The sequence below is a fragment of the Populus alba genome, chromosome 13 (assembly GCF_005239225.2).
Source record: "Populus alba chromosome 13, ASM523922v2, whole genome shotgun sequence".
Lineage (NCBI taxonomy): Eukaryota > Viridiplantae > Streptophyta > Magnoliopsida > Malpighiales > Salicaceae > Populus > Populus alba.
This window is the reverse complement of record NC_133296.1, coordinates 11,523,296-11,594,001: the sequence shown is the minus strand read 5'-3', so window position 1 is coordinate 11,594,001 and position 70,706 is coordinate 11,523,296. Positions and strand designations below refer to the sequence as shown.

At 32.1% G+C, this 70,706-nt stretch overlaps 8 protein-coding genes across 11 annotated transcripts; 4 read left to right on the top strand and 4 right to left on the bottom strand.

Moving 5' to 3' along the window:
* The first annotated feature begins 6,922 nt into the window (after positions 1-6,922).
* LOC118035559 (putative 12-oxophytodienoate reductase 11) lies at positions 6,923-9,992 on the top strand. The gene is made up of 5 exons (XM_035041156.2): positions 6,923-7,117; positions 7,438-7,578; positions 7,707-7,837; positions 8,535-8,711; positions 9,247-9,992. Exons 1-5 carry the CDS (start codon positions 7,014-7,016, stop codon positions 9,837-9,839), a joined length of 1,146 nt encoding a protein of 381 aa, XP_034897047.1. The 5' UTR covers positions 6,923-7,013; the 3' UTR covers positions 9,840-9,992.
* A 5,292-nt stretch (positions 9,993-15,284) lies between these two features.
* Positions 15,285-22,497, top strand: LOC118035561 (agamous-like MADS-box protein AGL12). The gene is made up of 7 exons (XM_035041159.2): positions 15,285-15,615; positions 15,905-15,995; positions 18,745-18,806; positions 19,804-19,903; positions 19,991-20,032; positions 22,133-22,174; positions 22,257-22,497. The coding sequence occupies exons 1-7, from the start codon at positions 15,434-15,436 to the stop codon at positions 22,347-22,349; spliced, it is 612 nt and encodes a 203-aa protein (XP_034897050.1). The 5' UTR covers positions 15,285-15,433; the 3' UTR covers positions 22,350-22,497.
* Positions 22,498-32,068: 9,571 nt separating this feature from the next.
* On the top strand, positions 32,069-34,602 carry LOC118035541 (GDSL esterase/lipase At1g71691). The gene is made up of 4 exons (XM_035041138.2): positions 32,069-32,408; positions 32,897-33,018; positions 33,451-33,943; positions 34,038-34,602. The coding sequence occupies exons 1-4, from the start codon at positions 32,138-32,140 to the stop codon at positions 34,271-34,273; spliced, it is 1,122 nt and encodes a 373-aa protein (XP_034897029.1). The 5' UTR covers positions 32,069-32,137; the 3' UTR covers positions 34,274-34,602.
* A 544-nt stretch (positions 34,603-35,146) lies between these two features.
* Positions 35,147-36,957, bottom strand: LOC118035540 (GDSL esterase/lipase At1g33811). Its single transcript, XM_035041137.2, has 5 exons — positions 36,663-36,957; positions 36,414-36,538; positions 36,038-36,286; positions 35,700-35,958; positions 35,147-35,600 (listed from the first exon to the last, which is right to left on the bottom strand). The coding sequence occupies exons 1-5, from the start codon at positions 36,913-36,915 to the stop codon at positions 35,383-35,385; spliced, it is 1,104 nt and encodes a 367-aa protein (XP_034897028.1). The 5' UTR covers positions 36,916-36,957; the 3' UTR covers positions 35,147-35,382.
* A 4,881-nt stretch (positions 36,958-41,838) lies between these two features.
* Positions 41,839-46,298, top strand: LOC118035543 (uncharacterized). 4 transcript variants are annotated; one of them, XR_012167587.1, is made up of 8 exons: positions 41,839-42,031; positions 42,170-42,218; positions 42,508-42,584; positions 42,989-43,136; positions 43,891-44,037; positions 44,151-44,375; positions 45,378-45,614; positions 45,776-45,867. XR_012167587.1 is itself a non-coding variant. In XM_073403763.1 (8 exons), the coding sequence occupies exons 1-7, from the start codon at positions 41,940-41,942 to the stop codon at positions 45,516-45,518; spliced, it is 879 nt and encodes a 292-aa protein (XP_073259864.1). In that variant the 5' UTR covers positions 41,839-41,939; the 3' UTR covers positions 45,519-45,547; positions 45,877-46,298. The 4 variants fall into 4 exon arrangements, 3 of the variants coding, with proteins under 3 accessions (XP_073259864.1, XP_073259863.1, XP_034897032.1); XM_073403763.1 differs by lacking the exon at positions 45,776-45,867 and adding an exon at positions 45,877-46,298 and having other exon boundaries at positions 45,378-45,547; XM_073403762.1 differs by having other exon boundaries at positions 41,840-42,031; positions 45,378-45,867.
* Positions 46,299-57,036: 10,738 nt separating this feature from the next.
* Positions 57,037-58,210, bottom strand: LOC118035547 (glucuronoxylan 4-O-methyltransferase 3). The gene has a single exon (XM_035041145.2). It carries the CDS (start codon positions 58,056-58,058, stop codon positions 57,144-57,146), a length of 915 nt encoding a protein of 304 aa, XP_034897036.1. The 5' UTR covers positions 58,059-58,210; the 3' UTR covers positions 57,037-57,143.
* A 3,893-nt stretch (positions 58,211-62,103) lies between these two features.
* LOC118035497 (peroxiredoxin-2E, chloroplastic) lies at positions 62,104-63,047 on the bottom strand. Its single transcript, XM_073403979.1, has one exon. It carries the CDS (start codon positions 62,969-62,971, stop codon positions 62,315-62,317), a length of 657 nt encoding a protein of 218 aa, XP_073260080.1. The 5' UTR covers positions 62,972-63,047; the 3' UTR covers positions 62,104-62,314.
* Positions 63,048-63,334: 287 nt separating this feature from the next.
* Positions 63,335-69,468, bottom strand: LOC118035496 (uncharacterized). The gene is made up of 10 exons (XM_035041084.2): positions 68,866-69,468; positions 68,488-68,526; positions 68,083-68,209; positions 67,678-67,739; positions 66,648-66,715; positions 66,235-66,284; positions 65,130-65,199; positions 64,929-65,052; positions 64,127-64,243; positions 63,335-63,841 (listed from the first exon to the last, which is right to left on the bottom strand). Exons 1-10 carry the CDS (start codon positions 69,163-69,165, stop codon positions 63,743-63,745), a joined length of 1,056 nt encoding a protein of 351 aa, XP_034896975.1. The 5' UTR covers positions 69,166-69,468; the 3' UTR covers positions 63,335-63,742.
* Between the last annotated feature and the right edge of the window lie 1,238 nt (positions 69,469-70,706).

Genomic DNA, 70,706 nt, shown 5'->3' with positions numbered 1-70,706 from the left:
TCCTCATAGGTCTTAGCATCAACAGTAGTGCTGCTCATCTCCTCCCACATAGGAAGGCGATCATCCGGGCAGGGTGGCTTTTCAATAAGTAGAAAGCGGTAATTTTATTTCATACTTTGTTTGGCCTCATTAAAAAAGTAATGGTTAGAAGAGGTTGGCCTTCTGTGATCGGCAATAAAGCCAAATGGTCGGTAAAATAAAATAAAATAACATGTGTATTATTTGCATTTGTGAATAGTAAATAAGAAGGAAGAAATGAGAAAGAAGAAGTTGCTTTGCATTAAGGACTTGACTTACCTTTAGGCTAGTTCTAAATAAGGAAGGAGTTTCTTTGGTGACAATAATGGTGTGTATCAGCAATGGTGTGGTTCTCATTCTCGAGTGGTCTTCTCTCTCTACTTCATGTTTCTATTTCTTTTAGGTTTTTTCTTTTTTTCTTTGTTTTTTTCTTCTTCTCATTCTTTTTCCCTTACTACTAGTCGGTTTAGAGCACCTCTATATACCTTTATTTTCAACCCAAAACTCTCTCTCTCTCTCTCTCCCTCTCCCTCTCCCTCTCCCTCTCTCTTTAGGTTTAAGCTTTCTTTTCTCTCTATTTTATTCTTCTTCTTTTTCCTCTAATACCATTTGGCTTAGATTAAATTCTTTTTTATTAGCTCAAACTCTCATTTATCAATGGACTTAAATTTATCGATAATTCTATCTATAAAAATGACATGTCATATTACTTGTTAGTTTTTTTTTTCATTGTAGTTCTCTCAATATATATGAAGAGAATATTTATGTCAATGTTTATCGATGGATACAACGAGGGCATATTCAATTGTAAAAATTTGCCGCAGTATACCGACACAAATATTTCATTAGTGTGTTCGTATGTATTTGATAATTTTCTAATAGTGTATTCAAAGAATTATATAACTTGTTTTGATGATGATGATGATGATGATGATGATAATGAAAAACTACACCTTTTCATGATTCAAAATAAAGCCCTCTATTTTTTTTTTAAATTGAGTTGTCTATATAGAAGTTGATTACATCTCAAACATATAGATAAGTCCAAGTCTTTGTAAATTAAAGGAGAAATGAGCCGCACTACAGAATCATTGATAAAAGATACAAAATCGTTAAATATTATGAATCTTCTCTATCAAGCTAGAAACAACCATTGGACTTTAATTTAAAATTAGATCTAAATACAAAGTCTAGATCTATAAACACAAAATAATAAAAAAATCCACATAATTTAAAACCATGAATAAATAAATAAAATAATGTTATTATTAGTGATTTACCAAATGACAACTTTAGAAAAAAACCAGGTTTTAAGATTTTTTTTTTCAAGAGATAGAGAGAAGGGCGAGAGGCATATAAATTTAAAAATAATTTTTAAAATAAAATAAAATATTTAGTTATTGTTGAAAGTTTTTTTTATTTTTTAATATAGTATAGAATTGTCTAAAAGAGTTGACATTACTTAAAAATGTCAAAACATTAGCACAAAAACAATTATTGTTGTTGGATATATATACATTGTGCTTATAAATTTTTTTTTTTGAGGTTTAGAGTTGTTTTTCATTATATATAATCATATGTTATATGACATTTGATTATAACTTATAACTTCAAAATACAATAAAGAAATCAATACAAAAACTTTAATAGTTTGATTAAATATTTAACTTGTTGTTCTAAAATTAAGGCAACAATAACACTTGGGAGGTGAATTAGGTGTTCCAAAGATTTAAATTTTAAATTTTAAAATAAAAAAGGTTTAAATTTTAATTTCCAAAACTAAAAAGATTTGAAATTTGAGTATCAAAATAATCATAAAAAAGTTTCAAAATTGAAATTAAAAAATAATAAATAGGAATTTAATGCTTAGGGTTTCAAGATTTAAGGAGCAACATTATAAATAAGTGTGAAAAAAAAAAGCTATATCTTTTTGTTGTTGATAAAATATTTTATATGAAGTTATACTTAAAGTAAAACCTATGTGTAGATTATAACTATCTTGTAATGAAATGGAGTTAAGTAGATTCAATAATCGATAGAATCCAAAGAAAATATTAGTAGTATTTCGAAATTCAAAAAAGATAAATTATGAATAATAAGTAAATTTTTTTAATTTTTTAACTCATAATCTAAATTATGAGACTAAATAATTCAATAAAAATAAATTAAAATAAATTATTAAAATTATCTCGTAATCATTTCAATTTTCAATTGTACCATTCTCAGCTAGCTAATGGTATCTCAAACGGAGGACTCAAATTGGAATTGAAATAGATAGTAGAGGGACAGACAATGCATGAAAGTAACAGCTGGGGGACTCAATTAATCAAACGGAAATAGTACAAGGACCACATGTGATTTGTCTTAGAACAGTAGCAACTCATCCGTGGGCTGAATGACGACAATCTGAATTCTTCTATTTTGGCGTCCAGGTTCAAAATAATTATAATAAAATTGGATTCTACCTTCAAATTTGTTACCTCCTCTGTAATACGTACCTTCAAACGTCATCACCTTTTTTTTTTTCCAAGTCAAAAGAAGCATTTAAACCTATAAATAGCCCACTACGCTTACCTGGTTCTCTCATACCTACTCCTACAAGTTCTTAGTGAACCACCACAATAACAAGTAATCAACTGCAAGAAAGAATGGTTGCTGAGACTCCCACGTTGCCTCTTCTCACCCCATACAAGATGGGCAACATTATAAATAGGTGTGAAAAAAAGAAGCTACCTTTTTGTTGTTGATAAAATATTTTATATGAAGTTATACTTAAGGTAAAACCTATTTGTAGATGATAACTACCTTGTGATGAAATGGAGTTCAGTAGATTCAATAATTACTAAAATCCAAAAAGAACATGTCTAAATTCAAAAAAGATAAATTATAAATAAGAAGTAAAATTTTTAACTTTCCATGATAAAGTTACTTTCCCATAACCTTTTTATTAGATAAAAAAATAATTTAATGATGTTAATTTTTTTTTAATCTCTATCCTAAATTTCATGACAAATCATTAGGAAATAAATTTGGTTATTTCAAGTTAATACATAAAATTGAAGGATAAAGTAAAAGAAAGAAAGGTTACAAAACTTGTGAGTTTCTCTGTTCGAATCTATACATTTTAAAACTTGATTAAATTAGAATCTAATAAAAAGAGATGATTTTTTTTTCACACCTATTTATAATGTTTAATTTAGATGGAATTTTATTTTGTATTCTTTTTCAATTAGTAGCTACTATATATAACCATTTTAACATTTGTGACATCAAAATGATGTTCAAGATTCATCTATTTAATTATTGGTGTATGAAAAGGAAATTTTAAAAAAAAATTCCAAAGAAAAAGTTAGGCTTGAAGGTTGATGCAAAAGAGAAGAAATCTAAGGTATATAGCTCTAGTAGAAAAGCGTAAGGGAAAGTGACTCATGTATGATTAAATTTTGTATGTTTTAAAATCAATCTCTACCTCTATAATTTCTGTAAAAGCTATTAGCTTAGGGCTTTTATTTAACTAATGTGAAGATTTTGATTTGATTACGTGTAAATAAACATAGATTCACGTGGGTATATAGAGATATTGTTCCTTAGGATTTATTAGGGGTTTTGACATTATTGTGATTGATTTGATGTCAAGATTTAGGGAACATACAGAGAAATTAAATGTATAGTTATTGATCTGACTCGGGTTAACCTGTTAAGAAACTAGGTCTCAAATTATATGGATTAACTTGAATCAACTGAATCAATCCAGAAAAATAAAAAAATAATTAAAATTTTAATATTTTATATGAAAAATTAAAAAATAATCCATATGAATATAGATTATATATGTTATAAATAATGAAGTTAAAGATATTATTTAAAAAAAAATTTATCTCACATTGAAAAAAAAAAATAATAAGTTAACCTGTTATCCTTTTAAGTTGAAGTATTTAAACCAAAATGATTTTTTATCTTACATTGAAAAAACATAATTTTTTTTCATATGAATATAGAGTATATATACTAAAAGGCTTCAAATTTCATATTGAAAAAATAGTTCTTTTCTTGTGAAAATAAAATATATCTATTAAAGGGTTTCAAATCCCACATTTAAAAAATAAAATGTTTTTCTAGTGTTTATATAGTAAACTTTTAAAATGGTTAATATCAACTACAATATATTAAAAGGAGTCTCTATCTAAGAGAGAAAACACATTTGAAAAAAAAAACAAATTGGGTCTCAATTAAGTTTTGTCAGGTCGCTCGGGTCACAGGTTAACTTGGTTTTTCAGATTTTTTACTTATCCCAGTCTTTTGCCTAATTCAGACTGGTCCAACCACCGAGTTGAACGAGTCTCGGGTTGACTTGCCGGGTCTATCCGAATTTAATAACTAAGATTGAAAGAAGGATAGGTGAAGATAGGGGAGAAGCAGAAGAGAAGAAATTAATATTTAATGTATATAGTTTATTTTATAAAATGTAATGATATATATAATAAAAGGTTTCCTCCTAATTTATTTTTTTCTATTATGCATTGCTATGGTTTTCTAGTTTATTTTTTAAAAATAAAAGGTTATAATAACTTTTTTTTAATTTGTTACATAAATGAAGAAATATTGAATGTTTTAGTTGTCCCTCCATGAAGTTATGATGTTTTTATCTTTAAAAATTTTAATACATAATAAACTTCTTTATTCTTCATTCTTATTTAAGAATTTTGTGATTTTTATTTGTTAGCACTAGATTTTATTTTTTGTTTCTTAGAACTCAAAAAATTTCTTTATTCATAAAATTCTTACATTTATCCTTGTGCTTGTGTTAAATTCCATGTTTTATTTATTTTTTCTTTCTTTAACTCAGTCAGGTTTCAGTTTCGGGCTTGTCGGCTCTTGAGTCGACCCGTCAAGTCGGATCGGGTTTCAAAACTATGATATCTATTTCTTTAAGAACTTATATAAAAAAAAAAAAACTACCACTGCTCTCACATTCATCCAAATATATTCAATATGTAAATAAATATTCAAATCTTTGTTCAACATTTATTTAATAATTTTGGTAATGGTTAAGGATACAAAGGATATGGATTTAAATAAAAAATGAAAAATTTGACTTATAAAAATCATTAAAAAAAATTATCAAAACGCCAAAAATGTGCCAAATTTGAAACCACAAGTGGAACTAAAGTACAAGAGTCGGAAGCAATAATTTCAAACTTAAATGATAACGACTGCACCCAAGATATTTATCTCATAATTAAAGTACAGTACATTTTTTTAAAAAATATTTTAAAAAAATATTATTTTTTTATTTAAATTAATTTTTTTAGTCTTTTCATACCGTTTTAAAATATTAATATCAAAATAAATTTAAATATATATATATATATATATATATAATATTATTTTAATATATTTTCTAATAAAATATATTTTTTAAAAAACCTCACTTCAAAATGCAACCGACTAATAACATAACTCGTAGATGCAAAATTGGAAACCATGTTCCTTGATGTCAAAGTAGGAGACTAATTTGTAGCTTTTGTATTTTTCCAGAAAATTCTCTCCTGCAGGCTCTTCAAAAACTAGGAATTTTGAATAATATCCCATGTATTATACTAGCTGTCTGTTTATTTTTATATTTTAAAAATATTTTAAAAAAAATTTAAATTTTTTTTATTAACTTCAAATTAATATATTTTTAGTGTTTTCAAATTATTTTGATGTGCTGATGTCAAAAATAATTTTTTAAAAATAAAAAAAATCATTAAAATTTATTTTGACATGAAAAATTATTTGAAAAACAACCGCAACCACATTGTCAAATAAGCTCAAGTTATTTTAAATTATAATAGTGGTTGTTTTTACAAATATTTTTAATTTTAAAATGTATTAAAATATTTATTTTTAATATCATTACAAAAAAATAGTTTAAATTATAAAAAAGATAATTTGAATTTAAAATACTTATATATCACAAAAACAAACCGAGCTAATTATTGTCTTAGAAAATATTGCTGCTTTATAAAGATCCCTGGTCAATGACGTATCTCGTAGATGCAAAATTGGAAACCATGTTCCTTAATGTCAAAGTAGGAAACTAATTTGTAGCTTTTGAATTTTTCCAGAAAATTCTCTCCTGCAGACTCTTAAAAAACTTGGAATTTTGAATAATATTCCATATATTATACTAGCTAGATCTATTTATTTTTGTGTTTTTGAAAAAAATACAATTTTTATATTTTTTTATTAACTTTAAATTAATATTTTTTAATGTTTTCAAATCATTTTATTGTGCGAATATCAAAAATAATTTTTTAAAAATAAAAAACATCATTGACATGCATTTTAATATGAAAAATTATTTGAAAAGAAACCACAACCATACTTCTAAATAAACTCAAGTTATTTGAAATATAATAATAGTTGTTTTTAAGAATATTTTTAATTTTAAAATATATTAAAATATTTATTTATTTTTAATATCATTACAATAAAATAATTTAAAATATAAAAAAATAATTTGAATTTAAAATACTTATATATCACAAAAACAAACCGAGCTAAATCATTGTCTTAGGAAATATTGCAGCTTTATAAAGATCAAAGCAGTGTTTCCCTTTATTTATTCTACCGGCATGTTTTTATGTTTTAAAAAATTATTATTTTTAATTTTTAATTAATATTTTTTAGTATTTTTAAATTATTTTAATATATTAAAATTAAAGTAATTTTTTTAAAATAAAAATACATTATTTTAATATATTTTTAAATAAGAATATTTTAAAAAATAACCTAAATTACTACACCAAACACCTGAACACATCCTTTTATAGACGTCATGAATGATATCAGCATTTTCCCATATCGAACCACCTTCTTGTCATATTTTGAGACTTCAGGGAGTACAAATATCCAGTCTATAAATAGAGGTGTTCATCAACAAATCAATTAGTTCTTCAATCTTCTGATTCTTGTCTAAACAGTAGTCTAAGGCGTAGCTGACACCGGATATGGAAACCAAAATGCATCAAGAAGAAGAGAAGTCCAACAATCATGCACTGGCTGCTCCTCTTCTCACCCCTTACAAAATGGGAAAGTTCAATCTTTCTCATAGGTACGTGTGTATATACCACACTCTTTGCATTTTCTTTTCCTTTTTAGCTTGAATGGACAAAAAATCTAGAAGGAACAGGTGTTTGTAGAAAAACCCAGTTGGCATTTTTCTTTTCCAGTCTGAACACTTCTTTTGAGCAATAAATCGTCAAATTCAAGAAATGTCTATTTTCAACGTTGTTGCTTTTTCTTTTTTCAATTTAAAATGTGTTATTGAGAAATAAAAATTAAGTTTTGGTATGTTTTCAATGTGTAAATAGATGAATGAATTTACCAGTGAAGCTTGGTAAAATTAAATTATGATCTGCTGTCCATTTGCAGGATAGTACTGGCACCATTGACTAGGCAGAGGTCATATAACAATGTTCCCCAGCCGCATGCAATCTTGTATTATTCTCAGAGAACCACTGAAGGAGGTCTTCTCATAGCTGAAGCTACCGGAATTTCCGACACAGCTCAAGGGTATTTTTTTTTTTTTTTTTAATCATCAGTAGCCTATCTATCTATCTATCTATCTATCTATCTATTTTTATGTTTCATAATTTCAATGATATTTTGATTTGAAATTATGATTTCTTGTTAAATTACAGGTATCCAAATACTCCTGGTATTTGGACTAAAGAGCAAGTGGAGGCATGGAAACCCATTGTAGATGCTGTTCATGCCAAAGGTGGCATATTCTTTTGTCAAATTTGGCATGTTGGAAGGGTTTCAAATCGAGGTGAGTTGAATTGAATCTCCCATATGGATTATCTTCTATCCAGAATAACCTGAACTTGCATTGAGTAGAAAAGAATATGAATCCAAAATATGTCTCTCAATCAGAGCATTTATTTTCCCTTTTCAAAACTTTTCATGATTGATGCAATGCTCCTAAGTAAATCCCCCTCTCTGGCTCGAATAAAGGGCTCATGAGTTTGGTTCAAAGTGGATGCCATGATCCAACCTGTGCATGTTGAAATGGACCAGGCTATTAAGGCTTACTATTTAGATAGACCACTTGTGTAGATAAAGGGTAAATGAAACCATGGATGTCATTCTTGTTAATTACTGTTATAGATGCTGCTGAGATATTTGAGTTATAGTTATGGTTTTGTTGCCTTTGGATGAACTTGATATGAGAAGGTTTCTACCATTGCTTCAGCCTAAGCCAGTGTGTCTGGTTCTTTTGTAATAGTGATGCGTCTAACTTTTTTCTTAGATGAGTTGACAGAAATTGCTTTGTTTGAAGAGAGTTAAATTGGAATACAGAGTTAAATTCTAGTTCTACTGCTGTTGAATTCACTAAAAGCAGCACGTTATAACTGTGTGTTATTCAAAAGCATTAAGCGTATATGATGCAGGAGATTTTCCTCAAAAGTGTAGTCTTATATTAATAAATATAACTTTTTTTTTTTGTCTCTTATTTGCCTATTCAGATTTCCAGCCAAATGGGCAAGCTCCAATCTCATGCACAGACAAGCCACTAGCCCCTCAACTTCGAGCTAATGGAATTGATGCTGTAGAGTTCACCACTCCAAGGCGACTAAGAACAGATGAAATTCCTCATGTTGTCAATGACTATAGAATTGCTGCAAGGAATGCTATGGAAGCTGGTAAGCTTTATTTTCCAAAGTGGAAGTCAGAATGTGAAAATTATCTTTACTTTCAACAAGATAAATCATATAAGAATACTTAACTCTCTAGGCTTTTCACTCGAGAAATTCAGTTAGAAAACTTGCAGAAGTAGTTCTATGAACAACAGAATAAAAAACAAGAAGATGAAAATAAAAGAATACTGCAGTTCATATTTTTGTGCAATTAAGGATTGCTATTTCATCATAATACATCTCGCTGTGTTTGAGAACCATTTAAAAATGAATGTTTGCCAATATTCTTTGTTTGGGGAAAAGTAACAGGTGTAAGCAATTGCCCTGTTTCTAGCCAAGCTGCTTCATTTGAAAACCACCACTTTACTGCTTCTTAGAAATCTGGAATTGATCATGAATCATCCATCTCCTGGTCATATAAATTTGATACTGGTTCAAATCAATCTTTCTTCTTCTATTCAAGTTTCAGGATTTTAAACGTTTGTATTCAAAGTGGTTATTTGAATTCTTTGGTAACATGATAAACGATCTGGCTTTTTAGGTTTTGATGGAGTTGAGATCCATGGGGCTCATGGTTACTTAATTGACCAGTTCATGAAGGATCAAGTAAACGATCGAACTGACCAATATGGTGGATCCCTAGAGAACCGCTGCCGATTTGCCTTAGAAGTGGTTGGAGCTGTAGTCGATGAGATAGGAGCTGATAGAGTTGGAATAAGACTCTCTCCCTACGCAAATTACGGACAAGCAGGAGACTCGAATCCAGGAGCTTTGGGTCTGTACATGGTTGAATCCTTGAATAAATATGGGATTCTCTTCTGCCATATGGTTGAGCCAAGAATGAAGACGGTGGGGGAAAGAGTAGAATCCCCGCACAGTCTTCTACCCATGAGAAAGGCTTTCAATGGCACTTTCATTGTTGCTGGAGGCTATGATAGGGAAGAAGGAAACAAAGCTGTTGCAGAGAACTATTCAGATCTTGTTGCTTATGGCCGTGTGTTCTTGGCCAATCCAGATTTACCAAGAAGATTTGAGCTTGATGCACCGCTAAACCAGTACGATCGCAGCACATTCTATACAACAGATCCTGTCATTGGTTATACTGATTATCCCTTTCTTGAATCCACTGCTTAGTTCTCTCGCAGATTAGAATTGGATCTTAAATTGCTCAGTCATTACAAAATTTGATGTTTGCATTATATTTAAGCTCCTTGGTGAATTCTAAGGACATTTGTCATACTTATTAAATGAATATGCATAATTTGGAGTCTCTTCTTATAACTTTAAGCAGACAGAGTTCAACGCATTTCAGGAGGCAGTACTGCTTTCAGGCCAACTGGCTAAAGAGAAATCATTTTTCTGCAAGTTATGCGAGGAATGTGTAAATATTTCATATATATTTTGCATTACATTTACAATCAAACGCATGCATAATAATGGATTGAAAATTTAAAAATAATTTAAATAATACTTATTAAATAAATAATCTTCAGAAAAAAAAAATCAATTTCGAAGAAAAAAATTCAAATATTAAAAAAACTATTTTTAGAGAAAATTACAGTTTTTTTCAGGGGAAAACAAGATTATGTTTTTTAATGACAAAAATCAACTTGTTGACAAAACCTTTTAGGTATTATACCATTCAGAAGCTGATTCAATGGAGAAAAACAAAATTATTCTCGCATCATTTAGGAAAATGAAATCACATCCTTTGGACGACAAAATTCAACATCTCACAACAAAGTCCATATAAACACAAGTTACACAGTAACCCCACAAGCGCCCATATACATAAATATAAAACATAAACCACAAATTACTCAAAACAAGATAAAGAATGGCCAACAATCAAACATGTATTCGAGAATCAAAATTCAATATATATTGCGAATAGTTCTGACAACAAGGAAATCACACATTACGATTCAAAATTGACTTCTGCGAGTTATTGGGGTTGGTTGGAACTGGACCAAATGGTGTTTACACGCGAAAGGACGAGTTGGATAGCGATGCTTCATTTCTTGCGCTAACGCGTCTGGGTGGCGTGTGGACCTACTGATCATCTACTTCTCGTCTTCTCTTTCCACACTATATGGTCGGTGCAATCCATCTCCTTCGATCAAGAGTGATCGCTGGTGAAGAAATTTCTATTGTTGTTTTCTTCACTGCTAATGATACCCTGCTGATTTTTTCTGGGTTGTGTTGTCGCTACTGTTGGCATTCCTGCTAATGATCAAGCAACGTTGTGTGGGGAAGAGCAGGGCAGTGGATGGCCAGCGCTGCGGTGCTGGTGATAATGGTCGAAATCTGATTCTAGTGGGCTGTAGCTGGACTATTATGGAGAATTACATTTTTGGGGCTACGGTTTTTTTGTCTTTTTTTATTTTTCGGCTTCTTTTGCTTGCCTTTTACTTTTGTTTTAGCTGGATGAATTCTCTCCTTGCAAGGGTTTCTCTTATATATATATATATATATAGGATTACTAATTAATTAAATTTTCTATTGACAAAATAAATAGCAATTCATAAACTAACAAAAAAACTGATTGAACTTTATTGAAAACATATTTTTTCAAGAATTGTATTTTTGAAAATACATGAAACAATTGGGGGTAAAAAATGAGTTATTAAAAATAATATCCTAAATATACTTTTAATTTATTTATTTTAATGAATTTAAATTTAAATTAAAGAGAAAATATTAAAAGCCAAAAATAAGCCATGCATCTACGCCTTGGTGACCCATAAAAAACCACTTGGAGGCCTCCACACTTGGCCTTTTCATTGTTTTTTTTTGCTTGATTATTTATCTATTATTTTTTTAAAAAAAAAAAATCATGTGTTAATTTTTTATTAAGTTTTCAACCAAAAAAAAAAAAATAGCTGCAGGTTGAGGTTTTTTAAAAAAAATTAATTTTCAATCTATTTTTATTTAAAAATATCTAATAAATATAATTTAATATTTAATAAAATCAGATGATTTATTCTCTAGAACTTGTTTGTTTTTACATTTTAAAAGTAATTTAAAAAAATTTGTTTTTTTCTTTGTTTTAAATTAATATTTTTGATCTTTTAAATTGTTTTAATGTATTAATATCAAAAATAATTTTTTAAAAAATAAAAATTATTATTTTAATATATTTTAAAATAAAAAATACTTTACTAAACAAATATTATTATAATACCAAATAGCAAGAAGGCTCGAAGTTGTGAGCCTCTCCTGCAAAGAAGCCGCCGGCTCTTTGATGGCTGATCGGTGCTCCGAAATTGGTGCTCAAAAGCAAAGAGGCTGCATCGTCGATAGTGGAAGCCAAAAGGAAAAGAAAATAATTTTCTTGTTTTACTAGAGGCTCTCCACATGGATGCTGGTGGATTGTTGTATGTATCGAGAATCTGCATTTTCATTCTTTTTCACTCATTCGTGATCACTAGGTTTATTTTTTTTTTTTTTTTTTTTTTTCTCCTATATGATCTTGAGCTACCTTCTCAAGTCCTGGATGAGTGGTCCTCTATTAATTACCGAAGTAAGAAAAAGGAAAAGAAAAAAAAGGAAGAAATTTGCAACTTATGCTTTAATGTATTCACTTAATAATCAATGGGTTTCTACAATATAATGGTTTTTCAATATCATCGAAAGGTAAAAGTTGCAACTTTTTCTTTCGCTCCTTGATCAAGAAAAAGTAATCATAATAGATTTTTTTATTTTAACATGGCTACCTCATCTTTTAGGAATCAAAATGCATTTTCTGCAAAAAAAAAAAAGAAATCTTCAAGCTATCTCTTCATTCACTAGCATTTCACTTGAAATATATGAATAAAACTGTTTTCTAATTAGGAGTTTTACAATATTTTTTCAAAATTTATTAACAAAATATGCTACCAATGGTCTTCCATGATTAAAGGGAAGTAGCAGAATCTCTCATGACAGTTTCTTTTCTCATACGTTGTATGAAATTCTTGACTTCACCGAAATGATGTTATTTTTAATGACACTGCTTCTAACCTTCAAATTTGTTTCTCCAAGGTGTGCCAAAGTATTGTTTTTATAATCGAGGCTTGATTTTAGCTCTTTAGAGCTTAATATAGATAATGTTTAGTAGGGAAGAGTTGTATTCTTATGTTTTTTTCGTTCCCTCTAATTGCTACACTCGCTTGTTTCATGCAGCAACTTTTTTTTTATCTGTTTCATTTTCTCTGCTTGTTTATCTAATGTAAGTTAGGCTATTATTTTTGTAGTTGTTTTCTTAATAAAACTTGAAGTTTAACAAAGAATCACTGCCTAAAAGTGCTAAGGGATACATGTTTTTTTATTTTTCCTTTCCGAAAACAAAGGGGAAAGAGCTATCTCTCTACCTAATATATAGAATAAAAATGTGTTTAAAAGTATGGTTGTGGTAGATTTTCAAAATGTTTTTTGCTCGGAAATGCATCAAAAAATAATATTTTTTTAAAAAAATTATTTTTGATATCAGCATATCAAAATAATTTTGAAACACCAAAATAATATTAATTTAAAGTAAATAAAAAAATAAAAAAAAATTATTTAAAAAAAAACTCTTTTAAAACACATAAATAAACATTCACTAACTCAATCACTTTCGTCACACAACAAATTAAAAAACTAATTCATCATACTACACCATACTTGTTCTTAAAGGATCGAAACACAAACCTAGATGCCATAAATACTTCACATTTTTATTTATTTATTTTCCATCAACTGCTAGAGTGAGCGGGTCCCAAGCCATAATTCTTTTAAGAATAACACTTATTTTACTAAAAGATCTCTTCCATAAATCACTTGCTAAGAATATCAGCTGTAGAATTCTTGAAGAAACAATACTAGTTAAAAACATCTCTTAAAAGAACTACAATTCAACGTGGTCGACTCTCATCCCTGGAATCATAAAATAAAAATTGCAGAAATGGAGGAATCCATGAACTTAAGCTTAGTGGTCCACTCTCATGTCTGGAATCAACTTTATTTAGAAGATAGACACGTTAGGTGGTGCCATTTCTAGCATCATCCCTTTGACTGGAATCCTCTATGTTCATCACTGAATGATCTTCATGTACTGTTAATCGCCATGCTGTTTGCTCGGTTGAGTTTTTTTAATCGTGATATCCAGCATTTATAACACTCTCAAAGGAAAATAAAAATAAAGGAGATCATTTATATATATGGTTTCCAGAATCTTTCATGTTAAATATTTCCAAATCAATCCTCCTAATTTCAAACATAATGCAATTTAATGGAGTACACGTACACACATGTATCTTTAAATTTTTAAGGACATTGATATAATGTATTACACCAAATTTCTACATACATTACTTAATTTTTAAAAAACTTTAATTCATCAATATTGGGTTTAATGGATATTAAATTTTATAATTTATTTTAATTTATTTTTTATAGAGTTTTCTTAATCTCATGATCCAGATATAGTAGTATATTTTTTCTTTAGATAGATTTTTTTTCCCCGAAGATCATTGTTATCATATTTTGTATATTTATTATTGTTTCATTTTTATTATATATATAATTAAATGAAACCATTTATTGAATTTGATAGTCTTTGACTTGATTTGAACATTTTTTTTATTTTAAAATATGCTTGTAGTGTCTAAACATGATTTTTTTGTTAACAAAAAAATCAAGCCGCGGTACAATGCAAGCCAATTTTCATCATTCTAAAATTAGGGATACTCAAAATTTGGACCGTGAGTCCCTTCCGATGAAAACTAAATGACACAAAAGGAGTATACTCGTGAACACCATAATTTTATGAAGCAGCATGAATCATAACAATTGTATCTTCCAGACGACTTCTTCCCGGATGCGGACAAATTGACATCTTTTGACAAGAGCCTAGCTATTTCCATTTACTCCATAAAATTGAGTTACATCATTTCAAAGATAATGGAGAACCTCACCTTTATTTATATCACAGATAAAAAATGTTAATCATAGAAGATCGACAAGAGAATATCCACGTGCCAACTGCTCGAGCCTCTCCAAGCAGCCACAGAAATCAAAGTGAAGTTCTCTTTATGGCTTCCGATTGAGTGCAAGTGATTTGACAAGATTCTTGTCGTCAGAGCTAAGATGAATGAGTGGTGGGCGGTGCTAGCTAGGGTTTTGTTTAATGTTCTGGCTCCAAAAAGAGGGAGTCTACTGTGTTTCTGAAGATCGGAAAGGCCTTGAAAGCAGAGAAGGTGTATCTTTGCTACAGAGACGAAAGGTGAAAGGAGAGAAAAGGCCAGGAAACAATGAAAAGTGGTGGGGGAAATGGAAAGCAACCAACAACATGGGCACCAAGTCTTCTGGAGTTAAAAACAATGGGTTGCATGTGAAATGTGAAAGCTTTTTTCTGCTTGGCCGGCCACGCCTCATGCGCACCAATTCTAATATATTTTTTTATATATTAGAATTTTAAAACAATTTAAATTTTAGAATTTTTTAGAAACATGATTCGATCTCACTCTAAAACACCCTGAATACATAACTAAGTGAAGAATAAAGGCAGCTACACGACATGGATTCCCATTCTCTTTTGAGAATATATAAGTTTTGAAGCGGCCATACTAGAGAAGCAATTGTGGGACGACAACTCCTTGAGAGAAGGGAGGATTGCAGCTACCTTAAGCTAGTCCAAACTAGTGTACGGTTGTCTGTTGGGAAGCTTTCAAAAAACTTCAAAAAATTAATCAGAAAGAAGATCAAGAATGGCTCGCGGAAAGGTTCAGATGAAACGTATTGAGAACTCTGTACACAGGCAGGTTACCTTCTGCAAGCGCCGATCTGGTCTCCTTAAGAAGGCCAAGGAGCTCTCTGTGCTGTGTGATGCTGAAATTGGAGTTTTCATTTTCTCCGCCCATGGAAAGCTCTATGAACTAGCCACCAACGGGTAACTCTCTTCCTCCCCTCCCTCTCCCTTTCCATTCCCATAAACAATATTGCATACATATACATGTGTGATCACACTCGTATATTTGCTTGCACGAACGAAAAACATGTGTCGATTTATGCATGCATGTAACCTTACATGAAATTATGGACATTTTCCCTCGTGAGTGACGCGTTAGATATGATATAATATACTCTTCACAAGCTTTTCTTGAAGTTTTTACACATCTGTAGAGATTAATGTCCTTCAGCTAGGAAAATGAAACTTTTTCTCTTCTTTATTGTTTAAGAAACATGCAAGGGCTTATTGAGAGGTACATGAAGTCCAGCCGGGGGACGTCCCAACCAGAACCAGCTGCCATTGAGACCCAGCCTGATATGGTATGTAATCTAATTAACTCTCTCTCTCTCTCTCTCTTAATTATACAGCTAAATAACTATATTGAATGCATGCAAAAGTAGATAACAAATAGATAAACATAATCTTCGTTTTCTTATTCAAAAGCTTCCACAGCATCAGATGCTGGTTCTAATGGTCGTAAAAGCATAGTTACGATATTTCCTCCTAAGGTTGAAGTCTTCTTTTGGATGGCCATTCTTGGCAAAATTTACACAAGGGGAATTTTGGTTAAAAGAGGCCTTGTTGATTCTGTTGATTACAGCATCAGATGCTGTAATCTTCTTTTTCAAGTGTACTGCTAAGCAATGGTGTTACTATCCATAACACATAGATCAACAACTTGTTCTTAGATCTCGAGACAAAGCAAAAGGCTGAGAGAAGAAGAATTTTGGAGGTGTCTCAGCTAACTAGCAATCTAACCAAAATAGAATTATTATCCCATCTCCTAGTTTGAAGTAATAGTTTTTTCATAAGGAATTTCAAATAGGGTCAGAAGAATTAACAATTGAAGAGATGTCTGCCCATGTCTCTAATAAAGAACAATCAAAGATAGGAAGGCCATTAATAAGGGTAGGCTTATACTTCTTATTTAAATACCCAAGAGAGCCTTGTGTACGTGGTTCTCCTAGTTTCTAAAGCCATTTGAAGAGCATGCTTTTTTTTTTTTTTTCAATCGGAGAGCCCACACGAATATCACCCCAATCTTTTTCTCCTTAACTATTTACTTCCAAGACACCTAGCAAAGCTTTCATGGTATTGATTGTCGCGGGGTGACGTCGAACAACATGTTATTTGCCTCTTGAGAGGTATTGTGTTGGGAAAAGAAAGGAGTTTTGGATTTATTCATAAACTTATAATTATAAGGTTTAAGAGTCACCATCCAATGCGCTATGGTTACTAGGAAACCTATGGTCTGCGAGAGTTCAGGTAAATGACTGGTTGTACAAGGACAGAACGCATTACCCCTAATACACCCTACTTGACATAGGTCTAACCCAACTTAGGGGATAATTATTTTGCACCTTGCATGCATGCAAAATAAATTTTTGTTATGCATTAAAGGTGATGATGGTGGGAGGAAAGAAAAAGAAGGAGGAGAATGGGGAAAAGTTACCTAGCATGGAGGCTTCAACTGTGAGGAGAAGGTTCGGCTAGCGACTAAGAAGGCATTGGTGGAGGTATCGGTAAACAGTGTTGGCTGCTAAAGGGAGAAGAAGAAGCAGTCAGTGTGGTTAGAGTTGCTTCTATTACCGATGTTGGAGAAGGAAAAAAATTTAAATGGTGGCAATTGTTGGTTTGTTGAAGTTGTTGTTGTTGTTGCTGATGACTAGAGGTCGAACGTACAGGGGTCATTACTAGTCTGGAAAAAAAAGGATTCTAGAGGTTATTATATAGGGGAAAATAGAGGAGCTCAAAATAGCTACTCCTATTGCTAGTGAGGAAATGGAGTGGCAAAGGTGTTGGGCCACTAATGATCAAGTTGTTGATGAGGTAGTGGTGGCGGAAGGAGTCAAAGTCATGACAATGAAACAAAAGAAAAAAAGTGATAATGGCAGATAAAACACTAGGGGAATTAAGATTGTTTTTTTTTTTTTTTTTTAACTTTGGAACCGATTTTCTCCTCTCTCAGATCATAAATTCACCCATATTTATAAGGGGTGAAAGAGGAATATTTTACCTTTAATGATGCCAACTGTTGGCTCAAAGTGACCATCATGACTAAATAAAATACTAGGGGAATTAAGATTGGTTTATTTTTCTTGTGATTTTATCCCTCATTTGAACTTATTGACTTGATAAAAATTAAATATGATCTCCTAATATTCCAATCTTTTTAATTACACCTAAATTGGGCTCCCAAACTTAATATTTCACCAATTAAGCACTAAAAAAAATTAATTTGACTTATTTAGAGTATAATTACGTCCTTGCACCTAATTAAATCCTTTAGTTGGACCCAAATTATTCCTTAAATATAATTAAACTTTAATTTGGCCCATGATTAAATCAAATTGGCCTATTAAAATTCTAATTATGTCCATAAGCTTAATTTTTATGCATATTCATTCAATAATGATTTAATTTGACCTTAAATCTATACTATCTCTTTAGCTTTGGGTAAAATAGGGTACAATTAGACTTCTAATTCTATCCAAAATTACAGCTTGATTTTTCTTCATTTGACATCCTGCTAGCTTGCTTTGGTCAAAATACGAGTTTTCTGCCTATTAATATTTTATTATTTTATTTTGGAAAGAAAAAAAAGGTGAATTTGGAGAATCACCTAGAAATGGATTATGTCATCAGTTACAAAAATTCTTTTTTATATACAAAATATTCTTAATATTTTTAAATATTTTAGTTTTTATATTAGGAGCATTTTTTAAAAAAACAAAATAAGTTTTTTCTAATATTTTCAAAGTTTTTGATTAAGCAGTAATTAGAGACAATTTTATTATTTTCTATAACATTTTTGGAGATTCTTCTCTTCTATATTCTTTTCTTGTTAATCTTTTAGTTGTTGTTTTAATTTTCACCAAATAATTGGAAACTAATCTGCATGTTAATTATATGTTTTTTCATCTTTGAACGCTCCATAAGTTAAAAAATTCTACGATTTGACTTCTTTCTTATAAAATGTAGTCATGATATTTAAAAGTGAGTGGATGTATGTGTGTTATCTATTTTTCTAAATATGTTTTCACTAATGGGAAAATAATCTATGATCAGGATGCGAAGGAGGAGATCAACATGTTGAAGCAAGAGATTGAAATATTGCAAAAAGGATTGAGGTTTGTATCAATTATATTTATAGTTCTATTTGTCTAATCGATTGTTGAAGTGAATTTAACATGCATAGAGAACCATGTGTTTGATTTTATGGTGCAAATACTTTTAAAAATGAATTTCAATTTAAAATGCATAAAAAATTTATATATTTATTTTTAAATTTTTTATATTAACACATCAAAATCATATAAAAATATCTAAAAAAATATCAATTTGATATTTTTTTCAAACAAAAAACAATTTGATAACCACTTTAAAATACAAGTTATAATGTAAAAACAAACACTCGTGATGTTTACATTAACAGTGAAAAAGAGGTTATATGTCATAGTCCTTAGAATAGATGTAAAAGATCAATATATTTATAATATATAATAATAATAAAAAAAAAAATTGCCTTATATATCTATCTTTATATGTTTAATTACATCCCATTTATCTTTTAAAAGTTGTTATACTTGTAATATATCCTTTAGTGAGATTTCACCATCAAAACTAATAGAAGTTTATCATGACTTACATGTGATGAAGTTTAGATTTTATATATCCAAAATAAAAATAAAAAAAAAAATAAAAAATGCTAGAATTTTTTTTCTTTAGAATAGATCAAATGTAATTGAATATAAAAGAGGCTATAATCTTTTTCTTAGGATAGATTGGGTACAACTCCTAAAATAATATGTGAAGTCATTTCCTGTAATTGAAAAAAAAAAACTCATAAAAACAAGTATATTGCATGGTTTATGTGTGTGTGTGCGCGTGCGCACACACATATAAACTGTGCAATATGCTTGTTTTTATAAAAAGTGACGGGTAGTTTAATACGTAATGTTTTAAAATTTAGCATCTGTAAATGACAAAATTTTCACTTATGATGTAGAAAATGTTTTTTTTTTCTTTCAAGCTACAAATTATCAAATCTTATGTTAAAATTAAAAAAAAAAGCATGCAAAAAGATTTGTGTCAAAGAGATATAACATCTTGAAATTTGGATTACAGGTACATGTTTGGAGGGTGTGCTGCTGAAATGACCTTAGATGAATTGACTGAACTTGAGAAACATCTTGAAATTTGGATTTATCAAATTCGTTCGACCAAGGTGTAAATACTTATAAGCCAAATTTATTATTCTTTGAGCTTTTAATAATTATATTTGTCATAAGTTTAACTAACTAATGGCACACAGATGAACATCATGTTTAAAGAGATTGAACAGCTAAGGAACAAGGTTAGTACTCAATCATCCATTTTCTAATTAGCTATAGTTATTAACATATCGGCATGCATATGGTAGTAAAGAAAAGGAAACACACACACACACACTAAGGGATTCATTCTCAAAAAATATATAAAAAATCTTTTATAATTTCTATACTAGGATATATAGCTATTTAGTACTTTCCAAAATTACTTTTTTGCTATATGTTTGATTTCATTTTGTCAATTTATTTACATATAAAATGTGTTTGCATGTGAGAGTAGTGGGAAAATGGATCTAAAACCTTTTTTTAATGGGAAAAAAAAAAATTGAAGCATTTTGCATCAATTTTTGTTTTTTTATTTTATAAATAGTTTAATTTGTCCTTTGATATAAATGTTTGTCACCTACATCCTTAGCTTTTCAATTATACTTATTAAGTCTTTAATATTACAAAAATGTCACAAAAAACCCACAAATTAGGGACATAATAGAAAAATCTATTCGGAATTTCACTACAAATTACTAATTATTGTGCATAATTAAATATGTAGGAGATATATGGAGATCATTACCTCTAAAAATAAGGTCAAATACCTATATATGTCTGGTTGAATGAAGAAAAATATTGATCAATTTTCCAATATTGATATGGATAGCCTACCTTTGACTGAACCAAAATTATAGATTTCATCTTGGTACACAAAATCTAACCTCAATATAGGTCTAGTTATTAAAACATTTAGGCAAAACTCTTATATTTACACCTATGTTTGTGAAAATTACTCATTTCTACCCCAATGCACGAGAAGAAATAATAAATGATAATTAGGAATTTAGGGATTTGTTCCTTTGTATTTATAGTTTTGATAAACCACTACAATTATAAGATTTGTAAAGACACGATGCTAGTTTTTTAAAAGATTCCATACATCAATATTTTATTGATATGGACTGTATCATTACAAAAAGAACTTGCTAGATTTGAATCCAATTATTTAACGACTACTGGTATTTATGGGTGTCAACACTGTAGGCACTTTCTTATAGCTTGGCAATGCATAATTCATATACTATATAGGTCTTATGTTAGACACTAATTTATTTCTAAATCTCTCATAAAGAGAGAAGAGGGTTTGATCTAGTTACAACATATGGGAATAAAGAATACATAACAAGGTCTAATAAATTAAATTACTAATTTTATCTCTAAAAGCTTTTGTAGCTTCGTTTAGTCTAATAAATAAAATGATTAAAGTCTAAAACTATGATAAATTAAGAAAACCAGAAGTATATTACATATGCGATTAACATTAAAGAAATAGATAAATAACCAAGTAAGATAAATACGGAAAATCCTAGCTGTTGGCGGCAATATATGTTGCTTGAACAATACAAATACCTAAAAATTTACCATCAAATTAGATTTAAAAGGCTTGATTGCAAATCTTACGAACAACCTTAGGTTATAGAGCACTAAATAAGCTTTTTATTAAGAGCATATATAAAGGTTAGTTGTCTATTTAGCCTTATTATTCTTAGGTTTAGGATCGATAATCTATATTGTTTCATCATATTCATTTAAAAATATTTACTTTTCAGCCTTGGCCTTGAAGAAAATGCTCTCGCTCTTTACATGGACAAGATACCTTAATTCAAATATTTACTCACTAAAATCCTCCAATAATCTCAATGGAGTTTAAATATATATTTTAAAAAGTGAATCTTTGGCTCTTCATAAATCTCATTATCATGTCTTCACTCTTTTTAATAAGGATTTACCTACTTTTTTCTTAGGACATAGATTAAGATTTGAGAGAGAATAGTAGAGTTATGGCTACCATTACTAAAAATATTTATTAGGACCCACCAAACCAATCACGATTTTAGTAATAGCAATTTAATAAATTTTACCAATGACTTTTTAGCTTAAATGGAAAGAGAACATGATTATCCTTAATTGGTCATGAGTTTAATTTCAATTCTTTTTTCCCTCACATAATTCAAATATGGATTCAATAAATAATCGCACTCAACCATTTTAGGTTTTTTTTTTTTTTTCATGAGACATTCATTAATTTTCACATTTTTTTTTCTTTGAGATTATTATATGTGAATTTAATTTTATAGGAAGGAATATTGAAGGCTGCAAATCAATATCTTCAAGATAAGGTTAATGAAAGATTATTAACTTTCTTATCAGAATTTATTTTTTAGAGCTATTTGGTCTAATAATAAAGAGTTTGTTTTGCAGGTAGAGGAGAACATTGTGATTACTAACTTTGCACCAATAACCACTAATTTTCCATACCCACTAACTATACAAAATGAAATATTTCAATATTAAGAATAGATCATGGGTTATGTTTAGATTGTAAGCAATGATTGGTTACATAATCCTGTGTGTTGCATAAGTAACAAACTTGAGAGATTGTTACGTATTTATTATCAATTGTATGGTGAGTACTTTGTTATTAGTAGACAATGTTTTTGTTTGATTACAAGATTAACATAATATATTAATTATGTGTTTGCATTTTACTTTCTCTTTATTACGAATTTATCAAGTATAATTTTTCTCCACATACAATATATTAATTATGTCTAGAACTCTTTCACAAATATTTATATATTTTAATATTATTAATCAATATGGTGTAGATTTTAACCTTCTCTTTTAAGTTATCTACTATCCAAAGAATCATATAGAGAGCTCAATTTTCTGTATTTTCCTCCTTTACCACATGCTTTTTTGACAAGGTTACCTTGATTGAAGAATTTGGGGTGTTTAAAAGTGTAATAGAGGTTGTAGTTTAAAGTGTTTTTTGTTCGGAACTACATTAAAATAATATTTTTTATTTTAAAAAAATTATTTTTGTTATTAACACATTAAAACGATTTAAAAACATAAAAAAAAATTATTTTTTTTAAAAAAAATTACAATTTCAACGGCATTTCCAAACTCTGTATTTAAAGATGAAGTAGTGGCAATCTCGGCTCTCTCTTTTATGTGCTGGCTTTGTCATGGATCCGTGATAGATGTTTTACATGCATTGCATACTCTGTTCTTTCTATATTGTCATGAATCACTTGCTTTTTACTTCACTTATCAACCATAGATATATCCACCTATCACCATAAAGCTAAGTAAGAAGACTATTATTCGCTTTATTTATATTGTTTTTATATCGCCTAGATCTCCTCTCTCATTGTAGGATTAAAAAGCTTAATTCAAGCCCTATATCCCAGCATAAACTTGACATAATAAGGTATTTTCTTCATTATTATCTAATGATCCCCTGTTGTGAATGTATAAGTATTCTCTCTCTCTCTCTCTATATATATATATATATATATATATATATATATATATATATATATATTAGGCCAATGTCAACTATTCAAAAGCTCCTATACTTGCTTGAACTTTATGGAGATATATTTGAAAAAAAAAAAAAAGATTTGTAAAAACAAAAACTAGAGTTAAGACTGACCTGTTTATGTCTATCCTAGATTTTTTTTCTAATAAATCAACAACATGTTGTTTTTATGGTAATAACAAACCATTTGGTGTATAAGTTGCATCAATAATTAAAGGAAATTTTTAATTTCCCGAATCACACATTCACCAATTAAATTATATATTAGGGATTAAACTCTCGAAGGATTGTTTCATATGACTAACATATTATCAATGATAAATCAAAATATATATTATGTAGCCTATTTAATTCCATAGAGAAAATATTAGAGTTTGCTTGCATGAAGTGGGTGAGAATTATTATCATAACCTGATGAATGATTCATATGTATTGCATCTAAAAGAATACCATTAAGGAAGGCCTTATTTAAATCAAATTGCATAATTTTCCACCATTAACACACTATAATGTCCAATATTGCTCAAATAGTAATACAATAATGTACTTTTAATTTGATCGTTGATTTAGGTTTTTATTTGACTAGAAGATGTTAAAGGCATTATTTCCTATAAAATTAAGATTTTGTTGCAAGCAAACATTGAAAAGGCCTTTTGATAAGGTTCAAAATTTATTAATAAAAAATATGTGAATTGGGCTTTTATTTATTCCAGACTTGAGTTTTGTATTTTATTTTACCCATACTCTTAATTTAGTTAGTTATTTGGGTTCAAATTTTTAGCTCATGGTTAATTATGGTTTATTTTTATTTAAGTCATACATATAAATATCTTTTATATCAAGATGTGAAAAACATATTGTTTTTTGAATAAAAATTATGTAGGCACTTTTGCTTTTTGTTCTTCGTTGAACTTTTCAGAACTTATAAAAGAGATTATCGTTATGGCTTCTTAACCATATACCTTTGATTAAAGTAATTAGGTACGTATTTCAATTTTTCATTATGGATTATATGGTTTTGTTTACCGGGTTCGCATTAGTTGATGTCAAAGTTTGGCTCTAAAATCAAGTTCTTTATTGTTAAATTCTATTTTGTTCTTCTTTTACTTATTCCTTGCATCAACATCACACATATAGAGTTTAGATTCATCTTGTGCGCATATTTAAGATAGTTAATGCAAATTCATCTTCTTCTTGAATTTGATTTTCTTTCCTTTTCCAATTTATGATCTAATTAAAAAAAATTATCTACTAGAATGTAATATGTTGAAATAAAAAAAAATATCAAATTAAAAGTCCATATCGAATTCATATTTGTTAAGTTATTCCATATTGAATTTGAGTTTCTTGAGTCAATTCCATATTAGGTTTCTTGAGTTATTCCTAAATTCCTTTTCATTTTTTGTTTGTCTTTGTTATTTTGACTTTGATGGTTTGAACTCTACGATCAGATTTATTTTGATTGATTTTTTTTAGTTCACTAAAGAATCGAAGAGGGCGGTTAAGATTGGCAAAATGCAAGATGGTGTGAGAATAACATCGATAAATGCCAAGTTAAGAATGAAACATGAGTGTAGTGACACATTTATGGGTGTAAACATGTATAGAAGTGTATGAGGTTTATTACTAATATATATATATTTTTTTTAAGATTTGAATATGTTTTTTACAAAGATGAATCATCACCCTAAGAAGAAGAAGAAAAACACTTTCTTTATGTTACAGGCAATACAACGGTAGTTCGAGCATTTGAATGTGTTGTTTGATAATACGAGGGATCAAATGGATATACGAGATATTATGATTGCTAATTTGCAAGATATAAAATCCTAAAGGGTCCCTAACACCGAAAGGCAAGAGAGACATGCTTTTACACCCATAGATGTGTTTGATGTTGAGAATAAGGATGAACATGGAAATGAATTTGATCAGGCATCATTCAACAATAATGAGATATTTTAACCAAACCATTGAAAAGATAGAGCGTTTAGATAAGATTTTAGAGATTGTGATGGTATAGATAGAAACCTTAGGAGTATTAAAATAAAGACTCATTCTTTCTAATGAAAGAATGTTCCAAAAACTTAACTAGAGTGAGAGAAGAAAATATAGTTAATCTTTGATTGCCATAACTATTTTGAGGATAAAAAAGTTAAGTTAGTTGTGATGGAGTTTATTACTTATGCAATTATTTGGTGGGATTAACTTGTGTTAAATAGAAGGAGAAATAATAAGGGGTCTATTGAGACTTATGATGAAATGAAGGTTCTTATAAGAAAAACAAAATTGTCCTTAGTCATTACTATAAGGACCTATATCATAAGTTTCAAAGCATAGAGGATTATAATAAAAAAAAAATGATGGTAGCTATGATTCAGGAAAATATAAAAGATGGAGAAGTTACCATAACAAGATTTTTGAATGGTTTGAACCAAAAGATAACAAATGTCATGGAATTACAACATTATATAGAATTAGAAGATATGATGCACATGTCTATGAAAGTAGAATGATAACTTAAGAGGAATGGAAATTCAAAGTTGAGCTAATATTTTGGTTTGTTTTCATCATGGAGTCTATATTAGAAGAATGATGATAGGGTTGCTCAAAAGAGTAACTCTAAAACACTGAAGGGCAAGAAAAATGTCTCCACTAATATTAGATGTAACTTTGCTCAGCAACCACCTTATAATCATGATATAAAATGTTTTTGATGTTTGAGAATAAGACAAATAGCTTATTAATATATAAAAATGAGTTATTATTATGCATGATAACGAGAAAGTGGAAACTAAAAGTGATAGTGAGGATGATCAAATGCCACCACTTGAAGGATATTGGTAATTATTGAGTAGAGTATTAAGTTAAGGGTGAGTTGTTTTTGGTTAGGCATGCATCACGTGCTAAAATCAAGGAAGATGAGTTAGAGAAGCAAAAGGAAAACATATTTCTTACAAGGATGCCACATTAATAACAAGGTATTTATCATGATTATTAATGATTGAGTAGAGTATCAAGTTAAGGGTGAGTTATCTTTGGTTGGGCATGCATCGAGTGCTAAAATCAAGGAAGATGAGTTAGAGAAGCAAAAGGAAAACATATTTCTAACAAGGATGCCACATCAATAATAAGGTGTGTAGCATGATTATTAATACGGGAAGATGTGCCAATATAGCTAGCACTACTTTAGTTGAAAAGTTAAATTTTCCTACTTCAAAACACCATAGACCATATAAGTTATGTCATAACCTGATTTTTTACCCTCATTTTCAAAATATTTTTCTAAAATCCAAAGATAGGAAAACAATTCAAAAAATATGTTTTCGATACATTTTGACCATTTGCACACCCTATTTATAATTTTAAATTATTTTTTTCTTGTTGACATCTTTTTTTAAAAAATCAAATTCAAAGAAATATGTTTTTGATACATTAAGTCCATTATGTATTTCTTAATTAATTTTTTCTTGGATTAATGTTAATGTTATTTTTTGAAAAGAAAATACAAAGAAAATAAGAAAATCAAAAATCAAAATAGAGAACAAAATGGACTAAGAGCTAAAGTGCAAAACAAGAAAAAATAATAGACCAAAACAAAATTGAGTTATTATGGATCATATAACTAAAAAAGAAAAAAGATGACAGTTTATAAGCTATAAATAGATAAGTGAATTGTCGAGAAAAGGAGTTACTACAAAAAAAAAAATAATAATAATATTCATCATTTGTTCCAACAAAGCCCTAGCCACCATAATTTTTTTATACGAGAATGTGAGCTAAAATATGAAGAAATAAACCCTATAAAAACATTATTCATTTTTTTTCTTTCTTTTCCCATAAAAAAAATCCTAACATTGTCTTTCTCTCTCCAAACCTGAAATTTCTTTCCATTATTTCTATTACCTTCGACCTTTAATTTTTATAAGACCATCACTATTCTCTGTAACTCAAAGCCCTTAAAAATCCCTTAATCAATTGAAACCAATAGCCCGTGCATCATCGTCAATAAAAGAGAGAAAGAAAACAACTTTAAAACTTCTCTTTTTAATTTCTCTCTTTTGACCTCTAATCCAGCGATTTCATCACTATTCTTTTTCCTATTAAAGGGTACTACACGATCATATAACCCCACAATCTAATAATCTCATTGTGAACATATCTAAAAGTTAAAAAAATGAACTAATATGAAGAAAAAAGACCATTGTGGCTTTCTATTGTTAGATCTCCCCCACCAGTAGAAGGTGGCTTACGACGTCATCACATGAAGGAGGATGGCCTAGCACACCCTATAAAGCCATCCATGAACTAGTCAAATATTAGTGGCATGTGAAATAATGTGTCAACCATGACAACTGCTCTATGAGTGTTTTAGCCACACACAACTATTGATTTTCTTCTTTCCATCAGGTTTTCACTACTATTTCAGCTCCTCCTAGTCATCCTCGTTCACTCTAAAAATTTATTTTGAAACCTAAACATCTATTGAATAAATATTTTGCGTATTCAATGATTTTGATTTGTTTTTTTATAAGGTTTTGATTAGGCATTATTCATTGAATGGATATTTATGTTGGAATGAATACAATCTTGCATTTTGAGATTATTATTGATTTTAATGTGTTGTGATGAGGTTTTAAGATTGAAAAATATTTATGAAATTGATATTTGTGTTTGAATGCATTCGACTGGATCATTTAATTTTTCATCTTTATTTTTTTTTTCCATGGTCATTTAATCATCATCCTTAACATCACAACATGTTATATATATGGTAATTGATTCAACAATATATATTGACATGATCTTTTGCTTTAAATAATATAAAATCAATTTTAATTCATACATGCATCCATGTTGGGGTTTATAACTTTTTTATAAATCTCATTAAGGTTACGACCCAGATTAAAAGGCTTATTAGACCGACATTTCAAGCTTTTTAAAACTCATCTTTGTTTTCAAAAAGATTGTGTCAAGAAAAAATCCATCTTTATTTTTTAAACAACAAAACTTTCAATCTAATATTCATCGATGACAAAATCGAAAGTATTAAATTTTTAGTCTAATATTCGCCGATAACGAAATCATGAGTATTAAAAAACTTTTGAGTCTAATACTCACCAATCACATTTCAGTATAAATCACGATTATTAAGCCTTTATTCAATAAATATTGTGAATGAACCCAAGTGCTATAGGATAAGTAAACTTCATTGAGGAACTTCCATTAACATTTTCTAGGATTTGGGTTGGGTTCCATGAGCTCAATATAAACCCAAGGATCATTCATTAATATGACTTGATTGAAAATTAATCATAGGTTATGATTTGAAGTTACCAACCTTAGAATTGTTGATTCACCGAGTGTTATCCAAAGATAATAACTAAGAGTGGAAAAAATAAACCAGATTTTAGAATGATTAGAAATAAACCAACCAAATAGGTTTTAACTAATAGTAATAGACTCGCTATCACCAGTAGATTACACTTAACAAATTATTAGGAATAAATGAGAAGATTAGCAATGCAGCATATTTTAGGGTAATAATATCTTTTTTTTAGCATAATTAATCTCTTACAATAAATCTACATTGATTTGTGAGGTATTTCTAGTGATCATAATACTAGGTAATAACTTTTTTTTCTTTTATTTTTACCCCATTTTCAAATAAGTTTTTGTTTTTATAGGCTTGCTTGTGATGTTGGGTGTGACAAGATGGAATGGTTGAATGAGTGTGAAAAATAAAAGATTATCAAACAAGTGTAGGATGGAAAAATCTAGTATTTTTTTTCTCTTAACTTGCACTGATTTTGTCTGGACTTTCATATCCAAATAGTTGCCATACATTTACTGAGTTCCCAATGCTATGCAATCAGATTACTCAATTTACTCAAGCAGTCCCCTTCCTCTTCTAAATGATTCCATCTCTTAAATTTATTTGCCAAATAACCAAGTTTCCTGACCAGGTTGAATTTGTTAGGACGCTTTGAGTAGCATTGACCCAACAATTGATGAAGCGGAAATTAAAAATGACATTTCAGAGAAAGGTCTCCAACCCTAATTCTGAGCTGCTGATCCTAGAACTAACTGGCAATGATCAGATAAAACCTCTGGGGTGGCAAGTCAAGAACATGAAGGGGAATTGAAAATGACACTTCAGAGACTGTGTTTGCTGCGTAAACCCTAACTATTTCACAATGAAACATTATTGTAGCATAAGAACCAAAAAGAAGTATTCATTGTCCACCAAAAAAGCAAATGTGGTTTAATGAGTCAGCTAATGGTTATCTAGGGAAAACCAATATCGACAGAGGGAAAGTTGAAAGTTGAAACTACAGAAGAGGAATTGAATGAGCATCTGTCTGTCTGGGGTCTGACAGGACCCCTTCAGTTTCCTTTCACATGCAAATGTCATCTTGCTCTAAGAACACCTCTCTCATTTTTAAGACATAACTAGAATTATTATTACCTTACTACCTAGCTCGACCTTTTTTTTATTTTAAGGAGTTGACTTTTGTTGCATAATAAATCTTTGCCTGAGTGGTATTGGGAAGGAATTCTTTTATTCTCAACCCCAAGAGGATCTTGTTTGCAATTCCAAGGAGTGGATAAAGTTCCCAGCCATTTCCACCCATCGATTATAAACTGACTTTATTTCTTTTTTCCTTTTACAAGAATTAAAATGACTTGGCCCTTCTGATTCTTTTATCCGCGTCTCTTCCAGGTGTTATCAAAATGAAACATGATTGCCGTCGATCAAGACTTGCCTGCAACTTTTTGCTTAGGTTACTAACGCTAGCTTTATTCGCCCATCAAGTTGTGAAATCTCCAAAATCAGGTTTTTGATAGCTTACCGGTTCAAATGGCTCGGTTTGGACCAAAAGATCCAATAAAGCCGAATTGTTTTTTTTTTAATTCTGAATCGAATAACTGAACCAAAGTGGTAAGCTTGGAATTCGATTTTATATTTTTAAAATCAAATAACTTCAGTTTGATTCATATACTTTTTAGTTAGTTGGGTTGTTTTTTCATAGGCTTTGATTTAATGGAACTTTAGTTTAAAATGAGTTTTTCCAATTTGGTTTTTTTTTTTTTTTGAAACTTAAACCGAATTGAGCTAAGTGAAATTTTTAAAAAATTTCAAATTGAAATTATCTGGAAAAAAAAAACTTGAAAAACCATTAGTTAATTTCGGATCTATTTTTATCAATATTTAGGATAATTCGGTTAATTTTCCCACCCTATGATAGCTTACTATAGAATCATCATGCAAATGTGGATTATAAAAATAATTAAAGGGTTTGTCTAGCTATCGAGTGTCCAAAATCTACTTGTTAAGGATTGTTGTGAACTTAAAATATATATCATATATATGGAGCTACATACATTAATGTTCTTTGTGTTTCAAGAAATTTCGAGTTTGAATATCTTTTTATAATAATAAAAAAAGTATATGACATTATAATTAAGGTACATCAAATTAAGTATAGAATTCAAAGTTAAAACTATAAATAAATTAATTATTGCGCAGTTAGTAGACATGGGGACCATAATCAATTATCGGTCTCTGGTAATTTGCATGCTTCAATTAAATCCTGCAGAGCCGCTTGTGTTGTCAGATTCGAGCTTCCATTTGAGTAATTGAAAGCAAACCAAATTATATAGTATCCAAAAAACCTTGCTTAATGCAATATAATCAGTATTGTTCGACATTAATGCCTAAATTGGAAAGTGGGAGCTTCCAACTGATGTATGAAAGCAAAGGGGGGCATAAGATTGTTAGTTCCAAAGCTATGATTTTAGTTCGTATAACATTTCTATTTTTATTAGGGAGTATAAGGGTGTCAAATAACAATCTCAACTCAATAATTTAAGTTATTAGATAAGATTCTAAGATATAATTTGTATTATTTTCTAATACATCTTTTTAAGTGAAAATTCTTTGATTTTAAAATTTGAATAGACCCATATTACTTTTTGCTTAATTTTTTTATTAAATAAATAGAAGTTATGAGATTTAAACTCGTAACTGCTTGATTATTAAGGTTTTGATATTATATTAAAGAATTATCTCAACTCAGTAATTTAAACTATTAGATAAAATTTTAAAATATAATTTATATTATTTTTTAAAATAGTTATTATTGCAACAATTTTGTTTGGCATCGAAAACATTATCACCTACTGTACTAATGTATGGACAAAAACGCATTTATTCCAAACGCTTCGAGTCATGAAACTTTCATGATATTTGTATAATGAGATTTCAAGGCCTTCCTTCAATAACATGAGTGGTTGGCTTGGTTGTTTGGAGGGGCAGCATGCTCTTTCTTTGCTAATGTCTTAATGCCACCCCTATTAGCATTGTTTTCCCAGATATTGCCACCCTCGTCGTTTTAGGTTAAGAAGATACAATTCGAATTCCAAGGAAAAACAAGATTTGGAGAATAAATTGGTGATATTTGAATCAATAAATTTGAATGTTTTTTAAAAAGTTTCTTTTTTTCAGAAGGGAAAAGGAAGGGACCAAGATCCACAAGTGTGAAAATGCCTGCATGTATTCGGGCGCGATGCACATACCAGAGAGTAATTAGTAATTACTGCAATGGAGAAAACAGTTGACTACATTTACTAGTTCTGAACTACCCACCTTCCATCCTGTATTAAAGCTCCTTTCACGATTACAAAGATCTCAACTCTTATTTTACAACTCTTCAATTATCACTCCTACTGTCTTGCTTCCTCTCTTTAGCTGAAGATGGCTACCTTCAAGCTGCCTTGCATGCTGGTGATTTTCTTGCTGTTGGGTGTAGGTTTAGGCCAAAATGTGGACCCGTTTGGATCACAAGTAGGAAGGAGAAGGGAGATGGTGCCTGCTATGTTTATATTTGGAGACTCACTCATTGACAATGGCAATAACAATAACCTTCCTTCTTTTGCCAAGGCCAACTATTTCCCTTATGGTATTGACTTCAATGGTGGTCCTACTGGTCGTTTCTGCAATGGTTACACCATGGTTGATGAAATTGGTAAGCCTCTCCTGCCCTCTTCCTTGGCTTTCCTTGCTTTTATGTTAAGCTTTCATGGAGTATTTGAGCTCAGGATGCCATGCAGACATAAAATATATTTTTCTTCATGGCCATTGTTTCCTTTCTTTCATCCTCTTTGATAGTCAGACGAAATATTGTTTGTAGGAGACAGACCTCTATATTTTTTGTACTTACTTTAAACCACTTGGAATATGGAGACAGTAGTTTGATGCTTAGCACATTCTTTTCCATATTATTAGGGTCGGTTCTTACACCTTTCATTTACTTTTTTTCTTTGGTTTCTTGAAAGGAAAAGTCATTTTTTTCATTCTCCAAATGATAATTACAAATATTGCAATGCAGCATACCCTATGAAGTTGGCTAAGCACACACATTTGTGATTGTTAATGATGACACCATAATGCAGTCCTGTTTTGATCTCCTGTTTGTGATTACCAAATTTGGCTTTTGTCCATTTTCTTCCGCAGCTGAACAACTAGGACTCCCTCTGATTCCTGCTCACTCTGAGGCATCAGGAGATCAAGTGCTTAATGGTATCAACTATGCCTCTGCAGCTGCCGGAATCCTTGATGTCACAGGCAGAAACTTTGTAAGCATATCCATTCATACATACGGAATTAAGTAGCATGCATCATCACACATATTAATGAAGCCTTAAAGATATGCACGCATGGTTGCTGAATCATTTTTCGAGGGGGTCATTTGATACCAATTTTATGTTTTTCTAACCTATTGGATTTCTTTACATGGCTCGTTATACTTGGACCATTGATCTAGTTACTCCGGCACCTTCTTGTGTATTTACAGTTTCTGTATTGAATGCAATACAATTCTACATTGCCTACGAACCAAGCAATTTACAGTGTCTGTGGCAGACATAAATGACCCTTTCGTATTCACAGGAATAGAATATAATTAAGTAGATGTTTGGTTGGCCATCACACATGACCAAACTAAACTTGCATACTTGTATTGATATAACATGGACTAATTGTTTTGGATGTATTATTGTTTTGATCAGGTTGGTCGCATACCATTTGATGAACAGATAAGGAATTTTCAGAACACGCTCGATCAGATTACAGATACTCTTGGAGCAGATGATGTAGCTAGGCAAGTTGGACGGAGCTTATTTTTTGTAGGGATGGGCAGCAATGACTACCTTAATAACTATCTAATGCCTAACTATCCAACACGGAACCGGTATAATGGAAGACAATTTGCAGATCTCTTGACTCAAGAATATAGCCGGAAACTAACTAAACTTTACAATCTTGGAGCACGTAAATTTGTTATTGCAGGGCTAGGAGTGATGGGGTGTATTCCTAGCATCCTGGCCCAGAGCCCTGCAGGAAACTGCTCTGATTCAGTTAACAAGCTAGTTCAACCTTTCAATGAAAATGTGAAGGCTATGCTCAAAAACTTCAATGCCAATCAGTTGCCAGGAGCAAAATTCATTTTTATTGATGTTGCTCGTATGTTCCGAGAAATCCTCACCAACTCCCCAGCATATGGTATGTGCCTCTTGGCTCTAATAAATTGTGTGTGTTGTATCTTGAGTAGTTTTTGTTTTTTTGTTTTTTAATTTTCGCTGATATTTCTTTGTAGGATTTAGTGTTATAAACCGTGGATGCTGCGGCATTGGGAGAAATAGAGGTCAGATTACATGTCTTCCATTCCAAACACCTTGTCCTAACAGAGAACAGTATGTGTTCTGGGATGCATTCCACCCAACAGAAGCTGTGAATGTTTTGATGGGAAGAAAGGCCTTCAATGGGGACTTGAGCATGGTCTATCCTATGAACATAGAGCAGCTTGCCAATCTTGAAATGGAATCCAATTAACAGGAATCTTTGTTTCATTCATGCCATCTTCATAATTTTTATTACATCACTGATCTATGAGAGTCGTAGTTTGTTTTGTATTTAAAAGCAAAGAACTGTTGTGCACGTGCATGTTCTAATTGCTACGTTTAATGCAACTACTTTGATTTGGTTTTGTTCCCTATCCCATTCAAAAAAAACGAAAAAAAACTCTCTATTTTGGATACATTGCTCTTTTGGTGTGATTGTCCATGCTTGGGAATAAGTGAGAAAGAAAGCAGAACGAACAGGCTGCCCCGCAGTCTGGTTCTTGATACTGAGCGGTAATTAATTAATGCAGTTGAAATAATTTCAACAGAAATGTTGCCTTTTTTAATTTTTCTGTCTACAAATATGTTTGCAGTAGTTTCACCAGTGCATTGTGTATGGTGCGTCTTAAATTCTAAAATCAATATCTTCAACCAAAATCTGCGAGCATTGTAAGCGGATCACTGGTATTGCTATGTGCTCTGACACGCAGTGGAACTATGCTCCCTCGAGCCCAAATCGTATCCTGGCCCTAGACGTCTAACTTCCAACTGCGGTGACTAATTGCAGCAAGTGTTCACTACAAGACATCTTGTATTTGATCAATCAAATAGGAACCTAGCTAACACAGTCTCCTTTTCCCGTGTCCAAAATAAGAGGCCTAGCTGTTTTTCATTTTGTTTTTCCTTGCACATTTAAGAACTTTTCTCTGCTACAATGAGACTTGAACTTCTAGAGACGCATTAGTTTTGGCGATTCTTGGGGACCAAGTTGGGAGACTTAATTTGTTTTAAGGAAACTCAGCCTTGAAAGGAAAGATACTTGCCTTGGATTCCCGAAAACGTGTTTCCGTTGCTATAATGAAGCAGTAGGAAATTTTCAATTGCTTTTATTATCTCAATCTCACCACATTTATTACAGAAGGAATGGAAGGTGGTAGCACTGAATTGGTGTTAAGAAACAAAGGAAACAATTACACCTTCTTCCACACATTAACATTAAGCATTAACTCAATAGCTTCGAACAAAATACCAAGAACCAACCAAACATATGAAGAGCTATTACAGGAAGACGGGCATAAAGAGTTGAATTTGATCCCTCTCTCATAGCATTGTCAATTGTTGTATACTCATTGGATAAGTGTAAGTCTGTGAATTATACGTTAATTTAGCGAGTAAGATGTTCGCCACTTCTGTCGGGTGAAAGGCATCCCAGTATAAGTATTTACTGCGATCCGGGCATGTCTGTTGAAGAGGAAGACATGTTATCTGACCATTGTTCCTCCCCACTCCACAACATCCCTTGTCTATTACTTCAAATCCTGTATATCATTCTCACAAGTCAAAACAGGCATACTTGTAGGATAATTGAGCAGGATTTTGAAGTTTCTATGACAAATCAACGTGCAAGTAATAATTACCGAGGGAGGTTCCATTGAGAGACAGATCATTAGAGCTTTTATACGAATCGAGGTAAACAAACTTGGCTCCAGGCAATCGGCCATTGTTGAAATTTTGAACTAGCTTGAGGAGCCCTGAGTTGAATAAAGAAATAGCATTGTTGATTTTCTCATTGCAGCGGCTGTTGGTACCATTATACCTGGCGAGCTGATATGGAATGCAGCCAATTTGGCCAATTGCAGTTACAATCACCTTCCGAGCTCCCAGGGCATAAAGTTGCTGAGATTCGAAGGAGAACATGTTCAATCTCTCGGTGAAAAATATTTTGAAAAACAAATTTGATACTCTATCTACTTACGGTCAACTGACGAGTGTAATCCTGAAGAAGTACAGCCGCAAAAGCACTTGCAGTGAAATCATGGCCAGTTGAGTAGAAGTCAGACATGAAATAGTTGTTGAGATAATCATTACTTCCCATCCCCGAATAGAAGATGCATTTGCTTAAATAGCTAGTGAGTGCATTGTTGTCTCCTCTGAAATATCTCCTCATTTGTTCCACTGTCATGCCAAAGTTGGCTACTTGCTGGTTCATTGAGGTGTGACCCCCCTATCAAAACATGCACACAAGGTTACTAAGCTCTTTTTATTCAATCTTATTTACTAATCATATTGTCAAATTATGCTCCATCTTGCAAATGCATCAAGAGATTAATGGTAAGAATGTGGCCAAGTACCAGATTGTTTCCAGTTTCATCTCTGATGCCAGCAGCTCCAGATGCATAATTCACTCCCCTTAAAAGCGCTGGACCCCTGGTTCTCGCATAGGGTGGGATGTAATTTCGAAACCCAAAAAGTTGAGCTGCAAAAATACATGCAATATAGTTAAGTTAGATATATATACATTTTCTCGCATAATATAGTAATCTCCATGGTTGTTTTTTCTTTTCTAAAATCCCAAGTGCATATCATAGAACGAAACTTACCCAAGGCATCGACATATGTTCGACCATTGGTAAATCGACCAGTGACACCCTGCGGAAAATCAATGCCATAAGGCCTGTAATTGGCCCTAGAAAGTGTAAGCAACCTGTTGTTGTTTCCATTATCTACCAGCGAGTCCCCAAAAATGAAAAAACAAGGTACTTGGCCTTGCTGTGGCTGCGCACAAGCTCGAGTGGCTAACAACACTAACATTAAAGTGACTGACAAAACCAAATCTGTACTGAAACTCCTCATGTTTCCCCTTATGCTTGATTATGATATGAAGGTACGTATCCTCATGGTGATGGTGCTCAATTTATAGTCCACCAAGATGGGTTCGGATTTGAATTCGCTATATATTATTGGAATCACAGGTGCTGTTGCTTTAAGCTATTCGACATAGCATTTATCATATGAGATAAAAGCGATCATACAAAAGCAATTGGAAGAACTTTTAGTTGTAGTCATGTGTTAATTGTTAAAGTATGAACCAATGAAGTTGCGGTGATAGGGGAGATGAATCTCGTGATCTATCAAGGCTACAACATACTTGCAACTGTCAACTACATTGTTATATAGGTGTAAGCAGACAAGTAGGATTAAAAACATATATACATAGATGTGATGGTCGACAGTTTATGAGAAAATACATGTACTTGTTGGCAATTACTCGTAATATTGTAGCAAAAATAACCAAAATAGCAATGCCAAGGCAAGGCAAGCCAGGGCTCCAATGTAAAATAGATCGTTGACTATAGATGGTTTTACTGAGATCGTATAGAAAAAATTCCAAACAAACTTGAAGTTATATGAAAGCTAACTCATAATAAATGACTTGAAAAACAAAAAACAGTGGTACGCACTCGTGGCATGAAGTCATTGAAGAAGCAAGATATGAAGTGGACATTTGTACTTGAACCAATTGATTATGATATCATATAAGATTTGTATAGATATACATGGAAGTAAATAATCACCATGAATTGCAAGAATGATCACAAGATAAGATCCAGTAGCTCTAGTCAAGGAAGCGTTTTGCAATTGTCATGGGATTGTTTTGCAGCTATAAAGGGATCATGAGATGTTCCTCTCCTTGCTTGAATATTTCTATTATTGGCACAATTTTCTTGACTGCATATGTGGGAGTGATATTTTCTTACACCCTCCCTCATACTCAATCGGTAGAGAGATGTGTTGAGATTGTTTCAAAACCATGAAAACCGAGATGAGGACAAGACTTTAGTAAATCCATCTATTGTCACTTCCAATAAATTGACCATGAAGAGCTCCTTGTGTGTTTCATGTTCACATATAAAATGGTAATCAACTTCTATATGTTTTGTGTGTGTATGCAGTATTGGATTGAGAACAAGATAAATAGTGCTGATATTATCACGAAACAAGGTGGGAGCATTAGCCAAGAACATACTTAGATCACAAATTAAAGATTGTATCCAATATAAATTTATTGTAACAATAAGTGCCCGATATTCAATCTCAATAATGGAGCGTGAAATTGTTAATTGCTTTTTAGAGAGTCAAGAGAAGAGGTTAAGACCAAGAAATAAACAATCAGTTGTTGTTAAACGATGATTATCTAGTAATCCAACCCAATCCAAATCAAAGAATACAGCATTAAGAGAGAAAGAAGATACTGAGAGAAAAGTGATACCATAGCCAACAATACCTCTAAGATAATGTGATATCTGTTTGACAGCCTCAAAGTGTAGTATTATGGGAGAATGCATGTATTATCAGACTTGATTTACAACATAAGATAAATATGGTCTTGTCATGGTGAGTTATTGTAATGCTCCAACCATATTATGATATGATGTACCATCATTAAGAGAATCACCATAAAATTTGAACATTTTAGAGCCACATGCCACCGATATGTAAACTAGTTTAGCACTAATCATAAAAGAACGCTCTAAAATCTCCATATCATACTTTGTTTGAGTGATAGTGATGGATTGAGAGTCATAATAAAAATCCATTCCCATGAAAAAATTAAGGAACCAGGATCCGTTATATCAAAATGAGATGATAAGTATTAAATAAGACTCTCAATACCCTTTGTATCACTACCAAAAATAAAAATATCATCAATATGAAGAAGTAAAAATATACATTTACTTTGTATATGTCAAAAGATTGACAATAAGACTGGAGATTTCTCCAAAATCAATTCTTTCTTGCTGATAAAATTCCTTTACAACAAGGTGACCTTTGTGCCTATTAATAGTCCCATTTGAATGATGTTTGGTCTTAAATACCTATTTGCAGCTAATGACATTAAGATATGGTTTAGGTGGAACCAGGGACAACATGCCATTTCAAATCAAAGCATTAAACTCTTCCAACATTTTTGTTTACCAATGCAGATATTTAACTAATTAAGAGTAACAAATAGGATTTGTTGTAGTAGTTAATAAAAAGGAGTAACATTCTACAATTGGATGTTTGGTAGCTATCAAGACTTTAGGCTTATGAATGCCATAGTTTAAACAAGTTATCATAGGATGGGTTGGTTATTTAAATGGAGGTTGAAATGTTTCATTTTAGAAGGCTATAAATAATGGATTTTGTGTATTTATTGATGAGTTTGCATGTTGTCATAGGGCATGCGCGACATCGAGCGATGGCGGGTCTGCTTTTTGAGAGGTGTGTTGAAAAAAAGGTTTGGGGGTAATTATAAAATTATGATTATGAGTTTAGGAGTCATCACGTAGTATTCTGGTTACTAAAAAACCTATGGTATGCGAGAGTTCAGGTAAGGGATTGGCTGTGGAAGTAGAAGATGCATCACCTCAGTGCACCCTACCTAAGATAAGTTGCATTATTGTTTGATTGTTATTCTAAGTCGCATTTCTATCCATTGGTTTTGTCTAAGATTCAAGGTAAATCTCTTTTCGTAAGAAAGTCTCTACCTTATTAGGTAAAAGTGTAGTTGTTCTAAAATCTAAATTTTAGCATTGTATTTATTTCTTAAATATAACTAATTCCTAACATTTCAAACAGAATAATTTGTATTTTTTGTATTTAGGTCAAATTCCGATGGATAATCATAAACTGGTTACGATATTTATTTTTGTATTTTTAAAACATGGTAAAAATATGATTTTTTTTTATTATGAAAATATGCTTAGAAAACTTTTAGGATATAGTCGTATGCACAAAAAACAAAACAAAAATTAAATAAAATTTTTTTTTATTTTTTTTAAGTTTTGGAGGAAACTAGTTATTTTTTAATATCGAGTATGTATCTTACATTGTAAGTCTACAACCAGATATTATGTAAAATTATTGAAAAAACTTACAAAGGACCAATAAATATTTTAAAAAAAAAAATTCCCTTTGAAAAGTTTGACTTTTTTATATTTTAAAATTATTAAAAATTATAAATTGGGCTGGACCCGACCTAGGCATCTGGGCTAGACCGAAATAGGTCCACCTTGACTTAGTCAGGTGGGCTAACTGGTAGCCCAACAAACTGTTCTTTTTTTGGGTGGGCTAAACCCAACCTAGCTATCTGGGTTAAGTCGAAATGGTTCAGGTCCATAGCCCAGATGGTATTGGCCTGGCCCAGCAACCATGTTAATTAATTTTGTCTCCTACATGCAGAATAAATTCTTGTTTTGCATGTAGGAGTTGAACTTATAATAAGGAAAGAAAAAGAAGAAAAAGAAGTGAAAAGAGGATTACCTAGCTTGGAAAGAGAGGTCAGCTAGTCTTACTGTCGACTATTGGTGGTGCTGGCTACTGGAAGAAAGTTTATGGCTACTCCTGATGTGAGGGTGGCCTGTTAGTGGTTGAGTGGGTGGCTCATGACGGAGATGTTGGTAAAGAGGTTGGCGTCGAGGTCATTGTGGCTATCATAACTCATTTTTTGGTTATTCCCCAAATTGATCTTCTTTATTTTCAAATAAAATATAATCAAATAATAAATAATAATAGCAAGAAGACTGATATTTTGGCAAAAACAAGCTGAGAGGATTTCAAATGTAGAGGAAGATCAAGCTGTAATTTCATATGGAATTGGAAGCATAATTGCACCCCTATTATACCTAAAACTAAAGAGATAATTTAAATTTAAGGTCAAATTAAATCATGATTGGATGAATATGCATAAAAATTAAGTCTAAGAACATAATTAAATTTTTAATAAGTCAATTTGATTTAATTATGGGCCAAATTAACATTTAATTATGTTTAAGAATTAATTTGGGTCCAATTGAAAGATTTAATTAGGTGCAAGGACTAATTATTTTTTAAATGAGTCAAATTATTTTTTGAGGGGCTTAATTGGTGAAACATTAAGTTTGGAAGACTAATTTGGGCTTAATTGAGAATATTAGAATTTTAGAAGACCAAACTTAATTTTTATAAAGTCAACAAGTTCAAATTAGAGGTAAAAATGCAAGAAAATCAAGGTTTTTAGGTCAATTAGAGGTTGAATTAAAGAAATTCACAACCAATAACTATTTTACAAAAAGCACCGAACTATAGGGACTCAATTAATTAAAATCAGGGGTGAATTGAAATAAATTGAAATTTGAATGATCAATTAAAGGTCAAAATGCATAAAATCAAGACCAAGGGCTAATTTGAAAAAGGCGCTAAAATATAGGGTTGGCATTGAAGTTCAATAGGGGTAAAATTGCATAAAATTAAAAGTTTAGGGTCAATTAAGGGTGTAATTAAAATAAATTAAAAGTCAAAGAACCAAATTAAACTTTATCTAAATCCCTAAATTAAAACACTAAAAGTTAAAACAGCGTCATTTCATTTAAATGAACAACTAGTTTTGACTTAATAGTAAAAATAAGAAAAGGACAGGCCAAACAATGTGATTATATTTTTGCCCTCATTATTTTAATTAGCATTGTTTATTTTAAATTATTTTGTGTAGTTATTTTTTTTTTCCTGTTATGTTTTCTAGTGTTTATTGACTCAGCCCAGGTATTTTATCTTTTTATTATTCAATTTCGTGATTCTAATTTTTTATTTTCAAGATATAATGATATTTTAAAAAAATTATCTAATTAATATCATTAATTAAAATAAATCCGACTTATTAACCTTATTTACTCTCTTTTTTATGCATTTGCATTACCGACACGCACTGTAACGCGGGACGTGCCTAGTGTGTCTATAAATCCAATTGAACACGATATGAATTGTGATTGCTCATGCATCCGATTTGACTTGTAGCGCCAATAAATCCAATTGAAACATAAAAGGAATCTATTCGTTTAGACTTTAGAGTATGAGTGATGGAAGTGAAGCTTAGCCATAGAAGATTCTCTGATCTTTCTCTTCCCAGATTCCATTTTCCAAATCCTAAAACTACCTTCCCATCTCCAAGGTTTCTTCTTTTTTCTTCTGACCCATTAATGCACTTTCCTTGTTTTCTCTCTTTATTCGCTAAAGATTTGATCCTTTTCTTTTCTTTTCTTTGCTGTTGTTGTTGTTGTGTGTGTGTGTGCGTGTGTTTCAATTGCAGTTTGAAATGGTGGGTTAACAGTAAGAAGCCTTTTACCGTTCTTGCAGAGGTACAATCTTTCTCTCCCTGTTATTTTGCTTTGTTTGGTTGCCAAGAAATTTGTACAAAAGAAAGAGAAGTGATGACATATTTCTTCTGGTTATGTTGATAAACTTTGCATCTTTTTGGAATATAAGAGATGGGTTTCAAAGTTATGCAAGTCCATGTCTTCTTTTTTTTATCGGATTGCTGTTCTTGCTACTTAAGAAAGAAGAATAAGAGAAGAAGCTTATACTTGGTTTCAGTCTCGCATTTTGCTTATTTTTGTAGTGAGCCATTAATTAGTTTTGTGGTTTCAGAGATGGAGATTTCATATTCAGGATATTTCAAAGGGTCAAAGCTCCACCAATCCCTACTTGCTTCATGTGGTCAAAGAGTAATAACTGAAATAGTAATTTGTTTATTTATCTATTTGCTGCACATTGCTGACAGTTAGCTAAGTAGATGTGAGTGGCATACTTCATATATTTTGTATATTTTGTTTGTAACTGGTTTCAAAAAGCATGGAGATTTTCCTTTTCATTTGCTGGGAAGTTGAGTTGTATACTTTTTTCTTTGATTAGGATAAAACATACAAAGCTAAGGGCAATTTTTTGTTTCTTGAACAATTTTAACTGCTGATTGGCCATTTACTATGAAAATGTGTGTGTTGAAAACTTGGATGGTTGTTGTGGTTCTACAATACTGGCCCATTCACTATGAAAATGTGTGTGTTGAAAACTTGGATGGTTGTTGGGTTCTACAATACTGGCCCATTTAATTGAAGAAATTTTATGGCAGGGGTGAAACATTAACTTCAATTTCCGAGCAGTATGGGGTGTCTTTATATTCTGTTGCTGCAGCTAATAAGAATAAATTGGATGTTGATCTTGTTTTCGAAGGACAGCTTCTTAACATTCCTGCATCTGCCCCTGCAGACACTCAAGTGGTGAGCAGAGTTGCATTATCATTTACAAATGGATTAATTACTGTTTAGACAGACAAAAAAAAAGATGAAAAAGGAAACTGGTTCTTTTGCAATCATGTTCTGCAATATATATGTAATAATTAAACTTGTTGTAGAAATGATATTTGTCGCATGAATACATGTATGTTAGAATGCACTTCTTGCATCATTCAAATTCATGTCCTATTTTTCCTTAATGCTGGTGGTACCATTGTATTCCTCCTGCATTCTAGAGCAAGATTTTGCTTTGACGTTTTTGTTCTAGCAATGAGATTGTCAATTTAAGTCATTTGTGAAATAGTTGCCACTCTACACTTAATGAGAAGCCACTCGGAAATATATATGAATTACCATGTACTCAGAAAACCACCTTCTTTTTAACTAGCTTATGATCTATTGATTGTTCATTATGAGTTGAGGCTATTCAATGCGACACAACTGTACAGAATGTATTTAAAAAGTTTAATCTGCATGTCATTTTTCTTCAGTTATGACTCCAGGAGAGCTCAAAGACAGGGAAACTATAATTTTAACTTTTACATGAACGACTTGTAGATAGATCGTAACACAGGTTGTCTTGTTTGTTGACATATGATATAAATAGTTAAGGAATGAATTCACCATTGCAGCCGTAACTATACAGTAAAGTTTAATCCAAGTTCACTTGCACGCTTGGAAGTTGTAAGCTGTGTTTTGTGGAGTTTTGATTTGTTTTCTGGGTTCTAAAGGTACTTAGTGTTTGTGCCTCAATCAGTATCAGGTCAAGAAATGTGAATCGCCTAGCTTTGATCAACTGGAAAGGCTTCAGAACTTTATGAAGATTATGGATGGGTTTCTAAACCAAAAGCCCTTCATCACAGTAACCACCCTCCGTTTGCCACATGTAAGCTCAGTACTAAAACACTTTGCTTCATTCATTTTCATATCCCAACTTATTTTGTCTTATAAATTCATCAATAGTAGTGACCTCAACAGCCTTGTCCACTCTATTAACAGGCTAAAGCCACTGGTTATTTTCTAGTTCTGGTTCCTGCATTAGCATTTTGCATCAGATGCATAATTGGTGCCTTTCACACTAGAGCTCGTAGAAACTTGGGATGCCAAGCTTCGAATGAATCAAGGAGGCATCATGATGTGCCTGAGAGTAAGCGTTGGAAACATGCTCTCAGTGACATAAGGGAGCCAGATAATTTGGATGGTGAACCAATACTAAATTCCACTGTAAGCTCATCGCTTTGGTTTTAATTTCATTTGCCATCTTCCTTTAACAGTAAAGAGTATGTCACATTATTGATGGAGTTATGATGATGCAAATTTTTATGGTTGAGGTTTGATGGATACCCTAAATCTTAATATTCTACTTTGGTTTTGTACTTGTTTCTTTCTTTTTTTCTTTTCAATTCTATTACATGTTGCAGCTCGTGTCATGCTGCGAAATTTAGGATTATTGGACATGAGTATTTGATATGACAAAGCTTAACATCCTGGTTATTTGGTTATTCAATGACCATCCCTTATCTCCCCAGCTACAAATGCACTGGAGAGGGGGGGGGGGGAGCATTTAGGACTTTGAATGAAGAAAGTATTGATATACTATATAAAGATCATTCATGACTTTGATTTCATTTTCTTTGAAGATGCATGTTTCTTGTCAAATTAGATGCCTTATATCAAGACTTTTAATTGGAGCTGCTTTGCCCTCATTAAGTTTTGCTGAGTTTGCATTGATTTGTTTGCGTTGTTGCCATCTTGTGTCCTTTTTCTCCTGCTCATAGGCTGCCAACATTCTGTTGCTTTATAATGATGTACTTTTATCCTATCAAATGAGATATTGCACAAGTTCGATTACCAATTGTGAAATGGAAACTGCAGGAGTGAATACAGAAGAATTCGTGATTGTGTAAATTTTTTTTCCCAGAATAATATTTACCACCTAAGATTATTGATATGATATTTAATTTATTTTATATTTTATTTTCTTGATTTATTTACTTTGCATAAGCTTTTCTTATCTTTACAATCTTATTATTATTCTCTTGATAAATGGTTCACATGGCTTGATAATTTCTTAATTGGACCGACATGGAATTTAACAAGTCCTAAATTCCTCATCAAATAGATCTTATACTTCGAATTGTCAATAGAAGCTTAATTTGAATGCCTCAAGAAGGAAAGAAGGAAAAAAGAGATAGTACTTGCTATGATGGTTTCCATCTTGTGCAGGGTACTTCTGCAGATCAAGATCAAAATTCATTTGAAGAAGTCTCTCATGCATACGACAAACTTGAACATGAATATCAGAAGTTTTTATCAGAATGTGGAATTAGCAACTCGGGATACTGGCGGGGAGGTTCTACCGACTAAAATCACTACAGTGATGTTCATCCTTCTTGGTACAAAAATTTACCATACAATCTCATGCTCATCTGCAATGACTGAATCCTTTGTACAGTTCTGTAAGTGTTTTTTGTTGTCGTTTTGAGTGTTTAAGAATGTAATGAGGCCTGAAGATTGTGAATCATATCCTTCGGACTAGTTAGGCTTCATTTCTGACTAGTTTGCTTGCAATGTGTGTTTATCCCTTCCAGGGGTAATAGGAATAGGAAAAGGCATGGCAAAAGATTTACTACAAAACTGTAAATTTGACTGAAACAGCTTGTTTAGGCTTTACATGTCATGTATAAAAATTGTTAAAAGCTGCTCTTTTTTCCCATCGCTGCAGTCTTTTTGCTCACGCTAGAAATAGGCAGCCATGACTACCATTCCTGCAGGCTAAACAACAGATGTGTTCATCAAGTGCCGTGCTGTACTAGCCACATCATAAATTTCTGCCTCGTGAAGTTGAGACAGTACAGGATTGAAGATTTAGCACCTCCCTCTGAGGATTTATTTTCTTTTCTGGAAAGCAATATGGAACCACTCAGGCTTATAGATGATTGATTAGCTGGGAACGTTAATGTGTTGCTCAAACTGAAATGTAGAATTGCCGGACCAATAATCTCAAAATGCCTTCGTCTTAAATTGACGCCTGGCAGGGATCCAAGTGGGCAATGTTCTGATAAACAATCGCAAAAGGAGCATCTTTCTAATAATTTTGTTTTGGATTCCACTTGCCTCTGAAAAGCAATTTGCATCTGACCAATAAATAATAAGAATTAAAACAGGAAAAAAAAATTTAAAAAAAAAAACTAAAGAAAAGAAAAAAAATGAATTGGAGATATACAAAATCTGTAAATTTTTATTAATCATCAAAAGTTTCATTTCAAAATAAGAAAAGAACATATAAATAGTAAACCCTAAAACATCCCGCCATTGGGCTCGGCCCATCAAATCAAACTGTTTAACATAAAATAATAAAATAACAATGAGCAGGCCCAAATGGGCTAAATAAATAAAATAGGCCCAAATGGGCTTAGTCTCCCAACCAAAGCATGACAGGCTGGGTCATCTTACATCGTCTCCGTCCATATATTCGTGTAATCTGTGGTGTGGGCCTGGTGTCCCTACCAACTCTCTTGGGGTTAGAGAAACTCGACCCCGTCGAGTGTAGCACTAGCCAACTTTGATAGTACTCCCAAAGATCTGGGTCAAGCTGCTGCAAAGTATCTCTAGTAATCCAAGTGCAGTATGAGTCAGGTCGACCCACCCAGCGAACTAGAAACCATTGAACCTCACCATTCCTGTTAAAAACAACTTGTTCATCCAGAATAGCATCAATATTATCCTTTTGTGCTGATGTCAAGGTGAAAGGGATATAGGTTTCAATAGGATTATCAGGAGGGGAGTTAAGTGGTATCTCAAATGGGTCATTTGGAATAGGAAGTGGTTTGTGGTATGCAACTAGATCTTCAATGTTAAATGTAGAGCTAATGCCAAAATCATGTGGTAAATCAAGAACATAAGCATTTGAACCAACCCGTTGTAGCACTTTGAAAGGCCCAACACTACGTGCATGCAATTTTCGATTAGCTCCCGAAGGAAACCGTTCAGGTCTAATCTGTATCATAACATAGTCCCCAACATTAAACTCATTATATCGTCTATGTAAATCAGCTTGAAGTTTATATTGCGCATTACTTGCTTGAATCTATTTAGTGATCTCAATATGCAAATCCTGAATTCTACGTGCAAAAGACTTGGCTGACTCAAACACTCTAGCATTAAGGGACATGGGTAGAAGAGCTAAAGGTTTCCTAGGCTTGTAACCATGTACAACTTCAAAGGGACTCATGCCTATTGACCTATTGATAGAGCTATTATAGGCAAACTGGGCTGTATGAAGAATCAGATCCCAATTCCGATTATGATCACTCACAAGACACCTTAAAAGGTTACCCAAACTTCTGTTAACCACCTTAGTTTGACCATCAGTTTGGGGGTGGTAAGCAGTAGAAAACTTCAATTTGGTTCCTACCATATGCCAAAGGGTTTTCCAGAAATAACTTGTAAATCTAACATCCATATCTGAAACTATGGTTTGAGGAAGGTCATACAACTTGACAATCTCGTCAAAATAGAGTTTTGCAACTCTGGAAGCATCATGGTCTTAGTACAAGGAATAAAATGGGCCATCTTAGAGAAGCGGTCAACAACCACAAAAATAGAATCATGTTTCTTTGCAGTACGTGGAAGCCCAAGCACAAAATCCATACTTACATCTTGCTAAGGGCAAGTAGGAACGGGCAATGGGGTGTAAAGACCAGTATTTTGTTTTTTATGCTTAGCTAATTGGCAAGTTCGACATTGACCTACCAATTTGGCAACATCTCTTTTCAAACTAGACCAAAAAAACTGGCGTTCCACTTCTTCAATGGTTTTATTCCTTCTAAAATGTCCTGAGAGACCTCCAGCATGAATCTCCCATATCAAAAAAATCACGTATAAATGTTTTCGGGATACAAAACTTATTATCCCGAAATAAGTATCCATCTTGGAAGTGATAACCATTTATTACACGGTGATTCTCATCCTTCAATGTCAAGTATATTTCTCCAAATTCTGAGCAAGATTCATACTCCTCTTTAAGTCTCTCAAATCCTATGACTTCAACACTCATTACAGATAACAACGTTACCCAACAACTCAAAGCATCTGCAGCCTTATTCTCTATTCCAAATTTATGTTTCAAAACAAATGAGTATGCTTGCAAATATTCAACCCAATGACCATGCCTATGATTAAGCTTCTTTTAAGAGTTAAGATAGCGGAGGGCCTCATGATCGGAGTAAAGAATAAACTCATGTGGTAACAAGTAATGACGCCAATAGCACAAGGCCTAAACGACCACATAAAACTCTTTATCATAATTTGAGTGCTTTTGTTTTGCCTCATTAAGTTTCTCACTAAAGTAGGCTACAGGGTGACGTTCCTGACTAAGTACTCCACCTATACCAACTCCTGAAGCATCACATTCTACTTCAAACACTTTAGTAAAATCAGGTAGCCGCATTACTAGGGCCTCCGTGATTTTTTTTCTTAACCTCCTCAAATGCCCTATTAGCTTCTTTACTCCACTTAAACTCACCTTGTTTCAAACAATCTGTAATAGGTGACATGATAGTGTTAAATCCCTTAATAAAACGACGATAGAAAGTCGCAAGCCCATGAAAACTACGAACCTCATGAATAGTCTTAGGTTCAGGCCAATCTACTATCGCTTGGACTTTCTGGGGGTCAACAGAGACTTTTTTCCATGACACTATAAACCCTAAAAAGACCACTTGATTTGTAAAGAAGGAACACTTTTTGACATTTGCAAACAAACTTGCCTTTCTTAGGGTGGTACAAACTTGAATAAGATGATCGAAATGTTCTTCCTTGGTTTTGCTATAAATAAGAATATCATCAAAGTATACCATCAAGAACTTTCCCATAAATGGCCAAAACACTTGTGTCATTACTCTCATAAAAGTGTTTGGTGCATTGGACAGGCCAAAAGGCATGACTAGCCATTCATATAAACCATTCTTAGTCTTAAATGTTGTTTTCCACTCATCTCCAAGACGGATCCTAATCTGATGATACCCGCTCTTCAAGTCAATCTTAGAAAAGATTTGGGCTCCTGCCATCATATTTGGCATGTCATCCAATTAAGGAATTGGAAAACGATATTTGATTGTAATCCTATTGATGGCTCGACTATCAACACACATTCTCCATGATCCATCTTTCTTGGGTGTTAACAGTGCAGGTACTGCACAAGGGCTCAAACTCTCTCGTATAAATCCCTTTTGTAACAACTCACATACTTGCCTTTACAATTCAGCATGTTCACTCAAGTTCATCCTATAGTGAGGCAAGTTTGGTAATGTGGCCCTAAGGACAAAATCTATGGTGTGTTGAACATCACGCATAGGGGGCAAAGCATCAGGTAGTTCAAAAGGGAAAACATCTAGAAATTCTTTCAACACTTCTCTTACCTCTTCAGGTGGCTCTTCTAAAAAGTCTTCTACAATCTCCTTAGCCACTATAGCAAACACAACAAATTCCTCATAAATCTCCTTATCAAACTCCTTAGGACTTATTATGTTAAGTCCTCATTCTTTCACTTTATTCTTCTTTTGACTATTATCATTAGGCTTTGGAGGTAATCCAGTAAGTTGGATTTTTTTACCTTGAAAAGTGAATGAACAAGAATTTGATCGTCCAAAGATTGTAATGTCCAAATCATATAACCAAGGCCTACCCAAAATGACATGCCCTACATCCATGGGAATGACATCACACCAAATTTCATCATGGTAGTCAAAAATCTTAATGGGAAAACGACATCTCTCTTTGACTGCTATAGATGTATCATTAACCTAAGACACGCTATAGGGCTTAGGGTGTGGAACAGACTTTAAGCCTAAGCGGGATACGCTACCCGATGAAACTGCATTGATACAACTACCACTGTCTATAATGATCTTACACCCTTTATCTCCACATTTAATGTAAGTGTAAAATATAGCAGTCCTTCTCCAATCCTCAGTTCCTTTAGGTTGTGTTAAAGCACACCTAAGCTGGTTGTCTTGATTTGAGTGGATATAGACCTAACACATCCTAGCAAGTTAGACTCATCATCCTCATCATTTAGATCTTAAAAATCATCGGGATTGGGTTCATATACCTTATCATCACAATTATCATCTTCATGTCACCTATTGCCTTTGATGAAAAATACCTTTACCTTTGTCTTTTCTAGGTATCTGGAAAATCAAAGGATTTGGTTTACGGGGTGGGGCACCTAATATGGAATTATTACTACCAGGTTGAGATCTAGAAGGGGTATTACGAGTGTCTTGACGTCTTATTCACTGCCTTTTTGTGACCAAGTCATAATTTTGTACTAAGGTATAAGCTTCATCAAGGGTGGAAACACCCCTAAGCACAACCTCTCTTCTAAAGTCATCATTTAAGCCTTTTTGAAATCTACTTAAGGTCATCACTCCATCTTTCCTAACTGCACACCTCATCCTATACTCATCAAATTGTGCCACATATTCATTAGCAGACTTGCCTCCTTGTCTTAGGTTATTCCACTAGTCCAAAAGATTTCCTCTATAAGAACGAGGCAAGTACTTTCCTTCTAACTTAGTCTTCATTTCAACCCAATCAATAATAGGGGGTTGACCTCTCCTAATCAAAGACTCTGCTACATTTTCCCAATAGAGTTGATCGGTTCCACTAAGTTTCATCTTTGCAAATCTTACCCTTTTATTCTCATATAGATTATACCAGCCAAAGAATTAATCCATGTCATGAATCTATCTATCAAAAATCCACGGGTCAAGTTGACTCTTAAAAGTTGGGGCTTCTACCTTGATATGCCTCATGACTCGCTCATCAGGGTCATCATATTCGTGATGGCCCTGATTGCGATTGTACTGACGGTTCCTAGAATGAATTGTTCTTTGACGGTAGTCATTGGAACGCTCACTATCATTAGGTTCATCAAAGTCATTGTGACCCTGGTGTTGGTTATGGTGGCGGTTCCTACGAGGAACTGGTCTTTGAAGATTTCTATGGTTGTGATTTGAATGCTCACTCTCACTAGACTGCCTTATTTGCAAAGTTTCTATAGACTCCATCCTCCCAGAAAGATTGTTCATTTGATTGGACATGTTGCCCATTTCCGTTCGCATAAGTTGTAATTGTTCTTGAATATCTCTAAGAACATTACTGGAGTTCGGGTCCATGGTAGTTATAACTTCTAGATTGTGTACTAGACGACCACTACATAAATGCATGCAAAACTAATCCTGAGACTGAGATCACAAAATAACACTTGCAAGTAAAACACAAAATAAAATTATAGCTAATAATAATAAAAATAAATAAATAAAGAAAATAATATTTTTTATTTATTTATTTTTTTTTATCTTGGAAACTAAGTAATGATAGATTAAACTAGGAAAATGCACATGCAAGTAATGTAAGTCCTCTAAATACACACAAGTAATCCAAACACAATGTTTCAATTCTCCCACTAATTTAACCAGGCTCCACAATTAACTAATGACTCAAAATTAAGGTAATTCAATTTAAAAGTGGGCTATGTAATTTAGCTATGGGCAAGCACAAAGAATAATATTAATGCTAAATATTGGTTAACAAGTGTAAAAATTCAATTGGTAAAAATTATGACCGTATGATATGGTAGTGAAGGATTACGTGGGAGTTGACATGGCAGGATATGCTGACGAGGCAGATGATGTGGTGGGGCACGCTGTCGTGTCAAGAATTGATGGCGTGTCAGACGACGTGGCAAGAACATCTGACGTGGAAGATGCCACTGATGCTCTTACGTGGCAATGACGTGTCTAGGTTAATTATTTATCAGCATCTGTTTGCGTCTGTGAACTGTTGTCGCTGCTGTCGTCGATGGCGCACGAACGGAGGTGGTATCTGTGGTGTCGCTGCTGGACGGGGCCTGTTGATCCGTTGTCGCTGATGAACAGTGAGGGCACTATGGACGATGGCGTTGTGGCTGGTGCTGCTACTGGAGGGGCGGCTGATAGCGCTGCTTTTGCTGTTGAAAAAAATAAACCCAAATCGATGCTGGCTGTGATGGGTGTTGTGGGTAGCGGCGTCTGGTGTGGTTTGTGATTCTGATTTGGGCTGCTGAAACCACAGGTCTGCTATGGTTCTATGAAGGCGCTGCTGAAGACGATTTGGTGTCTATCGGTGGCTTAGGGAGCGGCCTTTTGTAGGAGAATTTGTCACTGTAGATCTTGGTGTGACCGGCGTTGATGCAAGCTATACTCGGCGTTAAATAGTGACAATTTTGATTTCGATAGCTGCGAAGAAGATGAACAATGTCGATGAATAGTGTTTTTTTTTAATCAGAACAGTACGTTTTTTTTTTGCACGGTGAATAGTGAACGATTATTTTTTTTTTTTTTTTAAGTAAATCAAACCGAATCTAGGGTTTAGCATAAACATTATGGACCGTTTAATTGTAAGAACAATTAAAACCCTAACTCTGATACCAAATTTGATGCGGAACAATAAATAATAAGAATTAAAGTAGGAAAAGAAAGAAGCTAAAGAAGAGGAAGAAAGGGGATTGGAGATATGCAAAATCTACAAATTTTCATTAATCATCAAAAGTTCCATTTCAAAATGAGAAAAGAACATATAAATAGTAAACCCTAAAACATCATGTTATTGGGCTCAGCCCATCAAATCAAATTGTTTAACATAAATAATAAAATAACAATGAGCAGGCCCAAATGGGCTAAATAAATAAAATAACAATAAAATAGGCCCAAATGGGCTTAGTCTCCCAACCAAAACGTGACAGGTTAAGCCATCCTACGTCGTCTCCGTCCATGTACTCGTGTAATCTGTGGTGTGGGCCTGGTGTCCCCACCAAGCAATTTCTGCTGTCATATGCTTAGGGCTTGTAAAAATTAAATTGATCCATGAATTTCTGTCTCAAACTTTCATTATGAACAGAAAGCATGACTACTGGTTTTCCTACATGTTTGGAGCTTTGGTTCAGACATTTCTCACATTGGAAGTCAATAAAAGATAAGATGGTGTTTGGTTGGATAAATGACTAAATCCTAGTTTGTTTTCATTTGCGGATGGAATGGAATCGGCCCAGTTCAGGATTTCCCCACCCCGAATTACTTTTATTTTATTTTTGATAAGCGACAAGCAAACAGCTTTTTCTTTTCTTATTCCGGTAAACTTTTTTTTTCACATTTAGATGCAATACTACATAAGTTACCCATGATAAGTTATGGTTTAATTCAGTATTTTTAAAATGTTAAATATTAATATTCAAGTATTGGTAATATGTTCTGGAAAAAAAAATTGTATGGATATTGATATGATGCAACTTAGTCAATTTAGCAAGTCTAAAAAATAACTTGAACAATAAAAAAAAATAATGACATATGAGAAAACATATAAAACGTAGTCGTGTATGGGTGGAATATAATAAATTGAATTTGAGAAAGTATATAAAATATAAATAGATTTAAATTTTTATTATAATTTCTTTTTTTTTCAAGACCTTCATCATCTGGACCAAAATAGATCCATTTAGTTATACATATGTCTTTATAGACTAGATGTATTTTGTTCTTTTGGATATGTAATAAATTTTAGATAAAACATGTAAACCTTAACATTAGAACCTAATCTATGTAAAAACATTTGGATGATAACTTTTCATTGCTTAACTATTTTGGAATTGATATTAATCATTTAGCTCTTTTAAATTCTTTAAATAGTTTTATTTTATGGTTGTTAATATCCTTGAAGAATTGTAATGTGATTGATATACATTGCCTTATTATGTTATTAAGAAGTTATGCTTTGAAGTATTGTTGTGGTGATGGTTGTTTTGATCTAGAATGATTGGATCAAAGGTTGAAAATATATTTAGTGTTAAATAGGATGTTGTTGATAACTTAAAATGTTCTAAATATAGGGAAAACTCTGTCAAAATTTCAATGGAAATTTCTTAATGGGAAATTTCAAAAAAAGAAAAACTTTTGTATTTTGCTATGTTTAAAGTATTCGGTGTATTGAAAAGAAAAAAAAAAAAAAAAGGGATGTTACATATATAATTACTAGCTATTTGACTCGCTTTCCATCGTGGGTCATAAATTTCTTTTTAAGAAAACAAAAACCTGAGTATATAATTTATTTTGATAAAAATTTTTTATGTAAAAAATCCAAACTGTAAATTGAAAAGCTTATCTAGACATCCAATCAAATAAATCGATAATCATCTATGTAAATAAATAAAAAAGTCATTAACAATAACTAAAAGAGAAGCTGGAAAAATTGGTAGATGGATATAGATCAAGATATTTGATTTTGTAAATTGAGACATTGACTCATTAGTGTCTACTTCATTTCTTTATTAAAATCAATATAAGATAATAAAATTAGAAACACATATGAAAGTGAGTGAAGAAAAAAAATATTATGCAAGGCTAGACAAATCAAAAATATTATTTTGAAATAAGTATTTTTTTTGTAAAATAAAACTTATCTGTATAAAAATAATAACAATTCTTCAAAAATCAAATACAAACAAACATATTAAAAACAAAATCTATATCCAAAAAAAAGCCTGCAAAACTCATGGTTTAGGTTATAAGATTAGAATAAACTAATAGAAAAGAAATTGAAAATAACCACACAAAAAATAATTATTAAAAAAATTAATGTGGAATGATAAAATCATTAAAAAATGAGGAAAAAATAGATCCCTAACTGTGTTAACTCTTAAAACTCGTGACCCGTGTTATTATATTAGAAACATGACAAATGAAATAAATCACAAAACCTAATCCTAAACAACTCAAATGTCGAAGGATGAAACTAGAAAAAAAAATTAGTCATATAAAAAAACATAATTAAAAGAATGAGGTTAAAATCAAAATAAAAAGTAAATTATAGGGCATAAAAAATAAAATTAGAGGGTTAGATTGAAAATCAATTAAATTTTAATAAAAAAAGCCAAGAAAAAAATTCAGAAATCAAAATAATAAGGAGCAAATTGAAAAAAATAATATATGACAAATTGTAATTTAAAGACTAAATTAAAAATATAAAAACTTTTCTAAAAAGGCCAAGGAAGAAAATAAACAATAAAAAATATAAGAATTGAAATTGAAAAACAAAAAGAAATGAGGACAAACATGCACTTTCTCTAGCAGAGAGAGAAAAGAAGAAAGAAAACGACTATCTGCAACAAAATGTCCATAAACCTCCACCACGCACTGGACCAAGATGAAGAGGACGTTGTGGTGCTTCCAAAGACACAACAAAGGACCAAGTATGGCCACTGGGTGGCACCGCACATGTTGCCCAAAGTGTGCAAACATCACCCACTCGCTAGCTCGTATTGAGCATGTGCCATCAACTTTTCAGAATAAAAAAATAATCACTGGTTTAATGTTTGTAAAAAGATAAAAAATACCATTAGTCAATAATTATAATTTTTGTTTATTTTAAGGGTAAAAACATAGTTTTACTATGTAAAACAAAAATGGAAAAGACTAGGATACACTTTAACGATTTTTTAATGACCAATGAGCCACTAAAAAAGACCAAATTCCCCCTACAACAAAGGTCACCATTTTTTTCTATCAAAGAGTAAAATAATAATTTTACTATAACAATCCACAATAAATTATATATAGTGATGCAATAAAAAAAAAACCCACACATTATATATTTTTGTTAAATATGTGTTTGGGTCCTATCATTGCTCAACGTTTTCCTTTTATACTTACTGACCACAATAAGTACACCTTAGGTGGCCTTATTAAAGCCATCTATGTTTTTTCAAGTATATATTATATGATTTGTTTTGAGCTATGATTCGGGTGAGATAAATTCTTTTAAATGTAAAAAAAAAATTACTTAGGTATTGTTAATATGTTTTCTTGTACAAAAAATATTTAAATTATGAAGAGATTAATTTGATATGATTCGGTCTACTTGACTAATCCAAAAGCAATCCAGATAATTAGTATAAACATAGTTTGATTAAAAAAATTGAAAATGATATTCTTGTTAAATATTAATACGACAACATATTGAATCAACTCGGATCAATCCAGGCTGATCTTTCAAATCTATAACCTGAATCATAAGACTTTAATAACCTCATTAAAAGCAAATCGAAACAAATTATAAAATTTAATTCCTAGTCAATCTAATTTTGAAAAAAAAAACATTGGAAAAATTTCAATTAAAACACATATTAAAAAAGTGATATGAGTCAGCACGGGTTAACCTATCAAATCCATAATCCGGATCATGAAATTAAAATAATTTTATATAAAGCAAGTCAAAATAAATTACAAATCATTTATATTTAGTTTTATCTGCATTTATTTTAAATGCTTTAACATTATAATGATCTTTAAGAACTCTTGATATTAAAAAAAAAAAATTAAATCCATGAAATTGGTATATATAGTTCAATAAAAAAATAAAAAAAATTATGAAGCATAATTTCCAAAAAAATAATTAAATTAAAAATAAAATTGGGTTGGTAAAGAAAGAAATTTAAAAAAAAAACTAAACAAAAAATAATATTTTATAGGTGTGACCGCAACTATTGAACCACATTTGTTAATCAATGAGTGATTTTTTTAATTGATGATATTATTTTTTTTGCACTTTAAGTTGATATTATTAAAATTAGACATATTAATTATTCGCTAACAAAGACTCCTGTGACAAGGCTAATATAAAAAAGTTTATAATACAAATTCTTTACCATAAAATATATTCAATTAACAATAACCATCATTTACTCATTACTATTTCAATTTGATATATAAAGAAAAAACTAACCAAATTAATTAAAAGAGAATCCGAGAGAAGAGAAATTAATTGGGAACAATAGAAAATACATATATGAAAAGAAAAAACCCTTTGCCCAGAAATTTATATTTTATATGACAAGAAACAAGATCAAGAGAGACAAAAACAACAAATCTAAGCAGAAAAGAGAGATGAGGAACTCTAAGGACAAAAAGGTCTGCCCGAACGAGTTCTATGACTAGGAATGATGAAATGCCTTAACCTCCCTTCCTGCTCCGCCAAGTATCCTTCACAGAGAAAAGCCTTGGAGAATTTATCCTCCACAACTCTATCAACATCATGCACAAACACATCAGTCTCTCCATTCTCTCTGTTCCTAGCCATCAATCCAGCCGTGTAGATTGCAGTCATCCTCCCCGGTGCCTCGTCGTGATACCCAGTGGGTGCATCCACCATGATCAAGTCCCATTCCATGTCATAAATATCACTGGGGAACCCTTGAAGAGCAAGCTGGCACTTGGAGAATCTGGGGTCGCTTACAACTTTGCATTCATCTCCCATTCCTGTCTCCATGAGCCCGTCTGCCTGATGCACTCTGGTGTCGTACGTCACATGGTAGGCCTCTAAAGAGGGCAGTTTCTCTGTGATCTGCTCAATCCAAGCCTTGTCTTCTTCCAGGAAAACAGTGCGCCCACCGTGATTTAGAGATGTCCACATTAGACTGTCATGGCCAAGACCAAAGACCAGGAAATTGCAGGGTGATTTTTTCTCCAGGACCCTTAATGTGACCGAGATTTCTTTGAGGGTTTGTTGTGGAGTGATGTTCGTTGTAACGTAATGGACAAGAGCATTGGCTAAAGAAGGTGGGGTTTTGGTGCATGTTGGTGTCAGGGGAAGAGAAGGGCAGGCTGGTGTTGATGGTTTTGGCTGATCTTCTTCATCAGTAGACAGACTTGATGATGGGTTTGTTAGGTCATCGTTTTCTGATTTGGGGGATGGATTTGATCTCGGAGATGAGAAGCTTGACCAAGCTACCAGCACAAGAAAGAGAAGAAAGAATAAACTGAGGGTGATGATCTTGATGTTAATGGGAGATTGGTTTTTGTTGGGTCTCATGGTTCTTGATGTGTCTGGTTTTTCTTTCGATAGAGAGAGAGAGAGGAGGGAGAGAGGAAAAGGGCTCTTGTGCTGGGTACATGATGATGAACTGAGGCAACCCAAGTCTATATTGATGAAAGGAGCTGACAGGAGACAAGAAATTATTTCTTTTTTTTTTTCTTAGAGAAATGTTTAGGTGATAAAATAATGCTTTAATCTGTTCTTGTATGTGAAGATATAATAATCAATTAATTATTTGTAAGGTCAAAAGTTGCACCAACCCATGATAATGGAGATTGATTTCTGGCGACATTTCATTGGAGAAACCAGAAGGGAAGTGACATGAAAATGGAAGGTGCGCCAATTATTTTTTCTTGGATGTTAAGCTGTGTTTGGTATGGCGTAATGATTGATTTTCAAATATTTTTATTTTAAAAATGTATTAAAATAATTTTTTTATTTTTAAAAATTAATTTTTGACAGATTTTTTAAAATGTTCTAAAACGTTTAAAAAAATAAATGGCAAAAACAATCTTAATCTTCGAAATGAAGCAAGGAAGGTAGGAAACGTGGAGGGCTTGATATTGACAAGAAAGCAAATAACATGCATGGTTGGTGTATCTGTTGGTGTGGTTCAATAATTATATGTTTATTTTATTTTTATTCCTTATTTTCATATGGATTCATGTGAAGTAGTTGGAGGAGGCTTATGATGATACCATGATTATTTCTCCCACATAAAAAGGGGTATATGTGCTGTCTTTAAGCCCTTTATTATCATATTTTAAGAGTCGAAAAAAAAATTAATTTTTTTTTTTTTTGAAAATTAACTCTATTTATTTTTGTGTTTTAAAAAAAATTTTGAAAAAATTTAAATTTATATTTTTTTTTTTTTAAATTAATATTTTTTTTAAATTATTTTTTAAATATAAAAAATAATTTTTTAAAAATAATTATATTTCCAAACAGTTCCGGAGGTCTAATAATGAGGTTTAGATTATTTTTTTTCGGTTACTTAACTCTTGTGTCTGCTTTATTCATTACTGGAGGGTGGGATGAAAAGTAAGTAAAGTAATTATACTCGAATTTCTAGGCTCGGTCTCATCCATCAATCTCGGAGTAATTGATGATGGATGAAAAAGAGGAAGAAATCTGATAAATTAATAATCATGATTAAGTAATATTTTTTTATTTGATTTGAATGATTAATTAATAAATTTTCATGAATATAAAAATATTAACTTGTAAAGATTTAACTGTGTGTGTGTTATGCACCCTCCAGCAATATTTAAATTTGTCCAATTCTATTTGAATTTTAGTAGAGCCGTTTTATTTATTTATTTAAATTATATTTTACCAAAATTGATATTTTTGACTCATCCTAAAAACATATAGCATATAGTGAAGGTGTCCAAGGGCGCAATGTACATACATTTATAATTGTTAATATTTTTATTTTTTAAAAATATTTTAAATTTAGAAATATACTAAAATAATATTTTTTATTTTAAAAAAATTATTTTTAATATTGTAATATTAAAACGATTTAAAAACATAAAAAAATATTAAAAATATTTTTGAATTACAAAAGGAAATGTGCCCTTAAAATTTATTTTTCCACTAGAATAGCTAGGTTCAGAGGTCAACATCTCCCACTCTTTAGGAGTTAGAACTTAGCTGTCCAATATATTTTTTAAAAAAAAAAAATTATTGAATATTCCCTCAAACAAAAACTATAATCATTCTTGAAAGAGACGCTAAGCAAAAAATTTGGAATTTTTCTTTGAAGGTTTGAAGCTTACATCCATGAAAGATTTGTGGGAAATAGAAATTGGGACAGACTACCTTCCACTGTTCAATTCAAAACTCGTAGGAGTTAATCTGGAGGGGAAAAAAAGAAAAGAAAATAACTAAATTCAGAAGATAATAAATGAAGGGAAAAAAAGAAAAGTGCGAAAAGGTCCAAAAAGGGCGCTTTCTTTCCCTTTTTATACTGGGCTTATTGAGCCCAACTTGAACCAAAACAATCCAGCCCACATTTAAATAAGAACATTCTGGATCCCTATTGATAACCATTTCTCACATATCGAATCAAGTACTCCAAGACTTTTCAAACACGTCCTTAAACTTTCAATTTGAACAACAAACGATCATCTGCCCAAGCTTGTCCAAAACGAATGTTATTCTTACAAATTCAGCGTGATTCTTAAAATTATTATTCAACTTAGTCCAAAACAAAGGATGGATGCATAGAACCTTCAAAACTTGAGATCTTAGGCATTTTTTTGAGGTGGGGTTGGTTTTAAAAAAAAAAATGATTTTTTTTAAAAAAGCCTCAAAATAATTTTTTGAGTGTTTTTTTTATCGTTTTGATGTGCTAATATTAAAAATATAAAAAAATATTATTTTGATATATTTTCAAATAATATTTTTTTTGAAAAGCATCATATACCTCAATATCAAACATGACCTTAGTCGCATGCTAGATTTGTGGCCTCACCTTGATGCAGGCCAACCAAATGTTTTTTTCAACGTATATGGATGAGGATCAAATGTGAAAGGGAAAAAAAATTAAAAAGGACGGTCTAAAATCTTGAAGGGTTTAGCATGGGATTAAGGAGGGATACAAGAAGAAGAAAAAAAGAAACGATTCTAGTGTCAAACTAGAGATGATTTTGGCGTAAACACAACCCTATCATGGAGGGAATGTGAAGACCTTTCAAACACGACCATGAAAGGCAGTGTTTGGTGATCAAACGATCTTGGACATGTTATCTAAAAGGTGCGGGGAATGCCCACTCAACACGCACTAGCATTGTTTTTTAAAATAATATTTATTATATGATCAAATGCAATAATACATCTAAGAAGCATTCACATTGACAATAAAATCAATGTAAAATGACAATAAAACCTTTGTGAGAAAGTTGTGTTGATTTTGTTTTTAAAAGCAACAAATTAATTTTACTATTTAAAAAAATTAAAAAAATAATAACACCCTTGATTGAAAGGTTTTATTTTTTTATTCTAGGGTTAAATTAGTAATATCACCTAAAAAACAAATTTACCACATTAACTTTGCAAGACAATTTTCTCACGGTGAAAAGATCAATTTTTAAACTAAGGGTAATTTTGTTAAATAACTATTCCAATGAATAATGATTTATTTATAGGGATATAGTAAAATCTTCTCTTTCTCTAGGTTTTTGTTAAAAAAAATTAATTACGAGATATACCCATTCAAGTTAACAGGTATTATAAAGACACTAATTAAGGAATTAATTATTATATGTTAAATGTTACAGAAATTAAAAAAAAAAAAATGTACTGTGCAGAGATGTTGAGGATTTACAATTATAAAGGAAAAGCTTATCTCAAAAGTGATAAAAAAAAAAAAATGCAGAGAGGTTGAGGATTTAATGTGCACAATGCATAATTTGTTATAGTCAAGTAATGGCATAAATTTCATTATCTACGAGAGATAAGAGTAATGCAGTTCTATGTTGTAGTAGCAAAATCTTGTGGCTGTAGCAGGAGTTCACTCACCATCAAGTACGAGTAAGCTTGTTAATGTTTTTCTGCTCTTAACAATGTTGCTCGTTATATGCTTTATCACCATGAATCTGCTCTATAAACAAAGTTTTGCTGACCCTGTTCGTGTCATGCTAGATGATCTTTTCTTTGGAGTTCATGATTTTTTTTTTTTGTTTTTTCTGTACTTTTATAAAATCTTCAATAAAGGTTTGTTCCAGGATCCAATTTGGATTTTGATGATGTTTACAAAGTAACAAAAGATTACTGATTATCAACCACGGAGGGTGTTTAGCAGTGCGATCAAAACATTATTTGGTAAAATTTTGTATTTTTTTGAAATTGAAACACGAGTGTTAGGGCTAGCGTCTATGCAATTAAAGGCCAAAAAAAGAGGAAATAAGAAATGCAACAGAGCAGGACTCAAAACCAGCAAGCTTCACGCTTGAGCTTCAATGATGCAAAAGTTTGAAACGAAACCCCATGGAAAAAAGAGAGGCAATCTTCCTCCAAATGGCATGGCATGTAATTAAAAAAATGTTTGCATTCCAACAGTTGAGTTCCAATCTTATGAAAAGATGCACTTAAAAGCTGATCAGAAGTAGAAGATGCACTTGATCCCATCACATATTTCAAATATGGAAACAGAGGATTCTCCACATCAAAACAGAGCACAACACAGCACAGGGATTCAAGTTTTTATTATTTATTGACAAGAGAGGAACCCGAAAGCAAAAGAAGATTCAGAGAGCCTTGAGCATATCCTCAGCTCCACTGGAAGTAAAAGCTCCACCTTCCTCCAAATTAAGAACCTTGACAACCCCATCTTCAGCCAACAACGCATACCTCCTTGACCTCACTCCTAGCCCAACTGGCTTGTCACTCAAATCCAACTCACACCCTATTGCCTTTGTAAAATCCCCATTCCCGTCAGACAAAAGCAGCACTCCATCATCTTTTATCCCCAAATTCTCCTTCCATGCTCTCATCACAAACGCGTCGTTCACTGATATACACGCGATTGTGTCTACCCCTTTTGACTTTAGCTCTGCCGACTTCTCCACGAAACCTGGAAGGTGTTTCTGGGAGCATGTTGGGGTGAAGGCGCCCGGGACTGCGAAAAGGATTGATTTTTTCCCGGATGTTAGGGAGGAGATAGTGGTGGTTTGGAGCTCTCCTTCGGAGTCAAAGTAGGAGAGGGTGGCTTCTGGGAGTTTGTCCCCGACAGAAATGGTGGCGGAGATAGTGGAGAATTTTCTGGTGGTGGTTCTCAGGGGCTTGGGTAGGCGGTTGGGTTTGAGGGGTAGAGATGAGAGGAAAGATTTGGCTGTGGCAGCGGTGGTGGAGATTTGGGTTGGAGAGGAGAGGATGAGTCTGGAAATGGAGATCGAGGCGGCCATTGGACGTACTGTTAGGGTTTGGTCGACGAAAGAAGGATTATTGTTTGCGTTTGAGTGGTTTTGATTTGACTATGATTATATATATAAATGGATTTGGTGCTGTGCTGGGCGGAGGATACAACCAAGGTGGGGAGCTGAGGGGACACGACCAAAGTATATATTTAACCCTATAGTTTAGAAAGTTCTACACTTCGATCCCTACTTCTTGAGATTTCTTAACACTGTCTCGCCCTCATGTGTGGAACCCGAAGGTTCAACGTGTAGCATGATGGTGCTTCGCTGAAATTGTGTTCGTTCTAGTGCCTGACTAATGCGTTTGGCAAACCAGTGAGTGAGGAGTATTGGATTGATTATGGATTCATCTAACCTTCCAGCCTAGGATCGATCTTTATGTTGTTTAAACCAAGTTGTGATTCAGATGATGTTTCGACAAGTGATGAGCAGATGCCAGAGCTGCAAGTGAACGATTTGATCATCTTATACTACTACATTGGTGCATATACAACCTCTGCTGGAACCAAGTTCATTGGGTTCTACAGTAGAACTTCTACTCATTTGTTGGTCCCATCCACCTTGCATATTCAGCACAAAATTGAAGCGGAAGAACATGATCTCTCTCTCATCTCCGTACAATAAGCTTGCGGGTCTCGTTCTATCAATGTAACAACTTCTTTGCAGCTAATTTTGTTTCGTCTACACATGCGCAGCAACACTCGCTTGTCAATTGTGAAAAAGCTCCTCTTTCTCACATTCAGGACTCAGGTGTTGAAACTATGTTGCTGCTGCAGAATATGTTTGGAACAAATAAGCCAATATCTTCTTATAGTCACCGATTTCCGCACCGGTGTTTGGATCAATCAAGTAAGGCACCTGTATGATACAAAGGGGAAAGAAAATTTGTGTATTTATTGCCCGGTCCCAAATAATATATGCAAAGAAAGATAAATGATTATACGAGGAGGTAAGCACTGCTACCAAGTTAGGTTCAAGAGCCTTGAGCGTGTTGTAGGGCACTGTAATCATTAACAAATGCAGGCGGCAGGCATATGATGCAGCATTATGGCAAGCAGAAAAATACATTTCAAGACAAACAAAAAACAGAGACTGACTAAAAATTGTAAATAACGTAGATATTCTGCGAAGGCTGAAGCTGACCTCTTGGAATCCAGATGAATCAACTAGTAACTTTGTTCGCTGAGACCCTGTTCCGACATTTTGAAGGATATATGGAAGCTCCAATTCACATAGTGCCTCACGCACAAGTCTTGCATACTATAAAGAAGGAAAAGACAGGATGATAACATATTATATACAGCACAAAATTGATGCAAAATTCTTGCTTATTTTGGCCGGGTATTAAAAGGTAAAAAATCTGAGTATACTGTCTATTACAACATGTGCTTTTGAGAATTAGCATTTATTTTGGCCCAACTATCCATCTGATAGTTACAAAACTTAGAAAGTTAATCCATAAAACTGTCATCTCATGATGGAAAAATTGGGCGCAGGAATGTAGTAGCTCTTAATTTAAAAGTACACGAACAAAGGTCAAGAAAATGTTTTTGGAATAATATTGCTCTAATTTCATGATAACTTCTCCTCGTTACCTTTCCTTAATAAATTAAGTTTTTCTTTCTGTCAAAAACACAGTTCTTAATGGAGCTTCAAACAACAATGCAATCTGAAACTGCTAGGGTTCTGAATCAAGTTTGATAATCACTAGATTTAAATTTCTTTTGTCTGTCAAAAACAGTGTTCAGAAGAGAACTAAAGGTACAATCTGAAACAGCTAAAAAAATGAGTTTTGAAACCAAGTTTTAAAATATGAACCAAATAGGTCCTAGCACTTGCCGTCTCAAACTCAAGAGAAGGAAACTAGTGTTTCAAGATACCAGTTACCGCAATGTCAGTTTCATTACTAATAGTGTCAACAGTGAATTCAAAACCATTTGCTTACTGGATTGTTCTCGAATGAGAAAAGTTCCAACTTCTTGGATGGTGGATCTAGTCTGGCCTTTTCCCACAAGGTCATTCCTCTACCTGCTCGAAGAATTGTTGGCATCCATCCTGTAAACAATGTGCTAGAGAGAATAGCCAAGTTAGACAAGGGAAAAGAGAACAGAACCATGACCAATTCACTAATTTTGGAGATCATTACCTTTCCAAGAGACCCATTGAGGGACTTCTACCTTTACCATATTGCTGAAATAGGTATTTCACAATGTCACCTATCAAAACGAGTATGAAAATGATGTGTCATACAACTTGGCTGTGAAAATATGTAACATTCTCCCATAACAATGACGTTGATAACACTACCAGGTTCATGTTACGTCCCCTCACAAAATTTATTACATACATTCAGTGCTCATAACCAATGACAATGGTGAGAAGATTAATTTCATATCCTTTTTTTTTTTTCCTGCCCAAAGATTTTTGCATTTTAGTACCCAAAAACACAAATGAACTTTAACGGGAAAATGCAAGATCAACAAAACAAAACAAAACAAAAGGGAAAGGAAAGAAGGATCTATTAGATATACATACTATATCCATTACTTATGTTTCCATCTCAATTCCTAAGCAATTTATTCAAACTCCAAACAAACCCAAAAAGTAAAAGATACAATGGTCAATAACATAAGCATTTTAAGCAGAAACTTGATCATCTTTTAGATGATTGCACCTATTCTATGCAAAGAATTTACAACAGTTGAAGGAGCAATCATTTAAAAGGTTATGCAAATAGGACTCTCGTAACATACCAGCCTGACTTCTTAAAGGAATATCTATTTCCAGAACTACTATACCGAAAAACCTATTAGATGGAACTTCAAACAAAAATTCAGTTAATGCACGAGGCATAGCCAATAGTTACAAAACCGCTCTACATGGGATCTTTAGATCTCTGGGCTGCCTATTATCCTACTTCACAGCCCTAGCATACACGATGATAATTCCTCTTTATGCAATCCCCAGGAGAGGAAACGAGTTCACTTAAATATTAATGTGTAAATTTTTAATCTTGCTGACCAAAGAGACCAATAGTTTGCAACAAATTAATTGATAAACAACAGATTGAAATAGAGGGAGAGGTAAGCTTTTTTCCCATAATTAATCACTTTTTTTTTATTGCCATGCATCATTGAGGCCAACTATTTAGTATTGGCAATTGGAGAAGCAACAATACTTGGAAGGCCAGCTATTTAGTAATTATTAATCTAGGCCCCATAACTTGCACAAAATGATGCTTCATCACTTACCACTTTCATAAATTGAAACACCAGTGTTTGGGTCAACGAGAAAAGGAAACCTGCATGGAAAATTTTTGTGATTAAAGCAATTAGAGAAGCAAAAAAAGAAGAAGGAAATAATGCAAACAGAGCAAGATTCAAACAAATAAGCTTCATGCCTGAGCTTCAATAACACAAGTTAGAAATAGAGATTAAGAAATCAACCCCATGAAAAGGCAACCTTCCACCAAATGGCATGTTAAATATGTGGTATGTACTTAATTTTTGCATTCCTGGCTTGATATGAACGGTCATGACTCCACACAAAGGATCAAAAAAGTCCAGAGACCTATTGTGACTTAATGCAACAGCAATACAGCTTATCATAAATTCACATAAAGCACAAATAAATAATATAAAATCTTACTGAAGGAATCACATACTGCTCTTTACCACCAATTTTTCTGACTATTTCCCTATGCCTTACAGAGCCTTTTGGACAAGGATATACCTGTACATACATATCAAAGGACTAAATGAGAAAAAATATATGAAAACCATTTTTCAAAGAATTCATATTTAAGTTACCGAAACAGGGAAGGGACTTGAGATAGAACATATAAATTCAACTCCATGTCTATTTTGCATTTTAAAGATGAGTACTAGGTCAAACCTGAACTCAGTGATAGTAAGCCCTAGACTTTATCATTGTGTTCTGTCATTTTTCTGGCCTTTTCACTTTCTCTACATAGAAAGTAGTCAAGGCTGAAAATGAACAAGATTCACTATAATCTGAGGTGCAATTGGATCCAACCTGAAGATATGACCTTCTTCAGAAACAAACTGCTTTAAAATCCAACTGATTTTATATCATATTTTCAATATCATAACTACATTATTGTGATATACCAGGGCAACTCAAAAGGTTAAAGTATCACACCACAAACATAGACTTATTATATGATAGGCAGATGGTGTATGATACACTGCAAATGCATGTTTAATTAGTTGAAGGGGTACAGCACAAATTGGATACGTTCAAGACTCCATGCTGATTGTCAATGTTGCAAAAAAATCTAGGAATTGTTTTTTAGAAACAGCATGTTTATTTTATCTTGATTTTCTTTTGGAGCCTAAAATGTAAAATGATGATAACTGAGTTCAAATCTTATGAAAGATTCACTTCCTATTCTTAATCAGGATGATAATATGTTCACCAGAAGGAGATTATGAAAAATGCCATGATCGTCTTAGCCTCAAGGCAAATAAGCTCTTGGGTATTCAACACTGAAAGGTGGGCAATACCAGGAAATTGGGAAGGGATGTGTGCTTAGCTCGTAATAGAAAGATAAAATGTGAACTATGAGACTTTATTGGGATAATAAGACAGCAATTAAACTTGTCTGCAAGGCTACAACCTATATCAACATCACAACCAAGCCACCCTGAAATAAATAGAAGGTCATTCCTCACCTCTGCGGAAAGATCTAGCTCAGTCATTGCCTCTCGAACCCTCCTGCAAAAGGGGCATGCTTCTGTACAAAAAGAACATTCAATTTTAATTTGAAAATCCCAATCCTAACAAAACAAGCAATAACCTTTTTCAAAATATTAAGCCATCACTAATCATAAATGTACCGCATAGCATAAAAACTGAGTTAAAAGCATGTAAGTCCTAGCACATGCTAGAGTCTGATGAATAAATAATTTGCTACTAAATCATGGTCTATCGATTATACACTACAATGGCATAGATCATATGGTTAAATATTGTTGATCCACTTAAAAAGAGGAAGAAAAGGTACATTCTCTACATATCATGCAGTATGAACAACATTGTTATTGGAATGTTGACCATGCCCTTGGAACGAAACATACCAAATTCATACAGTTGCAAAGGTTTAGGAGGATCTGAAATGGTTGTCTCTTGGTTGTTCAAATTCTCTGATAGTGATCTTGATCCCCATGGAAGTCGTGCCAAGGTAGACAAGGAAGACGTTGCTACCTACTATTAAACAACAAATACCAATAAATAAAATTGTTCAGGAATTTAAGCATTTCCTAATCATGCATTCAATGCCTACAATGGAAAGTTCCTGAAAAAAAAATGAGACTATGGTGTATGTCATTTCAAAAAATTCTAATTCAAATTGAGCAGGAATATCAACTGAAACCAACAATAGCGACGGGGCTAAAAGAGAAAATTATTGTTAATGAACTGTTAACAGCAAGCAAACAGCAAACAATAGATGCTAAACCAAGGGAACTGTCCGAAGAGATTACCTCTAAAGTATAATTCCGTTCTTGAGAAGGATCACCTCCCTGCAAGAAATAACCAGACCCTAATTAAATGAAGCACAAAAGGATCATTTTAAACCCCTAAATTTCTGAATGATTATAAGGATTATGTCCTTACACGATAAGATTTCAATCTCAACAGAAGTATGTATTGCATACACTATAAAAACACAAGTTTTCTTTTATATTGCACATGGACCAACAGAAAGAAAAAGTTTAAACTTCATAGCCAAGATCAAAACTTTTATGTTCCAATCCAGTTTAGTATATAACATGAGAGTTTCAGCAGAATGCATGTAAAATGTTTAACAAGTGAAACGCAAATGTTGATATCTTTAGTTAGGAGCTGTTGAAGACACTTACAGAAAAGAGCTTGAGAAGAGGGCAAAGAAAAGATAAGAAACTAGTTGTACTTGATGATGATGATGAGCCATCACTTGAAGCTGAGACACTTTCAGTTGTATCAGAATCAGGAGATTTGACATGAATTCTTTTTCTGAGACAAACCCAGTTCCTATTGCTGAAGAATTTAAGTGGGTGTTTGCGGTTTAGTGTGGAAACTGGAATTGAAGTGAGTGGGAAAGAAAAACTATTGTTTGGGGCGGGTGAAGTGGTGGAGGGATGGAGGGAGAAAGGAGAGGATTTTGGAGATAACAAGGACATGATTATGTGTGGTGGTTATGCTGAAAGCGGACCAAACATGGAAGAAAGATACTCACTAAGTAGGCCCAGGTGAGAAGATTTTTATGCAGAGAAAAAAGCAGCCATGGAAACAAGAAAGTGCAAATGAAACAACGAAAAACTTGGATTGTTACTGTCCCGAAAACAAATCAGATGTTTCATTGCTGGTTTAAGAAACCAAATGCATTTGACCTACGACCATTTTTATGGCAAAACAATAGAAATCATGAATTCAATTGATTACTACTAAAAATTCTTAAGAGGTTGAAATGCTCTTAATGCAGTCATCACTTTTCAAATAAAATCCTTCAAATTTTCACTTTTTATAACATACAGTTTCTGGTAATTAAATTTAATTAAAAAAAAAGAAGCAAAAAATATGTTTTTTCACTGACTTGCCGGGAGCCACTCGCCGCAAGCCGAGCCTTGAGTTACCGGATTGACATGTTAAGCCAAAGCCGAATCTTATAACTAGGGTGGTGCATGAGTGATAAGTTGAGATTCATTAGCCTTTAATCTATATGATTTCATAAATTAATATATCGACCTAATTGTTATTCATTTTAATATTTATAATCTTTATATCACTTTAAAAGACCTGGTTAATGCTTCTTAAAATTAAAATTTTATCATAAACTAACTTAATTTCTAGAGTAACAAGATGTGTTTAATATATATTTTTATTTTATTTTAGTTATACAAAATAAGCATAAGATATTTTACATAAATAAAGCTAAATTGCTAAAAAAAACAAATAAAAGCGACAAGGAATCTAATAACTTGTCATTTTTCTTATTTTAATTGAAAAAAATAAAATACATGAAGTAGAAACTCATAAGTAATAAAACAATAAAATTAAAAAGATATACAGTAACAATAACCTTCTATAAGGCTTAAACTTCAGTAACAATAAATTTAACAATACCACTTGTATTTTTTCTTGATTTATTTACACAAAATGAGCATAAAATATTTAAGATAAATAATGTTAAATTGCAAAATATTTTATAAGGGTGATAGTGATAGAGAACCATAACCTTTTATTTTTCTAGTTTTAGGTGAAAAATATGAAATACATGAAGTAAAAACATTTAAGCAATAAAACAATAAAAGTTCAAAAGACTGAGAGTAACAAGTGAAATTTGAAAATAACGATGGTATTTTTCCTTGTTTTATTTATATTAAAATAAGCATAAGATATTTTAGATAAACAATATTAGATTGCTAAATATTTTATAATGGTGATATGGAACTATGACCTGTATTTTTCTTATTTTAGTTGAAAAAAATAAAATACATGAAGAAGAAATCTTAAACAATAAAAAAAAAAAAGTTCAGGAGACAGAGTAACAGATAAAATTTGACAATAATGCTTGTATTTTTCCTTATTTTATTTATATAAAATGAGCATAAGATATTTCAGATAAATAATGCTAGATCGCTAAATATTTTATAAGAGTGATAGGAAATCCCTATGATCCGCATTTTCCTTATTTTAGTTGAAAAAAAAAAATACATGAAAA

What these genes read in the sequence shown, in the direction of transcription:
- LOC118035559 (XM_035041156.2), top strand. Translation starts at nt 7,014, where the DNA reads ATGGAAACCAAAATGCATCAAGAAGAAGAGAAGTCCAACAATCATGCA. An exon ending in ATTTCCGACACAGCTCAAGG is followed by an intron (nt 7,579 to 7,706) that starts GTATTTTTTTTT and finishes GTTAAATTACAG; the next exon opens with GTATCCAAATACTCCTGGTA. An exon ending in AAGGAATGCTATGGAAGCTG is followed by an intron (nt 8,712 to 9,246) that starts GTAAGCTTTATT and finishes CTGGCTTTTTAG; the next exon opens with GTTTTGATGGAGTTGAGATC.
- LOC118035561 (XM_035041159.2), top strand. Translation starts at nt 15,434, where the DNA reads ATGGCTCGCGGAAAGGTTCAGATGAAACGTATTGAGAACTCTGTACAC. An exon ending in TATGAACTAGCCACCAACGG is followed by an intron (nt 15,616 to 15,904) that starts GTAACTCTCTTC and finishes TTATTGTTTAAG; the next exon opens with AAACATGCAAGGGCTTATTG. An exon ending in ATCAAATTCGTTCGACCAAG is followed by an intron (nt 19,904 to 19,990) that starts GTGTAAATACTT and finishes AATGGCACACAG; the next exon opens with ATGAACATCATGTTTAAAGA.
- LOC118035497 (XM_073403979.1), bottom strand. Translation starts at nt 62,971, where the DNA reads ATGGCCGCCTCGATCTCCATTTCCAGACTCATCCTCTCCTCTCCAACC.
- LOC118035547 (XM_035041145.2), bottom strand. Translation starts at nt 58,058, where the DNA reads ATGAGACCCAACAAAAACCAATCTCCCATTAACATCAAGATCATCACC.
- LOC118035541 (XM_035041138.2), top strand. Translation starts at nt 32,138, where the DNA reads ATGGCTACCTTCAAGCTGCCTTGCATGCTGGTGATTTTCTTGCTGTTG. An exon ending in ATGTCACAGGCAGAAACTTT is followed by an intron (nt 33,019 to 33,450) that starts GTAAGCATATCC and finishes TGTTTTGATCAG; the next exon opens with GTTGGTCGCATACCATTTGA. An exon ending in CACCAACTCCCCAGCATATG is followed by an intron (nt 33,944 to 34,037) that starts GTATGTGCCTCT and finishes ATTTCTTTGTAG; the next exon opens with GATTTAGTGTTATAAACCGT.
- LOC118035540 (XM_035041137.2), bottom strand. Translation starts at nt 36,915, where the DNA reads ATGAGGAGTTTCAGTACAGATTTGGTTTTGTCAGTCACTTTAATGTTA. An exon ending in ATTACACTCGTCAGTTGACC is followed by an intron (nt 35,959 to 36,037) that starts GTAAGTAGATAG and finishes TTCGAATCTCAG; the next exon opens with CAACTTTATGCCCTGGGAGC. An exon ending in TCTCAATGGAACCTCCCTCG is followed by an intron (nt 35,601 to 35,699) that starts GTAATTATTACT and finishes AATGATATACAG; the next exon opens with GATTTGAAGTAATAGACAAG.
- LOC118035543 (XM_073403763.1), top strand. Translation starts at nt 41,940, where the DNA reads ATGGAAGTGAAGCTTAGCCATAGAAGATTCTCTGATCTTTCTCTTCCC. An exon ending in ACTACCTTCCCATCTCCAAG is followed by an intron (nt 42,032 to 42,169) that starts GTTTCTTCTTTT and finishes TTTCAATTGCAG; the next exon opens with TTTGAAATGGTGGGTTAACA. An exon ending in TTGCTTCATGTGGTCAAAGA is followed by an intron (nt 42,585 to 42,988) that starts GTAATAACTGAA and finishes ATTTTATGGCAG; the next exon opens with GGGTGAAACATTAACTTCAA.
- LOC118035496 (XM_035041084.2), bottom strand. Translation starts at nt 69,165, where the DNA reads ATGTCCTTGTTATCTCCAAAATCCTCTCCTTTCTCCCTCCATCCCTCC. An exon ending in TCTCATTCGAGAACAATCCA is followed by an intron (nt 64,244 to 64,928) that starts GTAAGCAAATGG and finishes CCTTCTTTATAG; the next exon opens with TATGCAAGACTTGTGCGTGA. An exon ending in ATTCATCTGGATTCCAAGAG is followed by an intron (nt 63,842 to 64,126) that starts GTCAGCTTCAGC and finishes TGTATCATACAG; the next exon opens with GTGCCTTACTTGATTGATCC.